Raw genomic sequence first — 72,089 nt, 5'->3', positions numbered from 1 at the left:
CAACAATAATATTTTGAAATGTTCTAAGGCAAGTAGAGTTTTCTAATCCTTACCTTTTAAAAAAATTAAACAGATAAAAGCTAGACTTATTTTCAATAAACAACCCTCATAGTCCTCCCATAAATGTATGCCAACCTTAAGCAAGCATCTAGTATCAGCCTCCTCCCCTTTCTATTTTTGTAGTTATGAGTTAGGTAACAGGAATTTGGGTGTAAATACTCTCCAGCTCAGTGGAAACTATAGATGTTCCAAACTGCTCCTCTAATACTTCCACACAGCGTTTCCTTTCCTCAAATGTGAAGTGTTATTATCAGCATCCACATTATTTAATGGTATAAATGATGTAAGATGCTGTGCACTGCATCCAGAACTAAAGATAAAGAAATAAAACATGTTATAATTATGTTGACTTTCTCAGAAGAGTCTTGTTCCTCCTAACCTCTTTTAGATTTAATTAACTTGAAAACAATACTGGAAGATAATGGATATTGACAATATTATATAAAGTATTAAGACTGCGATGGTGTAAATATATTTCCGTAGATATACATGACCTATGAACACAGGATAACATGAAATGAAGCTGTGCTCAAAAGCCACAAATTGGCATATAGAAGAACATGAAGCTAATCCTTGACTTGAGACCTATTTGCTTTCTGAGATTTTCCCAATATCACTTTATATTCCAAAGGTTCCTGCTGGGAAGTTCTATTTTTCTGCTTTATAAGTGCAAGAGTCACAGTGACATGCCAAAATGTTAGGCAGAATATCAACTCATCATTAGAAAAAATTATGCCTAATGCATGTGATTTCAATATGAAGAGCTTGCTGGCGCGGTCACGTCTCTTCACTTTGATGTGGCATTGTGCTGTTCCGCAGTGATGATGCTTCCAGCTGGCTTCCAGCTGTCTGTCCAAAGGATGATATTGTGTTCATTCGGGTTATGTATCCCCAGGACATTCATCCCTCTGAGGGACCAAGCTGGATATGCAGAATGTGCAATAACTCTTCTATTTAGTTCATTGGGTCATTTTGCTGCAAAGTCCCTCAGAGCCGAAAAGAAGGAAGGCGGTGTTAAAAAGAATCCTCCTTGACAGGGTGTACCTGGGAATAATTGTGGGAAGTGTTGTTTCAGCTTAATGATTTCATTTCCCCTTACTTTTCTCCCACTATCCTAACACCAAGTTGGCATTAAGCAGGTTTCCAACTGCTTCTTCATGAAGGATTAACTTGAGGCAATTTCCAGACCTATCTATTTATCAGAACGACCTGGGGAGTTTCAAAAAATGCATATTCCCAACTTCAGAGATTCTGATTCAGTAGGACTCAAATTTAAAGTGTTTTTACTTCTTCCCTTCTTATTACGAGGCCTTGGTAATCTAAAATATTTTCAAGAATCCAAAGAAAGAGATCCCTAATTAAACATTCAGGCTTTGATAATCATCTGATGAAAATCTGTTTTGTATCATATATCACCCTGTAATCAATCTCATGCCTCATCCATGACCTGGCCAATGATATCTGGGTATATAGAATTTTTCTGGACCCCTTTTCTGTCTTTTATTTTTGTGATTTTTAGAAAATTTAAGTATACTTGGTATATAATATTATATTTTTTTTCAGATGTTCAATACAGTGATTTGACATTTATGTACAGTTAATTTTTTTTTAATATAAGGAAGGACCATGTGCATAGATGTTAAGAGTATCAGCTCTCATTTAAGTCTTCTTGTGTTTAAATAATGACTCTGCCACTTGCTACCTCTTTAAGCCTCAGTTATGGTGAATAATAGCAGTATCTAATCCCAAAGGATCACTGAGAGAATTCATTGACACAATGGGTGTGCCACAGTGTCTAAAACATAGGAAACACTCCATAAATGTAGGATATTGTGACTATTGTATTTTTAATGACTTATTGGAATCTTGAATGTTTTACTTTCCTTTTTGGAAATCTTTACCACTTTTGGTAATTGGGGTACAGAAAAGTGTTTACCAAGCACCCTAACCTCTTTGAGTATAGTGTTCATTTTCTATGTGATGGGTGGTGAGCTGATCTTTTATAAGACAAAATAACACCCTCCCTACATGTCATTACAACACGCCCATATCTTCTCTTTATTCTAGTAACTTTTGTGTGTCCTAGGTGAGAATCCCATCACTACAGACTTCTGGTATTAAGCTTTGCCAGCTGCTTCAATGAATTTGTCCCAGACTCTGGTTTCTCCTGGTTTTAATAGCTGTTAACAAAGTTACCTGAACTTTTCTGAGGACATCACCCTATTTCTCACAAGCTAGGTACAAGCACTTCCTTCACACTAACACATTATTACTGCTTATAATACCTACAAGATAACTAAATGATCCACCAAAACTATCAAGTATCTTAGTAAACCATTCACATTTTGTTACGTTCTAGCTTCTGCTGGCACAAAACCTTCCAGGCTCTTGTAGAAGTTACTGAAAGCATAATCTGTAGACCACAAGAGTCCATACATTGTTAGGGATCGATGGACAGATAGGAATCTTGGGGCAGAATATACATTGCTTAGTTTAGCTGACTTTTTTTGTAGAAAAAAAAAAATTCCTTAATAAAAAAAGTAGTGTGTCGATTTGTTGCAGGAGAAATCAATGGGCCAAATCTTTGCTTTGCTAGTGGGAGTGGGGCTCTTGCGATATCTTCAGAAATGAATTTTCTAAAACTTGTACAGGAGAATGAATGAATTTTATTTGTGTGAAATTATATTCCTCAGGTTCCAATTTCCTTAAGCCAGTCCTGAAAGACATGCAGCTGGGGTTTAAGCAGAGCTAGAAGCAGGACCAGTGTCCAGAATTTCTATTCCGTTGTGTAGCATTAGGCATCAGGCTAGATTCAGTCCATTAGTTCACTGTGTGGGTCCCACATGGCCATGAGCCACATGGGCAAAAGCAGAGGAATACTCCCCCTGCAACAGGAATCCCAAGAGTGCCAGGAGAACCACGAGGCCAGAAAGAGAGGGCTTCCTTTGCTCAGGAATTTTTGTATCTCAGATTTCATGCCCTTGCAGTGGCCACTGACTTGTTCCCAGGTGTGACTGTCAGGTAAGTAACTTCCCATGTCATCCACACCTTACTGGGCATGCACCTAAACTGTCTGTCAAGGCTCTTCCCCCATTGATCTTTGGGGAACAGACTTGGAGAGTATAATAGCGGCTTCCTGGCAAAACTGTATAAATGGCATGCCTATATTATCTAGTATTCCCTTTATTCCTTTCCTGTTAAATAATAACCAGATTATTCTAATGGTATCAGATTCACAGTTTGGCCAACTGTTAAACAATTTACCAACTAGCTGCTTTGGGTAGCACCAGGCTAGAACCTGTGCTAGATGTTAGAAATACAGCATTGGAGTTGGGGAGACACTAATCAAGTTGACATTAGTAAATTTTAGTAGTAATAACAGCTAAGAAAAAAGTAAAATGAGTGTGATAGAAAGACTCTGGAGGATGGGGTCAAAGAAGGTTTCTGTAGGAGGTAACACTTAAGCTGAGATTTGAATGATATCAAGTGCAAAGGTAGGGAGAAGAAAGAGCATTCCAGCCTGCCCAGTGTGGCTCAGTGTTTGAACATCGCCTCATGCACCAGGAGGTCACCAGTTCGATTCCCAGTCAGGGCACATGCACAGGTTGTGGGCCAGATCCCCAGTGGGGGACATACAGGAGATGGCCAGTTGATGTTCTCTCTCATCAATGTTTCTATCTCTCTGTCTACTCACTTTCTCTGTCTCTAAAATCAATAAAGAAAAAAGAAGAGAGAGAGAGAAAAGAAAGAAAGAAAGAAAGAAAGAAAGAAAGAAAGAAAGAAAGAAAGAAAGAAAGAAAGAAAGAAAGGAAGGAAGAAAGGAAGAAAGAAAGAAGAAGAGAGCATTTTGGTTGGAGGAAAAATCTAATAGAGAGGCTTAAAGTGGAAACAACTTGCTGTGGCCCAGGAACTAAAAGACGGTCAATGGCTGATCGGAAATGAAAGCGGAAGAAAGCACAGTAAGTGATTATTGGAACAGTAGGTGGCAACTAAATCATGCAAGGCCTTGAAAATAATTTACATTTTAGTCTTGCTCTAATGAGAAACCATTGGAGAATCCTAAGCACAAGAAGGTCATGATATGGTTTATATTTTTTAACTGCAATCTGTTGTTCCTCATAAGAACACCTCATACTCCTGTAATTGTGCCTTTGGTCTTGCTTCTTCTATGTATTTGCTTCAACCTCTTGTCCTTTATCCCATATTCCTGTCTCCTAACCTTCAAAGCTCAAGCCCATCTTCTCCCACTGGTGTTTTCTAGCTACTCTAGACACGATTTCTTCTCCCCAGCTTCTATAACACTTAACAATTTAAAGCTTGCATGCTTACATTAAATTGTACCTTGTTTGCTTATTTAAAACACCTATCTGAAACAACCAGTGGGTGAGAAATGAATTCCTGTTCACTGACCCTTTCTTCATTTTTAACAACATTGCCTGAGAAAACAGGAGGGTCAGAGGAGAGATAGGAATTAAAGAATGGTAGAATATAAATATGTGTTATAGAGACAAGGAAACTGATTCTGATGGAGAATAAATGAACAAAGGTGAAACCATTGAAAATGTACAGAAAAAATTAAGATCATAATCCTCAGCACTTCACCACTCACTTTATTCCTGGACAGGTTATATTCACTGGGGTATTCATACTGTTGAATTTCTCATAGCATCAGCCAGCCATCTGGTTTCCAAGGCTTCTGCTGTTATTATACTTTTCTCCAAACCACTGCAATTGTCCCATTGTTCTTTTTTATATAAATGGAACAAGAGTGCAATTATAAATTACTTTAGCCCCTCCTCTGATCCAAGTATCTTAATTTCTTATTTTGGACTATAATGTTTTCATTTTTCCTCATCTGATCTCTTGAATTGCAGCATAAAATACATTAGGAGCCACGGTATTTAGAATGCCTTCTCACATCTATAACCTGAGATTCTCCTTGCATTTACGCTTCCTCTATCTGTTCCACCACCTTCCTAAATCTACCCCCCGTTCAGTTCTTATTTTTACAAAGTTACTCTGGTGAGGTGGAACGGCTGCTTTTGAAACCCAATCAGTAAGATTCTTTTCAGATTTCAGTATTTATCTCGAGTGCTTACTTAGTAGATTATTCAAGAATTGAGGAGGTTAAAGAGCTGCTTCAGTTTCAGGGAAAACTGGGAGGGGAAACAGAAAAGACAGTGATGCAGATATGGTCTTGTGAGTTTTTCTCCTTCATTTATTTTCATTAAAAAAAGGTAATTGCATATAAACAAGATTTTTTTTTCTCCTTGAAGGTGCACCTGCGCTTTCTGTGACACATGACTTAGAATTTCTTCTTGTCTCTGACATCTATAATTTCCAGTGGAGTCTGGGATAATGTTTCTTGCAGTTAAAACAAACAAACAAAAAACTAGATAGACAACAATTCTTCTAAGCTAAAAGGAACAACAGTGCTAAAACCTTGTATTTAGTTGTTTTTATGGTCAAAGATATTTCATTCATCCATAGAAAGGATACTTTTCTAATAAAATGGCTTCTAGATGGAGTGAAGTTACTTATTGTTCCTACCAACGCTTATATAAAAGTGGTATGATCAGGACTTTGAGAATTCAGAAAGCAGATTGCATAAAAGAATTAGAATATTTGTCTTTATAAATGTTTGAGGATACATGACTTTTTGCATGTTCTTTTTCTCCTAATAAATAGGATATAAAATTCTCCAGTAGATATTTGTTATGCAATGAGAACTAAATTCCTCTCTCCAGTTTTCAACTTCACTTTTAAGTAAAGATAGCTGTGTTGCCTAAATAAAAGGACAATGTAACCTGGTTTGCAAAACAGCATATCTATATTACTACTAAGCAAATGTTCTAGTTGTATTGGAGGAGGGGTGTCAAAATTCATTTTAGGTTTCCACTGTCTGGACATAGAACTCTTATTTTCCTCTTTCCTTGCTGTTTTTATTATTTTTTTAATCTCAATTTTTTCTCTATTTTATTTATTAAGCAAAATAGGGGAGAAAGGAGCTCACTTTCTATAACTCAATAAGTCCTAGGATTTGAGTGTGTTTACCATTTCTATTTACTTGCTAACTTCTACACATCACTAATTGTTGGTTCAGGAATAGAATTTACAAAAAAATAAGAAGGGAAAGATTCAATTCTTTTATTAAGGCATGGTAAAAGAGAAGAGAAAAACTATTGGAGAAGCTAGTGTTTATAATTACGTCATTTATCTCAACCACTGTTTTGTGCTATAAAGAGTTCTCTATTAAAATTCAAATGCCTCTAGGAGTGGAAACATCTTAACCCAGCAATGAACAGCCTGAGGCTCCATACAGCTTTAAGCTATGGCCAAAATCTAAGTCTGCATAAAAATAAGAATCAAAAGTTGCATCCCTGTTGCTATTTTTCAAATATACCCAGATACCAACTTTTTAGTGGATAGAAAGAAGTGTTATTTTCTCATTTACATGTTTCTAGTCAACGCAGTAAGGAAAATAAATCATCAGGATGTGCATGGTAAGATTAGATCAAGATAAAAAATGGGTCAAAAAAAGTTTACATAGTTACATCTAACATTAAAAGTATAATGTTACTCAAGTTTTGATATGAACTTGTTATGCCTTTTTCAAGATTTTATTTACCAAAAGAATAAATTATATATATACATAAAAAATAAGTTATGGAATATTAGTTCAACTCAACAATAGTTTATTATGAAAGACTGAAATTCAAAATTACTATGTGTTCTTAAATATGTCTGATTCGATATGGTTGCAGAACATTTTTCAAATGTGAATTTAAATTTGTATGTATGCTTAACAATTAGAATTGTATTTAATAAATTCAGTTGAACAACAACAAGAAAAGACTGGGTCCATAACAGATTAAAAAAACAAACAAACAAGAAAGAAAATCTAAGGTATTGTAAGAGAATCCTGAAATGTAAAAAGTAGATGAATCGGGCCAGACGAAACTGGGTAAATTATGGCATAAAGCATGAGCAGGTAAAAATTATCATGAAGATAATCACAGAACTATATTTAAAGAAATTGTGCTAGCTAGTCTGTAAACACACACACACACACACACACACACAGTCCTTAGAAAATCCTAAAAGCAAGACATAAGAAATGACATTGTGGCAGAAGTGAGAGTCTCGGCTGGATTTGAATAATGGATATAATACAGGTGGGTGAAGAACAGAAAGAAAAGAGAAGGGACCGAAAGAGGAGGACAGAAACAACTGAAATGAGAACTCAGATGTTCATAGTCTTCCATTACCAAATTTAAATTTAAAATAATTAAGGAAATGAGAATTTATGCAAGTCAATTAAATGTCCCAAATGTTTGTAATAACTTGTCTTTGCTCAGTTGAATTGGAAAAGAAATGAGTTCGTTCCTTTTTCATTTTCTGACCTTATCACATACTCGCAAACTTCTATTTTTGCATGGACAAAGCCAGTTTTGAAAAATACATGAAAGGCCTCTTTGGGGATTGGAGTCATTGGCCCAGTATATTCATCTTGTTTTAAATCATAGTATAATGAATAATTCTGGTGGTAATGACTGAACCTCCGTATTTATAGAAAACTGACATTTCTTGAACACGAAATTGTTCCTGTTTCTATGTAAATGAAGCTCTGCATTTAGGTGCAGTGGCTTCTGTTCATTTTACTCGTTCTGTCTTACTTAAATAAAAAGATTGTATCACCAGTTTTCACCCCTCACCACCCCCACCCTCCAAACTCTGCAGGGTCTTTGCTCCTGCTCAAAGAATATCTTCCTTCCTTTATGTCTCTCACCCAACATGCTGATTTTGTTCTCACTGGATTATAAAATTATAAATGTCTTATAATCAAGTAAACTTGTTATATCAAACTAAAATAAAGTGGGATATATGTGTGTATTTTATCTTCCTCCTCTCCTACGTATACACAACACTTGCACTTGGAACATTTCCCTTCTTGACATGGGTCTTGCCAGTGTTTTCTGTTTCTGGCAGAATATAAAATCTGACAGGGAAGAGGCCGCCTCTCCTTTTAGGATAATTTCTGTCTGAATCAGCTCAGACTGCCATAAGGAGGTACCATAGACTGGGTGACTTAAACAGCACACATTTATTTTCCCACAGTTCTGGAGGCTAGGGCATCCAAGACCAAGGTGCAGGCAGAGTGGTTTCTGGTGAGAGCTCGCTTCCTGCCTTGCAGGTGGCTGCTTTCTTGCTGTGTTCACCCAGCCTTTCCTGGGCCCGTGAACACAGAGAGGAAGAGAGGCCTCTCCTCCCCCTCTGCCTGCTCCTCCTCCTCATCTTCTTCTTCCCCTTCCTCCTCTTCCTCTCCTTCTTCTTCTCCTTCCATCAATCCTATTGGATTAGAACCCCCTTAGAACCATTGGGGGTTAGGACTTCAACATATGAATTGAGTGGCGGGGGGCAATTCAGTCTCTAGCAATTTTTTTGTGTGTCCTCCCTTCATGACTCCAGCTTCTAGAGAAGATATTACCTGCGTCCTCTCCTTCAGAAGTGAATCGTGCACTGCTGTATGACTATTGTAGTAGAAGGCGAACTTCTTTTTAATCTCCTGTTCTGAATATTTTTTTTTCATATGTTTCTTGCTTCTCAATAGGGTTCTAAGCCACTTATAGGCATATGGCATCCTATACTGCCACAAAGTCCCTTATAGTTTTCAGATACAGTAACACCTGGCGTGGAGGTGTTTAATGTGTCTTTCTTTCTGCTTGCTTTAATCACATATACTTAATCAATAATCATACACCAATTAAAAGAAAGTTGAGTAAAAAAATTTAAGATAGAAAGATGGTGGCAATAACTTTTAAGATACTTATCTTTAAAAGACTAATAAGTGAAAAGAAGGCTATAACTCATTCTAGTACAACATTCCCCAAATCAGTGTTTTATGCAACTCTTTTTATCATGGGTGGGGTTTCATGAAGCAGATGCTTAGGAGTTTGGAGTTTAGTTAGGGATCAACATCTGTGAAAGGAAATGGAGGCAGCAGAATGGGCAGAGGAAGAACGTGAACTGTGATTCATGACCAACAAAGCCTCAGAATCCCCCTGGAGGAGGCCTGTTGTTAATGAAGCCCAGCGGGGTCGCCCTGCATTTATCAGAATCGGCCTTTATATTTCTGAAAAGATGAACTTTGGGAGAAGTAGCATTTTGTGACTGAGAAAAACCCTAAAGGAGTTAACAGGGGGCAAGAAGTCCTTCCCTGAAAGGGGATCCGGCCAGCACAACCCTGCGTCTCTCACCATCTACCCCTTTGTGCTGCTCAGATCCACTCCACATTTGTTCAGGGAGCAGCTCCTCCAGTATTCCAGTGGGCCTCCTATTCTGGGTATAACTTTGAAGAGGAGAGTTAGTGGGGCAACTTATAGTCCCCGCTACAGTATGTAGTCTCAAGGTCATAACTGATACTCATTTTCTTTCTCTACTGGCCATCCTAAATCCCCCTCACCCGGAGCTGCCATGTCCTTAGAACTTCAGAGATCATTCCAATGATCAGTTAGGAAAGCAGCTTCTGGATGAGATAGTATGTGATTCTACCAGTGACTCTCACATTCACGGGCCCATTTTCACCTTTACTTGGTAGAAGAGAGGTTCTGTGGTTGGACTCATGTTATATGGAATCCTAGGTGGGTAGATAAAATACTCCATCAGTCCTGGAAAAGTGGTGCTGGCTTATGCCAAGACAGGAAAGCAAATCTGTATCTGGAATATGTGTCTATTACTGTTAGGACAAACATCTGGTTCCTTCTAAGATGGAAGCATTCCAATACAGTCGATTTGCCATCAAGTGGCTGATTGGACTCCTTGCCATCAAGGATTCAGTGTTCATCCCTGTTTCTGGCAGGTGGACGATCAGAAGCAGCAGTAGCCAAATCAGTCTTTGTAAATAGAAGACATGCTGTTAGGCTCATGTTTAACCTCAATCTCTCCAACCATGACGACTCCATTATAGGCTTGTTGTGCCAACCCTGGGGTGGCCAATGTGTGAGGCTGACTGGAAGTCTCAGTGGTCTGGTTTTCTGTCTATTTGATAGTTCAGTGCCTCTTCCCTACTGGACCCTTTCTTGTGGGTGCTACTATGTAACACAAAGATCCTACTTCAAGATAATTCCCCTATGTTCTTCCACATATCTCTGGCTCAGACCTCATTCCCAAATTACAATTTTTCTTATTTCAAGCTCCTGGCCAGCTAGCCAGATGTTTGACCACTGCCTATGGGTTTCTAATGGTCTAACCTCAAGCCACTTCTCTTTCCACAGAATCTGAGAAGCTGGGGCTCTACACCCTTTGAGATGATGTTCCCTCACCCCTGTTTTTCCAGGCCGCTCCTAAGTGAGGCTGCTGTGCAACTGCCATCCCTTTTTGACGTGCATTCATATAATCACGCTGACGCATCTGAAAACCAAACACGGGCTTTTTGCTCCTGATCTTAAGGAATCTCTCCTATGACCATAGGTGTGAACTAAGGGAGGAGTTCAGGAACACCACTGGGTGATGTGAAAGTCTGGGTTACCAGTTTGCTTGTCCCACACTTGTGACAAAAGGATGCCATCCCAGATATACCCAACACCACTTCCATCTCATGATGGAATGCTGGTCTCGACTCACCTTTCGACTTGGTAAATCTGACAGAACCGAGCTCAGGGTGGGAAGTTCCAGATGCATGGTCATTTGGTGTCCCACTACTTATATTTTACTTATATCACATGTCCCAAGAAACTTTGCACACTAGACAACTAATGATGTTGCTGATATGGCAGGCCTCTTAGCCTTCATAGGGTGTATCTCCTATTTCCTAGGGCTCATGTCTAACCAAAGCCTCCACTAAATGGTTATTATGCTAGCCATTTCTTGTTCATCTGGATCAATTAGCAGAGTGGATAAGATTCATCGCTCACATATTTCTCAACCAGTGTCTTGACCTTGGAATAACACACTTGCTTTGGTTGAACATTTAGCTTCCTATGGAGCTCAGCTACTGTGACTATTCAGTCTGAGTCTCGATCCTCAAGTTGACTTTCTCTCCCACTTCAGAAGATGAGAGCAACTTCATCAGCTACTAAGGAAACCCTCTGAGTTTCAAAACTGGCTTTCAATTGACTGATAACCAACCACAGCTTTTTGATATCCTTTTCAAGGGTACCAGTGGTGCTTAGTAATCACCATCCCATCTCATCATCCATACAGATATTGTTTCCTATAAATTTCTTGAACACCTGATAAAGCACACCAGCCATTACATTCTTTTCCACCAGTTCAACATTTTAATTCACCACCAGTGAGAATTTGAACAATTCGACTGCTATCTGGTGCCAGCAGCCCCGTGTGCTTCTCATAAAAACAGCAATTGGGTCTCCATTGCCTGCTGGGTAGTGAGTTATCTAGCTCTAAAATTTCATCTTATTACCTGTTTTCTTGGACCACCCTTGGTATAATGTTCACAAATGAGGTTTTCTGGGAAGAGTTCTGAGATGGAGCTTGGTGTTCAAGGTGTTTGTTGGGATTGAGCCTGTGGGGGGAAAGGGAGAGGAAGCAGAATTAAGTAGAGGAAAAGTGAAACTGCTATTCAGGCCCAACAAAACATCATTCCACCCCAAATAAACTCTACAACTAGTTAAAGCTATCTTATATTTGGTCAAAACGGCTAGGACTTTATAGTCCTGCCTTAATAGGCCACTGATGTGGGGTCAGCTCCCTCCTGACCACTGGAGAGGGTCTACCTTTGGGCAAGGTTCTCTGTGGCTGAGGCAAATCCTGAGTAGCTGATTGCTGGGACAACAGGTCCTTCCTTGAAGAGGTATCTGGATACCACATGTGAGCCCCTACAATTGTTCTGCAGGAAGTTAAAAGAAATGCTGAGAAACAACAATCTCAAATTGTAATTGCTCCGTTAAAGAAATTTAAACACATTTCTCTATTGCAGAACTTCTCAGAGCCTTTATAAGGCTAATATGCATTGTAATTTCCTTGGGAGAAACAAAAAACATTATAAGATGCTTTTATTCAGTTTATACCAGTTGGAAAAAAAATCACTGATCTATTCTGATATTCTTTCCTTACAATGATAGAGTCCCAGGTAAAGTCCTATTCCTAAAGAAAATATAGCTACAATTAAATAATTAGGAATGTACCACTTTTCAACAACCTAAAGAAGGTTCAGAGTCATAGACAGACGAAAGCTCTGAGTGTAGTTAGCAATGTTATGAATGATTTTGAGATGATATTTTCTATTAATTATTAATTAGCAATTTCAATTGGTTGTTTAAAGCTGTCCACTTTATTTATTTATTTATTTATTTATTCTCATTTTATTTGATTTTTTCCATCCAAAGAATACACTGGATGGAATAAACAGTGGGCTCGATGAAGCAGAGGACTGAGTCAGTGATTTGGAAGACAAGATAGGAAAAAAAAAAAACAGGATAAAGCTGTCCACTTTTAAAGGGCTTAAAGTAGAATTTTACAAAACTCACCAGTTGTGTTAAACCAATGAATTGGTAGTTTCTCAGAAGAAATCGATTGAGACATCAGTGAGCACTGCTACATTTTGGGAACATCATCACAAATATTTGAAAGGAGAAAGAACTAACCAATGTCCTATACTGACACTGTATTTTTCCTAATTATGTAATGCAGTTCCCCCTGTGATGTTATATTTTAAATGCTCAGAAGGTCTTTGGGATATGCCCTGGTCTCTGATTGTGAAAGAAGGAAAAAGTCTTTTGTTCTTCCTATGAAAACATTTAGGAAGAAATTCATTTTTGTTTTCTTTGATTAAGATAGTCAAAACTATTTGCAATGAAAGTTGGAAACAATTGAGTAGAGCTGAATTCGCTTAACTGTTCACAGGATCATCTGCACACAGCAGCATATTTTCAGACTCCTTTGGCTCTTTGTGAAAGGAGATGCTAAGGCAGTTCAGAGTCGATTTTCACCTATTGGTGGCACTGAATAAAGCATCATACCTCAATAAAAGCTATGTCTTGTACTGAAAATGATATGGGAATTCTGATACACCTTCTGATGCCTCTAACTTGACCCTGTAAAATTTACATAAGGAACTGGCTGAGTTGCAGTTTCCTTGCGAGTAAAATGGAGATTATTTGTAAGAGAGGTATTTGTAAGAATTGGAGGCACCGCATATATTAAATCTAGTTCTCTTATCCAGCAAACCAGCAGGCATTCAATAAATGGAGGTATCCATTATTGTGAGTACAAACATTCAGGTTACTATTTCTCCTCCTTTTTATGGAAATTTCTGTTTTATTTTTAAAATCAGAGTTTAAGTAGACAGTAATTACCTAGTCCTATTAGATTCATTACGTATATTTAAATACTGTGAAATGGTACAACAACAAATATTATTTCTTTTGGCAAAGATCTATCTATTGCATTTTGCGGAGATGATAAATAGCTATTGCACACATGACGTCAGTGAAGCTTTTAAACAAATTGCCCTCCTGTAATCACAAAGAGAACACCATCCCTGATGCTGTAACTACTTTTTTTGTAATTATTTGTGATAGAAACAGTGTAATAGAAGCTCTTAAGTTGCCTTCCATAAGTGCTAATTAAATTATATGGTGAATACACGTGCAATTGATTTAAATTTTTTTCAGCATTGTTATGAATAAATGCACATACACTTGCAGATCCTAATGTGGTACTTTATTCCATTATCCTGAGTGGTTTGCTTTCCATGTCTGTTATGAAAGACATACAAAGGAAAACGTGTGTCTATCAAATGCCCAGTGCAACAAGAAATCAATTATTCCAGGAAATGCCATAACAAGGGTTACTAGCTTCTGGGAATATGAAGTGTATAGTCTCATCGGTCCCTATGTCTTCTGAAGACGGACTAGCTGCTTAGATATAGGAGAGAAGAAGGCAGGAGAAATTGGTTTGGGGAGAGGTCTCAGAAGATGAATGAAGTTTCCATGTAAACGGTTTCTAAATGCAGGTGTCTTGATAATGTTTTGACTTTATTAGGACATGAGAAGGATTTTTATTATGTTTTCCTAATGCTATTAGAAAAAAAACCCTGTGATTGTGTCTTTCCGACATGAGGAGGAAGGGTGTTAAAAGGGTCTTTCCTTTATGAAATGAGAATAAGGGTAAATAATTTCTGTTGTTTTGTTTTACTTGGTTTGTTTTGTACTAGTGCCCTTTCTTAGTCAAATACAGCACTGGCAACTCTTTGTCAGTTACCCTGTTGGTTGAGATGTTAAAGGTCTCTTTAAGAAAAAGATACATAAAAGCAGTGAGAACCACTGATTTATAATGCTTATTCCTGGCTCTGGCTCATTTCCTTCCCAGAGGAGTCCATTCTTACAAATCACTTAGGAGTAAAACCTAGAAGAAACCAATATTTGATTAGCCATCACTGTTACTAAATCATTTAAGAATTATGTTATTTACCTCACTATGTAGATGCTATAGAGGCAGTGTCAAAGGACGATATCAATGTGTGTTAGGTGGACTTGCTTCCCAGTCCATCCACCAGGAATCAGTAGTCATGTTAGTTTAAGGTCTCAGGACTTGGGATCCTTATGAGGAAAAAGAAACTCCATCTAGTCTGATCACTTCCTGGGAAATTAATGGTCGTGCCTGGACGGTTTGACTCAGTGGTTAGAGTGTCAGCCCGCCCACCTGAGAGTCTCAGATTTGGTTCCCACTAAGGGCACGTACATCGGTCATAGTTTGTCCCTGGCCCCGGTTAGGGTCATGTGGGTGGCAACCACTCAATGTGTCTCTCTCACATTGACGTTTCTCTCTCTCTCCTCCTCCCTCTTTCCCTCCTCCTCTATCTGAAAAACAAAAAAGAGAAATTAATGGTTGTGCTAATGGAGACAATATTTATGTAGGACTCTAAACCTTTGAGGCAGATTTGACTATCTTTTTTTTTTTTTTTCTCCAAAAGAAGTAACTAAAAATCTTAAAACAGGAAAACAAAATATCTAGCTGATAAGTGGCTTAAACTTAGATTTTCTACTCAGATTCAAGCACTCTACCCAGAGCACAGCTGTGCCAGTTCCAGAGGAACGCCTCTCCTATGCCTAGGACTTGGGGTAATCTAGGCTAGTTCTCTTCCCCTTTCTCCCCCAAGAGATACACTTTAGAAACAGGAGAAGACCCCGACCTGGTCCCAGCTTGAACTGTCCTTCATGTCTGCCGTCTCCTGTGTTTCCCTGCTCTTTCCTAACAGCAGTGCCCTGGGTTCACCCACTCCTAGCGAAAACTGTTGCTGTCTGCGATTTCTCCGATTTCTTCTTTGTTCCTGGTGCTTGATCTGAGATGACACAGCCACAGGACTCTTGCCACTTCTACTGGGCCATTATCACTAGAGAGCAACACAGCGGATGCCTGCTGAGCCCCTGCATGTAACCACAGAATCACACAGCTCTCCATGGGACGTACCTGTCAAGCCTTTGGAGTGGTGTTAGGACCGGCTAACTCCACACAATGTCACAGTTCTAGCGGTTCTGTCATGTTTCTCCTTTGGCTCAAGTGAGCTTGGTTCCCTCAAGGCCAAGTGTGGCAAAGTGGGGGACATCACATCTGACTAGATGAAAATATCCATGGCCACAAATTCCCTCTTCTGCTTCCCATATATGTAGACACACACACAAATCAATTCAAAGAATCGCCCTGAGCATTCCAAAGCTTCCTGAGATAAACATACAAAATAACTACTGACCTTGGATTTTATTCTCAAAAGAAGATTAACACCAGGCCAGCTCTAATGTGCAGGACTTCAAAGGACTCTGGGAAGCTGAATGATTTAAAGTGTTACTTTCACTGTTGTTGTTTTTTTAAGTGCCAGGGCTTGGATGTTTCTGCAAGCAGGTTTTAGCATTTTTGCACAGTCCTAAGCAGCTCAAAATTGAATTAGAACAGATTTTTGCAAACCATCATGAAGAATATGTATTTATCAGTTTTAAAAGCTTCCTGGAAGATTTAAGAGGGCAGGAGTATTTCAGTTACAATCCATTAACCCTATTTATCATCTATTGAAAATGTCTAAGTGTGAACCATTTTCAATCTCCGTTATGTGCCTAGAACTGATATAGCGTATCATACTTAATTTCCACACTGCATGATGCAGTTGTGTTTTATATTTGTGCATCCAGAGACGGCAGATCTCACACATTCAGGCTCTCCTTCCTGCACAGCCAGCTAGCATGACTGAGGCCGGAGCTTTTCATTATTTCACTGAATAGGAATCAGAGCTGTGCAAGTTGGTTGCTCTTAGTCCCCTACTCAGTACACCATACAACCTCTCTGTCCCAGAAAAGGTGGCATTGAGCATAAAATATGGAATACGTGTGATTTATAAGCATACTTCAGCTCTGGAGAACATTTTGTGCATGGTCTCACTTTGGCTCTTTTGACTGTTTTCCATGTTGATTTTGCACAATGTTTATTGAACATCTATTACACATGACTGGGCAGCAATTGGTACAATAAGTAACATTTATTGAAAATGTACCATGTTTTAGTTCTCTGCTAAATAGCCAGTGGGCAATGTTTCATTAACTACTCACAACAGCTCTGATTTAGCAGTGCAGGTATGATCATCATAACCATTTCACCTGTGAGGGGTAAGAAAGACTCCGAGAGTTGAAGTAACTTGCCCACGGACACAGTTAGTCAATGTGATTCAAACCCGGTGCTGTCTGATTGGGAAACCCAGCTCCTTATCTATAGAACACAAGGAGAGCCAGAGCAAAGACTTGAGAAATAAACACACGTAAACACCTATCATGTAGATTAGCCAAACATCAATCATTTCATGCCAAAACATATAAAAGAAAAAAAGTCGGGTCAAGCCCTCAGGCAAATTTGAAGGGAAAAGGGAGAAACACTAGAAAGAGATGAGACCAGGATCTGGGTTGCAAGTAAAGAAAGTAGTTTGGGGGCCAAGGTGTCTGCAGGGGAAAGTGGGGAAAGGTGTGCAGGAGGCCACCAGGGAAGCAGGCGTGAGGGAAAGAGACAGGAGCCAGGATTCAGGTGGATCATAGAGTAACAAAGGGTCAGACCCCCCATCAAGGGGAGACATCTCCAAGTCATGCCTCCGTCCTTGGCTGAATCCAGGATGTCTGGCAACTCCTCTGCGAAGGCTCTTGCCAATAATCACGAATGAGGCTGGTCCAAGTGAAAGTACCTCATAGAAGTGGCGATAAAAACATGCTAAAATCTGTAGGGATTGGAAAAGTCTCACCATTGAAACAGTTCCAGTTTGGGCAGAGATTACGGATAGGGTTGCACTGCAAAACCGGGTAGTGCATGGGCTGAAGAACGGCACTCTTGGTTGTGCAGGGTTCAAGCTGTGTGACACTACCCGCCCCCTTACTCTCATTCCCAACTTGCTTCAGGCAAAATCCCTCCTGTGATCTCAAAGCACTGGATATATCTCTCTCTGTGTGTGGCACTCATTATGTTAGAGTAGTATGTGTCTTACCCACTAGCTATGAATGTTCTTAAGACATACCATTATTTTTATAAATGTTGTAAGTCTGCCTTAAACAAACTCACTCAATATTCTTCCCCTTGGTGACATTTTTTTTCAAGTGACAGTAAGTAATGAAAGGTATGCATGCATAGTGCAGCTTGGGACCCCAGGGCCCTCATCGACTGAAGTTGGCTTACCATCCACATGTTTCTGTGGATTGCCTCCCTTCATATTGTACTAATAAGCACCAGCTCAATTCAGTTTACTTGCTTAGAGCCCTCTGGAAGAATGACTACCCCCCGTTGGCTCTCCGGGAACAAGAACCCATCTTTATTTAGGACAATATTCTGTTTCTTTGGGCTTTCATTTCTGAACCACATAGGGATGCTGCTGAGGTTGCTAAGCATCCCAGGAGGTCATGGGAGTAGAAGCCCCTCTTACTGATGGCTTGGATAAAAGCTTGCTTTAGCAACCCTGTTAGGCAGACAGACTGGGAAGCATTCTCAGCAGGCCTCCATGTATCCCTGTATGTTCCCTCCACCCCCCACATGTGTCTCTATGTCTGTTTAACCATACCTCCTGAGCCTGGATTTTCATTCTGATTTTAATCATGTGTGGGAGTGAGTAATGCATCTCACTTTACTGAACTCACAGGTGCTTAAGTAGATTATTAGTTCCATGTCTTGAAATTATTATGCATAAGGAGGTCAGCTGAGAATATAAGCTCTGCTTGCAGAGAAAGTGATACGTCCTAAACAGTGACATCACCAGAGGATGTTCCCTATGTAATGGGTAAGTGTGCTGATTGTCTAGGCCCAGAAGGGGTCAACAAAAGCCTGGCTGTTCCTCTGAGTGGCAAGTGGGGAGAGATGATACAAAGGAGAAACGGTATGCTTTATGCCTCTTAACTTCGACCCCTTCCTTGGGCTGCTTCCTCAACTTGGACTTTTCTTGTTCCACATCTATTCTATCCTGGGGAGAAATACAGTTTTGTGGTTGAGAGTCTGAGTTCTGGAGTCATGAGTTTTACTGCCAGCTGCTCTGTGTGTATGCTACTTAACTTCTGGAAGACTCAAAAATTCTCATATCTAGGTTGCAAGTAGTTCCTGAATTTATTGCCTGACACATAGAAAGTATTCAACAAATATGGAAAACTATGAGTTTAGATCTTCAGAGCCAAACTCAATTCCCCCTCCCACTGAGCATTTTCCTCACAGGGCTGCCAGGTCTGAAAGTCCGCACCAGGGCACAAGGAAAGCAATGTGACCCTCCGATGCTGACATCCTCTCTTCCCATTGCCATGGTTATAAAAATGAAAGGAATATTTCAAAAACTAACAATTAGAAGATTGCATATGCAAATCCTAATTTCTAGCTTCTTCTGCAAATTCAGAAACTCTGCTGATCAGGGCCACCCCCTTTCCTTATCCAGACCGTTACCACTGGCTCAGGGGGAGCTGCTCTCCTGACACAAGGGTGCTCTCCGGTTCCACACGGACTCCATCACGCCTGCTGCTCCCCAGAAAACAACACCACTGTTGGTTGTCACTTTTCACTGGGTTCTTACTGTTATTTTCCAGTACAAGGTGGAACAAAAGTAGGTTTACAGATGTTTGGATGGAAAATAATATAATTAATAAATAATAACAAAAGAATAAACTGTTTCGATACTCACAACCGTAAACATACTTTTGCCCCACCTTGTCTATTGAGACTTATTTTTTTTTTATTGTGCTCTGTAGTTGTTGGATTTAGTATTCTCTACATGTAAACTAGGCCTCCTGGGTTGACTGTGTTATTTAGAGTCTTTATACCCTTGTGTATTCTTCTGTGAACTTTGTTTAACAATTACAGAGAATAAAATATTAAAACTACGATGATGGATTTATCTATCTCTTCCTTTAGTTCTGTCAAGTTTTTGCTTTATACATCTTGAATCTCTGTTTTAAATTATATACAACTTTAGAATGATTATGTTTTTCCATGATTGACTCCCTTATCATTATTAAATGAGTCTTTATGTAAAGTGCTCCTTTCTTACACCATTTACAGGGCATATCATTTCCAAAACTCTTACTTTCAAACCAGCTGTGTCTTTGTATTTAAAGTGTTTCCCTTATATATGTTTGGGCCTTGCTATTTTATCCAGTCAGACAATATCTCATTTTAATTTGAGGGTTTAGTTTACTCCATATATATACCAATTTGCTATTGTTTTTCTATTCATCCCATATGTTTTCATTTATAAATAGTTTTCTCCCTCTCTTTTCCTGCTATCTTTAGGTTAATTAAACATCTTTTGTGACACAAGGGATTGCAGTTCTTCCTGTTGTCAATGCCTGAAAATTACTGCCTTATATATTTTGTCCAGGGTTATACTTCGTGGCAGGAGTTAACTCCGGAACCAGTTACATTGTAGTTGGAAATTCCATACATTTTTCTTTGTTGATGGGTATCATAAAAAATTTTTTTTTAATTTCTGTATTTGTAGGGCACAAACTTGTAGCAGTGTTGAAAATAACAGGTATGATTGTTTTTGAAGTCAAAGATTTTATGTATCACAACTGAAAGTCGATATAAGTGGAGCCTTTTTAGAGGAACTGCCTGTTTTGCAAACCTTTAAATTGGACTAAAACCGATACTGTTTTACAGACTGTACAGCCGGCAGGAAAGCAGACATCTGACCACAACACTGATGGCCACGGATGTTCCACCTGAAGACAGAGTCAGTGAGCCTCGTGTACGGCCGAGAGCGGCTCAGCTGAGCACACCTACGGAAATTCTTTCTGCCTTTCGTGTCACTATTCTTACCTTTTCTCATAAAACCCCCTTGCCTTCACCCTACTTGGATTTCTGCCTGAATCTGTGCTTCCAAAATTGCAATACTTTCATCCTTAACAAACTCCTTTCTGTTTTTTTATTTTTAGGTTATTATAACTATACTACTACTACTATTAAATAATAATAACAAAAACAACAGGAGGATAGGAAGAGGAACTATAGAATTATTTTTTTTATTCTCCCGACAGAAAATAATATTACAAACTTGTCAAAAAACAAAAACAAAAACAGGCAATAAAAAGAATTCAGTCGAAATATGTAAGAAAAAAAACTTTATTGTAAGTGTTTTAGGCAGTTAATTAACAAAAATATTTTGCTATTTTTCTGGAATTTGTGTATTTTGAGCTGTCAGCATTAAAAAGTTATTTTCCTTAACAAGCGTTCACAAGAACATAGAGGTTTTATGGCCCACAAAACCTAGATTTTAGAAGTCTAAAAATATCCTAAAATGATATTTAAGGAAATCAATAGAGATTAAAAATAAAAAAGAATTTGAAAGAGTGTAATTTTCTCAAAGCAGCATGCAACGATTTGGGAGAGGAGGGACTGAGGGTGTTGGTTGATGATAAGAACAAACCCATCTAGTCTGTTTGTCTCCTTCAGTTTGGAGAAGACAAGCACTGGGGTGGGAGGGGGGTTTCTTTGAAATCTCAACTTGAATCACTGGATGTATCATGTGATAATAATGTGTGTGTGTGCGGGGGATCTATCAGAAGATTATAAGGTAAAGCAAATATCCGAAGTTCAAATTCCAAGAGAAACAGAATACACACATGTGTGCACACACATAAAGACATATATATTTCTACCTCCTATTTTTAAACAACATAAATAAATAATTACATTTGGAAAATTAGAACAGACACACAGATTCCCAGCAGCGAAGATGATCCCCTCCCACCTTCCTCAAATCCCACAAGGAAGGGACTGGGGGAGCCACAATGCTTCCATTCACTGTTCAGCTCAATTAAGACAACAGCTGTCTTAAAAAAATAAACAAGAGATGAGGCTATTTTTGCATTAGAATGCATTAGGGGAACAGGCTGGGAAGCACAGAGGGCTGTAAGCAGGGACATTGGAAAATTACCATTCTCTTTGTTTTTCCAATGTCCGGGTGACTTTCAGGTCTCAAAAACCATATCCCTACTCTCTGTAATAGCTAATTAGGAACAGAAACTTTTATCATTGGCTGTGATTATTGTGTCCTTTTAGAGTTAATCTTGTAAGGATGGGTACCCATTTCTTTTTTGGCAATTTATAGCACACACGCTTGTTAAGTATTGGAGAAAGAGGAGAAAATTGGAGCCAGGTTCTAAAAAGATATTTGGCAACATAGGTGTCTATGAATAAAGCACTTCTGGGCATTTAAAATGGAAATGAAAATGACATTATATGATATGTTAAGGCCCAAAGCCAACTGGCAAATTGAGAATCAGAAATCTCTGGTTCCATTCCTGGTCTAACTAGTAACTCATTTTATAAACTTTGTCCTCTGCTTCCACGTTATTAAACTGTCTCTAATAAAAATTGTCCACTCTTCAGTATCTCTCACTTCTTCATCAACTTTCTCGTGTAAAGATAAGATTCTCTGGTCTTCCTAAAATACAGCTGAATACATTCCAAGGAACAAAGATGAATACAGATAGATACAAAGTAACAATAACACAAAGTGCGCTTGTTTGGGTGCAAGCACTCGACTTTAAATTCTCTTGTCTGACCCTGGCCAATTTAGCTCAGCGGTTATAGTGTTCGCCTGTGGACCAGAGAGTCCTGGGTTTGGTTCCCGCTGAGGGCACGTACCTCGATTGCAGTTTGTCCCTGGCCCCAGTTGGGGTCGTGTGGGTGGCGGCCACTCAATGTGTCTCTCTCACATCCATGTTTCTCTCTCTCTCTCTCTTCCTGAAAAAAAAAAAATACTCTTGTCTGGTTGAGTTGGAAAGATCTCTAGAGGCTCTGGTTACTGTGTGTGGCTGTGGACAGCTGTGGGTCACTTAACAAAGTCTATGCACATAGAATACCCACTGCATTCCGGATGAAGTACAACCTTGCAAGAGTTACATTTTTACAGGACAGTCTACCACGCACATTGTCATCCTGTGCATAGAAATCCCCATTCACATAAAAGATTAGCTTTCTTTGTTAGAGCGACCCTTCGATCAAGTTCCCTGGCTGCACAATGGGATATTCAACATATAATGTTTAGGGGAAATGTAATTATGGTTATTTTTAATACTAAAAAAATAGTGAAATCACTAATATCCCAACCAGAAACCACTTGCTTCCTAATTATAGTCTAAAAAGAAACAGGATTTACTAGTTTAAAACCCCAGTTGGAACTAAACAAAAGTTAGACAAGTTTTGAAATATGTATATATTTAAATTTACTATGTCTTGTTCATATGCAATTGTTAAGTACGTGGTGAAGAAACTTCATAAGAAAATCAATTATTTTTGGTAATGCTAACCTTCCATTGTTTGCAATGGATCTGATGCAACATACCCACTAAACACATCCCCACAAACCTCGATCTCACAAGTACTCCCCAGGAAGCCTCGTTTTAACTGAACGTGCTCCCCCTTTGAGGACCAAGCTTCTTTTCCATTGATCGTTTTAAAGAGAGTGGAAGGGAGGGAGGGAAGGAGGATGAGGGAGGGGGAGAGAGAGAGAGAGAGAGAGAGAGAGAGAGAGAGAGAAACATTGATGTGAGAGACACATCAACTGGTTGCCTCTTGTATGCACTCAAATTGGAGTCGGAGATGGAACCTGCAACCCAGGTATGTACCCTTGACCAGGAATTGACCCCTCGACCCTTCAGTGTGCAGGCATTCAGTGTGTGGGCCAATGCTCTAACCACTGAACCTTGAGGACCATGCTTCTTATTTTGTCCTCTCAAACTGTGGCCTTAAGTACCCCGAGTGGGGTTGATGTTCTCACTCTCTACCACTACTTCCCACCTCGTAATGAAAATTTCTGCTGCTTTGATTTCTCAGCCTTTCAGCAATATCACCCTCCCCCTTCCCCACTGCCATTATTGATCACACCCTCTTATTAACTCCAGACTTTGGCACTTGGCCCATAACCCTGCTGAAAATCTGGGCACTTCATCATCCATGTGGTTCCTCATCAACACCCTGACCATCGTTTCCTTGTCTCCCTCCAGGGACCTGCACACCACTCGTCCGTCTTCATTCCCGGCCGGCCTCCGTCCTTGCTGGGCCCTTTATACCACTTTCTAAGTAACTTGTTTCTCCCACCACACTATTATCACTCTTATTATCTTATTTACTTTGAAACATGATCGAGTGTCTCCATTTAAAAAACAAACAAAGGAAAACCTCTCTTGACCTCCACTTCTCTCCTGATTTACCTAGCATCCTGTCTTCTCTATCTCCCTTCAAAGTCAAACTTTAAAAGGGTCACATGTCCTCAGTATCCCTATTCTATAGTGGTTTCTTCTCTTCATTGCTTACTGAATGGCTCTATGTCGCTGAATCCAGAGCCTGTTTCTCAGTCCTCATCTTACTCCACACTGCTGACCCCTCTCCTCTTACAACACTGTCCTCCTGCTTCTGAAACTTCCATTGTCCTGCTTCTCCTCCTCACTGTCCTGCTTTGTCTTCTCTGACAGCTCCTCCTCCTTCCCACAGGCATTAATTCTGTACTCGCGCAGTATCCTCTCCCTACAAAAAGTTATCCATGCCTCAGCTTTAATTCCCACCAATGTAATTTATATTTACATCTTTATCTCCAGATTTCCAACTTTAGTATAGATCAATACACCCACCTGCTTACTTGACATCCCTACTTTGATGTCTCAATGATACTTCATTCTTAAGTTATTCAAAGCCAAATTAATTATCTTTCTGTACCAAGTGCCTTTACTCTGCACCCCAACTAGCTAAATAAATAATAGGAACTGGTGCTCTTCCAAGATTTGGTCAACACCCTAAGCTGATTCTCACAACCTCCATATTCATCATTCTGTGTTCATTTCCCACTTCTGCCTGTGCTACCTTCTAATTATCTCCCAAACGCATCTTCTCCCATCCATCGCCACCACCATCATGCTAATCCAACCTAACAGCACCTCTAACCTGCACATCTCCTCTGCAATAGCTTCCTGAATGATTCACCTTTATAAACTCTTGCTTCCTTTCAATCCTTACCCAAGTGACTTTTCCCCAAAATAAATTTTATCATGCTCCCCTAATCCTTGAAATACTTAATGGGTCCCCATTGTACTAAATATAGAGGCCTAATCTCTTTGCCTCCAGCAGCCAGTTAAATTATACTCCATCTGATCGCCTCCAGATATGGCCCCTCTGAGAAACCTTCCCTGGCTTCCTTGACTTCCTCTGCCCCCTGCAGCAGCATTTTATGAAGTGGATTCAGAAAGTTCTCTAAGTCAAGTTTGTGGGAGGCTCCTAAGTAAGCAATGAGAGAAGTCAGAAGCCTGGCTCTTCCCATAAAATCTGACAGCGCTGCTGCTAAAATTCTCCAGCGAAAAAAAGCCCCTGTCTCTTTCAAAGGCCATTACCCTTCTTCACCAAGAACAATAATTTGAGATTTCCAGCTTCAACAGATTGTTTTTTCCTATGCCTGGCAAACATGGTCTTTTTATCCATTCACAATTCAGCTGAGAGCAGTCAGCACAAGCAGAATGAAGAGGTCTTTCGCCTTCAGAAAAATGACAGCAAATATTAAATAGCATTTAGTGTTCACTGTTTCAATAAGCTCATTAGAGGTCTCCAGTCTAACTTCTATAGAGTTGCTAGGCTATAATAGAAACATTTACCAAAAGTGTGAAACCATTCTTCAGAATGATTTGGTGTCCCCAATATTGAGGAGAATCATTTCGGAACACATTTTCACAGATCACCTTAATTCAACTTGAACTAAATTCATTTATAGAGCTGCTGGGCTGTGCATCTCAACCTATCTCTGTCTTGAATTTGCCTACGATGGATATTGCTCAAGCTGCAGGGATCATTGAGCAGAGAAGAACACTTCTGCCCTTCCTTGCCCTTCTCGACAATCACAGGGAACTTGCGACTTGTTACGTTTCCCTAACGAAGAGTTCAGGCATAGCCATTGCTTGTGGCCTGGGAAGGGACCATAGAAAATGGCCTTCTGCGTCCTCTGGGGTTATCGTTGTCTCTGTCGGGAGCTGTGGAGGATGTGGACAGCAGAATGGAAGCAAACTCAGAGAGGCTGTTAGTCAGCGTGGCACTCTCTGGGACTGACACACCTGCTAACTGACCCCAAAGCAGGGGTCAGGAACTCACTGCTCTCACCTGTGCCCTCTGCCTTCAACCTGCTTGTGAAGTCTAGCTTTTTTTTTAATGATTGTTCAGTTTTTGTCCTTTATGAAATAAAATGCATCACCGGTCTCTGTGCTGGGGTCTTTTCTCATTCTCTACAGTTTCATGCCTTCCATCATTTCTGTGTGGTGATGATTCCCAAATCATAGTTCTTGGCCAGCTGTAACTCCTGGGCTATAGACACGACAATCTCTTAACCTACTAGACAAGGGCACCTGGATGTCATATAAGTACCTCAAACCTGAGATGACCAAATCTGAATGTCATATCTTGCCCCCCCAATCTGCTCCTTTTTTCTAGATTCCCTATGTTTATGGAAGGCATCAACTCGTTCATGTAGCCCAAGCCAGTACCCTGGGGTGTTTGTCAGCTGTTGCCATAATAATACTGTATAATGAACTATCTCAGAGCTCGGTGGCTTGTATCACAAACATTCATTTTTATGTCTGTAGGTCTAAAACTATTATTTGATTAATCTTGTACGAGCTTGACTGGGCAGTTCTGCATCCTGCTGCAAATCCATGAGCTTAGCTCAAGTGATAGGCTGGCTCCAGGTCTGCACCTGTGTCTGGGGCCCCAGCTGAAAAGGCAAATGGCTATCCTGAGCATTCTTCAGAGACCACACTGTGGAGCACAAGAGTTGGCCAAAACTGTACAGGGACACTCAAGGCCCTTGCTCTGATAATATTCTGTCAGCCAAAGTGAGTGACATGGACACATCCAACATCAGTGAGATAGAAGTAAATATTTTCTCCACCAATGATTTACTCTATCAGACCTCAGCATCATTAACGATTCCTTCCCCTTTATCAATACTTTACTACCATCTCCACCACCATCATTCCCATCAACTACTAAGCCTTGTTAATTTCTAAACCTGTCTAGACGCAGTGGTGCCAGTCACCAGCATGTCCTTGTCTGGGTCCTGCACAGCTTCCACCGGCCTTCTGGCCTCCAGGCTGGCCAACAGTCCTCACCCGACATTGACGCTTCAGTGACCACTCTAAACACCTTTCATTTGTTCATTTTGCAGGTCCATGTGTTTTACCTCCTACTATGTATCAAGTAGTATTTTAGTTGTTGCAAATATAATAATAATCTCAAATCCCTGCACTCATGAAGGTTATATTTTAGTAGAGTTGGGGTGAAAAATAGGTAAATAGATGATAGAAGGAAGATAGATAGATGTTAGATAGATGATTGATAGATAATAGATAGATAGATGATAGATAGATAGATAGATAGATAGATAGATAGATAACATAGTATATCAGATATTGGCAAATACTATGAGACAGGGAGGGAGCTGGGGCAGGGATTAGAGAATGTCAGAAAGGAGGATTGAGCTTGTAAATACAGGATGAACATAGAAGATCTGACTGAGAAGCTGACCGTTCAGCAAAGGCTTGAGAGCAGTGAGGGGATGGGAAGCTGAGGACAGTCCTGATTGAAGCAGAATGCCGGTGCGTGGAGACAAAGCAGGAGTGTACCTGGCTGAAGCCCATTGGGTAAGGAGGAAAGTTGTAGACACGAGATCAGGGAGGGCCTGGAACCACAAAAATGCAAAATCTAATCCCGCTCTCTCCACCTCTGTATCCTGATATAGATACTGATACAATTCTAACTCCTTAACGTGTATTACAAGGACTTTGTTAACCTTAGTTTCATTTACCTTCTAAATTCCAAGTCTAGCCCTGGCGGGTTTTGTTCAGCAGTTAGAGCGTCGGCCGGCGGTCCAGAGAGACCCGGGTTCGGTTCCCGCTAAGGGCACGTACCTCAGTTGCAGTTTGTCCCCGGCCCTGGTTGGTTGTGCGGGTGGCAGCCACTCGATGTGTCCCTTTCACATCGATGTCTGTCTCTCTCTCTCTCTCTCTCTCTCTCTCTCTCTCTCTCTCTCTCTCCTCCCCCTCCCACTTATCTGAAAAAAAAAAAAAAAAAAAGGAAAAAAATGTCCTCAGGTGAGGATAAAAAAAAAATTCCAATTCTAACCTTCACGGTCTATGCTCCAGCCGCTGGAGCCCCTTTCCGTGCTCTGCATCTACATTGCTCTACCTCGGCTCTGCATCACTGGGCGCCGCACTCCCTCGATCTGAAACACACGCCCTGCCTCCCTCCCCACCATAGCTTTGCCTGGCTAATTCTCTCTTTTTCTTTCATTCTTCAGTTAGATAACCTTTCTTCTGGGAAACCGTCCCTGCCCTCGAAAGGCATTGTTAGATTTTTCTCCAATGTGCGGCCACACTGTGCAATAATCATCTCTTTACTGTCTGAATTCCCTACTTCTCACTAGACATGCCTTAGTCACCCATGCGGTGGGATCCATCTTAAACAATGTATGGCACAAAGTGGGTGCTCAGCATATATAGCATAAATAAAGATAAATATGATTCTAATATGAGTATTGTGCTCAGATTTGCTATGAGAATTGTAAAGATTATCAGAGTTGGTGACATCACCATTAATAAAAGGGCAGAATTCAAAGCCTACACTTTTTCAAGGAAGGAGAGGGAGAGGGAGGATTAATTTAGTAATGCTGATTCTAAATTATCTGGGAGATATGAATCTGTAACCTGCAGTTTCATGACTTGGTCTTAGTTCCTGCACACCTTTCTTTAGTGTGAGCATTTTGTTGTGCTAACAGTACTTCCAGTATTTAAAATGGCAACATTTCCTTCACTATGACTCCTAAAACACAAGCTAACAACCTTAGGAAGCATTTTCACAATGATTAAGAGCATAGACTCTGGATGGAGCCTGCCTGCCCAGCGTTCAAATCTTGGCTCTGCTTCTTACTAATGTGTGACCTGGGCCAAATTATTTAACCTCTCAGCACCTCAGTTTCCTTATCTATAACATAAGGATGCAAGCAAAATTGTCTCATAGGATTGTCGTGAGGATTAAATAAATTCATATCTTCAAAGTCCCTGGCACATGGTAAGTACTTATTGAAGAATCAACTATTATTGTCTTCTGCTCAATTGAACAAATGGCTGTTTGAAAACACTACAAGTGGGTACTTGGATCCTCAGTGCAGCACGTACCTCATTATATGCTTTATGTTATGGATATGAGACTGCCCCTGCTAAAACTCAAAAAATGCATGTGACGTTTTCACGTTTTACTTAGGTAAAGAAGCATCCTTTCAAAACAGCACACCCTATGGGTTTTCGTTTGTGTTTAAAGGGTCTTAGATTTGGAGGCCAAATCAGAATTTGAGCGTTAAATTGGGACATAGATCTCATTTTAGAAATAATTGATTGGCATCTAGATAGTGAAAAAAATTGTAATTATAATTTAAGAATAAAGAGATCTTTCTAACCAATGCCATGTTGTGACTATGACAAGGTAGAAATGACTCAGCTGAAGAGATTAGGAAGGTTTCAAATGCCAAAGGCCAGTCAGAGTGAAAACTCTTAATTCTAAACCTCAAGATTTAACGTAGGCTTCATTTTCTGAGGAACAGAAGGTTCTTAATAAAGTTTTTTAGACAACAGCAGCTCAGTCCCAGGGCAACCATCCCTTTGATTTCTCGCCATCCTACACGACCTCCTACCAACCTCATAAACAATGTCAAGGCCATTCAGGGCCCCTCGGCATGGCTGCTGGCTGCTGTTAGTAGACCCATAGGCTGCAAACAGAAGGATCAACATATCTAATTCAGCCGACCCAAGGTGTGGGCGGGTGGTAGGTCACAAAGGAGTAGCTGGTGCTTATGGGAGGCTCATATCAGAGTCAGCTACAGAGTCAACCCTCCCACAGAAGAACAGGGGGGAACGGACAAAGGAGAATCAGTAGAATGTAAGGTCATCTCCGACGTTCACTTTTTTCTCTAAACCTTTACGAGTTTTTCAACATTAAGCACTTTTTGACACTTTGATTTTCTAAATATATATAATTATAAACAAGAATATATTTATAATCAGGAACCAAATAATAGTTTACACCTCTGTGTACAGAGGTACCAACAGAGACCATAAGATATTTTTGAAACTGAAAGATTAGAACCCTACATGTCTCCTTCATGGTGTTTTATCACGATATTGTTCAATTGTTGGATTATTCATATAATGCCTCTCTTCCCTTCTAGACTGCAAGATCCATGAAAGTGGTGACTACATTTATCTCTTACACCAATATAACCTGCCTGGCTTGCTGTCTTGCGCAGAGGTGGTGCTCAAAAGTGATTATTGAATGAATGCATGGCCATTTTTAAAAATTATAAGCAGTTTAAAACTGCAGGCTCTCATAATAAATGTTGTAAGTTATTATGAAAAAGTTCTTTTCTAATTATGTAGGGAATCATTTTGACAAGCTCTTCTGGTGAAGCAGATAAAAGGCAATCATGAGGAAAAAGTAAACTGAAATAATACAAATGATAATGTTTCAGATTTAGATTATAAGTATTCTGTTTAAAAAAGGACAGTGAGTATATCTTTCAATGGATCAAAGTCCATGCAGACAGATTATGTTGAAATAAAGATATATAAACACAGATAGCTATAACAAATAACAGTGTGTGTGTATTCTATATATATAATAATAGTATACATATTTATATACACTATACATATATAAAAAGTTATCCCAAAAGTTAGCAGCTTGAAAATCAATTATTTATTATCTTATAGTTGCTGTAAGTCAAGTATCTGGGGGCAGCTTAGCCGGGTGGTTCTAGCTTCAGGTCTATCACGAAACTGCAGTCAAGCAGCGACTGGGCTACAGTCATCTCAAGGTTGCTAGACTGGGGCTGAAGTATCTACTTTCACATCTATACAATCCTGTAACCACCACCACAATCAAAATACAGTATATTTCCCTCATTCTCCCAAATTCCCTCATGTGCTTTAGAAATAAATTCCTTCTCCCACTCTCAACCACTGACCATCACTGACATGTTCTCTACCCCACCCCTGTAGCATTGCCTTTTCTAGAAGGTCATATAAATGAAATTATATAGTATCGTACTGTCTTTGCCTCAGGCTTCTTTCACTGTTTATTGCTGAGTACAATCCCATTGTAGAAATGTACCACATTTTTTTCCCCATTCATAATGTGATAGACACTGGGATGTTTTTAGTTTGGAGCAATTATGACTAGAGCTGCTATAGACAAACATTGGAATATTATTCAGCCTTTTGAAAGAAGAAAACCCTGCCATCTGTGTTAATATGGGTAGATCTAGAAGACATTGTGCTTAGGAAAGTATACCAGTCACATAAGGACAAATACTACATGATAATAAAATAATCAAACTCAGTAGAAGCAAACAACAGAAGAGTGTTGCTATGGGCTCAGTGAAGAATAAAAGGGGGAGGTAATGGTCAAAGAATACAAAGTTTTGTTAATCAAGATAAATCCATTTGGGAGATCTACTTTACAACATTGGGCCTATGATGAACAACACTACATTGTATATTTAAAATGTTGCTAAGAGAATAGATCTTTTGGTAAGAACTATTACCACAAAAGGAAAATAAACATAAAAACAAAGGAGGTGAGAGAAAACTTTTGGAGATGAGGGATAAGTTGATGATATTGATTGTGGTGATGGCTTCACACATGTAGACTTCTCTCCAAACACGTGAAGTTGTATACACTAAATATCTATAGCTTTTGTATGCCAATTCTACCTCAATAAAATGGTTTTTAAAAGTAGAAGTAAAAAAAAATGATAAGGTTAAGGTTTTCCAGAAGGATAGAATAGATGAAATTACCAAATAAATTTTAAAAAAAGGAAAATGAGCAGAACTGTAGTTCATGAGTCTCCAGATTGAAAAAGGTCACTGAACACCAGTTAGTTACATTTGACCCAGCAGTGAAAACTACTGTCCCGGCCAATGACAATGATATAAACAGTGAAATTAACATAAACCAAATGAACAATTAGGAGAATGGCAAACAAGAAAGTGAAAGAATAAGTCCTGGGAAGTGTGCTAAATTCTCATCTTCACAACGGGCATCTTAGGGACAATGGCTCCATACTACCATGTCCTAGGGTTAACCTAAATCAGCTAATGAAAACTAGGAATCTACAGTAATGTAAAGTTAGCTCATAATGTATACCCTGTAATTTCTGAAGGACTAGTTTTTCTCCTTAACCTGTCATGGATTGACATGTGGTCCTACTGTACAGGACGAGACTAGTACGCAGATCACTACACCCCTCGTACTGGCTCAAGAGAGCTGGTTGTGAAATTCTATCTATTTGACATTACATTGGTAACTTGAAATCAGCAACAGTTACAACAGAAATCAGCAAATATTACAAATCAAAGAGGGTATTTTGTTGTTGTTAGCCTGTTTCCTCTTGAGAGCAGTTTACCTGTATACCACTACAAACAGTTTACCATGTAAGTGTAAAAACATACAAAACCATCTATACCCTGTTCCATGAGATGAGATCATGCAATGCATATCAAATAGTTGCAGCAATATCAAATTTCTATAAAAGTTTCTAACTCTTTCTCTTCATTTTTGTACTTACCTGGTCACAGGCAGGTAACAAAGAGTTTGCAGCCTGACACCAATCCCTGGACCACACAATGAGCGCACTGCTATAGAGTATATAAATTCTATCTCCTTCCCGTAACTCAATTTCAGCTATCTTAATATATTTCTCTTCATTAGTTCCCATTTTATCTAACTTAATAAAACTTTAATATGTGTTCAAGGTCAATTTGCCTAACAAGTTTTACTTTAAATATATTTCCTCAAATCTATTAAATGAAATAAAAAGTTGAAATGCATTGGGAAGTCCCTTCCACATTGTATGTGTTCAGTAAATACCAGAAGTAAATACCTTTAGTAGATGTTGAGCCTTTGGGTTCATGGACCATTGTTTTGGTTTATTTTTTACTTTGTTTTATACATATGGTCCTTAATGCTTAGCACAATGCTTGGCCCTTTCTACATGTCCAATACCTATTTATTGACTAAATTAATGATGAACAAATAAATGATTATAATGCCTATTTTCCTAAACTTAATGTAGACACAGTTTTGACATTGAGACAAAGGCATAAGGGGTTTCAGAACACAGGGACTTTGCAAACCTCAATCCACACAAACCCATTCTGAACATTCCTCTGATCTGAGCAAGTGGCCCATTTTCTGAATTTAGCCTCATAATTTGACAAAGGAGAATAATGCAAGGATTTGTACTGAACTGAAATCTGAACTTGGCCCTTTGGTTTTTCCCAAAGGATGATAAGGTACGCAGGTATACTCAGTGAAAAGTGAATTGGGTCCCATCATCTCATCTGCCAAGTGAGAAAACTGGGTATTTTTCTTGCATTTACTTTTTTAAAAAAATTATCTTTATTGTTGAAAGTATTACAGATGCCTCCCCTTTTTCCCCTTATTGATCCCCCCTACATTCACCACACTATTGTCTGTATTTCATTTTAAGTTCTACTGTTGTGTGTGGTTAATGAATTGATTGTGCAGAAGGACTACCTTGACCAAGAATAAAAATTAGCTGTGTTCTGTGCAATGAAGAAATAGAAAACATTAGTTTTTTCACTAGAGGAAATAGACTTGCTGGTTTCTAAGTGTTGTCAGAAGAGACTTCATGGAAGCTGATAATTTGAAAAGTTTGATTCAAAGTTTGTGGGTACCTGAACACCTGGTGCTGCTCCCCTTTTTACTCCCTAAGCCTGCCATCTGTCATCATCAGGAAACAAGGTGTCAACTACCATGAGATTCAAGAAGTAGGACATATTTTCAATAAATGTATAAGGCCAGACATTTCAATGGCAACTGATGAACCGTGTAATAACATCTGTATTTCCCTGTACAGTTTTGTCATATCTAACTGATGCTCACAATCCTAATAGAATGTAGTAGGAGGAATGCCATTCATCAGAGTCAAGGGAGGCAAGAGTTTGGCTTACAACTCATATTTTAAAGCCATGGTTCTTAACCACTTTAATGAAAAGTGATGTGCCTTGTGCACAGAATTTAGGCACAAACTTTTGCATAAAATTTAGGAAGGTCTATAACCTCTGAAGCTAAATAGTTAATCCATGTTAAGAACTTCATATTTGGTCAAGTTAGGTGAGCCTGAGATGATTTCTAGTAAGGGTCTCTCATTTGGGTGAGGAGTTTGAGCTAAGGCCAGAGTGATTTCTGGCATGCACAAATAGATGGGGTGCAATGGAGTGGAAAGATGGCCACCCATGGAGCTGGGAGAGCCAGGCTTAGAAATAGTATGGTTTTTTATAATTACCTATCTGGAAGAGAGTTAAGAAGACTGGAATGTAGTTCTGCCTATGCCTCCAAATGCCAAGGTGATGTCATATCATTTCCTTTGTACCTCATCTGAACAAGGATAGAAATGAATTAAATGATCCTTTTAACTCTAAAATTCTTTCATTTGAAAGTACAAGATATGTACAGAGTACAGGAAAGACTGGTATGATGGAGAGAAATTGTATGGCAGTAGATGAGCCTTTGCAAAAGTTTGCCCGAGGGCTAAAATTTATATTCAACACCACTGTGTTCCTGGGTTATAATGAGTCCTCATGCCGTCTTTCTTTTTTTCCTAGAAGAACATCACTTTTATCTCTTCTAGCAATCATTATAATCTCAATTTGTGGGGGAGGACACAGAAGTAAACACATGAGGGTACATCTAGAATTCAGGCTGCCTGGAATGAGACTGAGAAGGAAAAAAGCCATATAAACTTCCCAGTTTAAGCAACCCCCACGTTAAGTCCACAGCCAAGACCCTGGGCAATCCTGGTGAAGCCAAAGTGGTTTGTTTCAGTGCACCAGGGTACCCATTGATTTGTGCTTTTCTAACCTGGCTGTTTGATTCAAATTTCTGGGTTTTGAACTAGATCTGCTTTTCTGTCTTCTAGCTTTCAGCTCTAGCTTCAACTTCCAAATCAAAAAATGTTATCTATGTTTCAGAGGCATAGTTAGAAGGAAAACTGTCAACCAATCAGAAAGAAAACTTATACCAGTTCCTTCAACAGAAGAAAAAAAGAGAGATAGAGAGAGATTTTAACTTTTTCATAGCTGTGTAAGAAATCCAAGTTATATCTCTTGGTTTTTCCAAATGATAATACCATGGTGGAAGACAAAAATGTACTTACATATTTGACTTAAAATTTTATCCAGATTTTGGGTTTGCATAGACCTCACTGCTATACACAATAACTCAGACTTGAATTGACATTGCCTTTTTTTTTTCCTCCTGAGAAACTCAATTCCTTCCTCCTTCATATATTAGCCTTGAGACTTTAGTAAACTCAGTGGTTCAGAAAATTTAAAATAAGCATGCCTCGAGTCCATGAAATATATGTATATCAATTATATTTGTCTACCAGGCACCCAGACTCATGGTTGGTCATGGTGACTGGGACTGGCATCTTCCTACTTCATTACTAAATACCCAGTGTGACCCTTCCCAAGGGTATTTTCTCTTACATAGATTTATCTTTTAAAACCAGAATATGGAAAAAAAAATGTTACCATTTATCTACTATTTACCAAACACTGACACATACACAACCTCTTTTAATCTTCTCAGCATCCCTTAAAAGCAATATCATATAGGAGACTAAGTCCCAATGAGACTACATTACTTGCCCAGATTCTCTTATTTATTAGATAAAAGAACTAGGACCTGAACCCATATATTCTAACTCCAAGTACAGTACACACTTCTTCCTTCTGGATCCAAATGCCTCCCCATATTATTAGGTCTTTCATTTTCCAAGAGCAGAGACTAAAGAAATATTAAAATATGGAACTTTAATTAAGAAGTTAGAATTAAGGATTTAAAAAAGCTTTTGATACTTGTTTCTCTATTCATCTTTTTTCCCAAAACCTGTCATTTCCCTCACTGTAAGTCTTCTTCTCCATGTGTGTCTCCTGCTAGCTAGAAAATCTTCTAAAATTTCCCCACTGAAATTCTGTGGACACCTGACCTAACTAGTTAGCTAATAACCAAAACTATCATTCTTATAATTCTTATAATGACTTTTAAACCAGGATACATATTGACTTACTGATTAACCTCTGGGTGGGCCACCTTTGGGGGAGATATCTACTCTTATCCAATCAGAGGCAGCTCCAGAGAAAAGTTCCCTTGTTTGAGCAGGGACTGAGGTATAATTGTTTCAGCCCACAACACACACTGGACACGGAGAGCACTGACTGCCGTGCCTATATCCACTAAGGCTCTAGCAGAGACACCAGATATCAGCTAGAGGAAAACAGGGCATCTGGTACTGCTATGTCCCCTGACATCACACTTGTCCACTGCTCACAGTCCCTGCAAATGTTTCCAGGGGACATTATTTCACTTGATTTCTCAGTGTAAGTAGGTTAACGGATGACCTCACACTCTTTGCCTTTCTACATTCTGCTTTTTCCTCACCCCAAAGCCCTTTAAATCATCCATGTACTTAAAGCACAGTCATGCACTTAAAGCACTATATCTGTAACGTAAAGACATTTTTTACATATGAGATAATTAAGCATCATTTATAAGAACTAATCCTAAAAAATACTTGTATTCATTTCTCTGTTGCCACAGGGTTTGTTGTTGTTTTAAACAAACATACTTGCATAGTCTTTGCCTGAAAACTCTCTTTGATTCATTCTGCTCTGAGAAGTAAACCATCTTTTATAATCTAATAAATATCATAAATCTAAATTCTAACGATGGGATCTTTCAAAATTATAATGTTTTGAAAAATTAGATTAGAGCACGTGATTCTGCTAGATTGACAAATGGACAGTTTATCTTTCCAAATGCTTTCAACTGACTCATTTCTTTCTGAAATGATATTATTCTGACTCTTTTTTAAAGTCTCCCCCTTTAAAAGTGGTGTTCCAACATATTGCATGTGTGTTGTAGACTAATGTATCACATGGTGTGTGAGCAAGTAGGTGTGCTTATAAACACGCCATATGGCCACGGGAAACCCCACATCTTTCTCTCTACCATGTACCAGAAGTATCTGGAGTTGCTTTTGCTTCTACACAATCCTTTGTTTGTTTGTTTGTTTGTTTTTTCTTTTCTGTCTCTGTTGACCCTTGTATTTGGGATTTGCCATGATTTCCTCCATATTCCAGTGATCCGAAATAAACACAAACATAGACTCTGTATCATGCTTCCCTCCACACACCACTCCCATAAAGAGAGGGCATTGAGATCTTTCTTTCTTACCGCTGCATAGTACTCCATTGTGTATATGTACCACAGCTTTCTTATCCATTCGTCTACTGAAGGACACTTGGGCTGTTTCCAGATCTTAGCTATTGTAAATAGTGCTGCTATGAACATGGGGGTACATATATTCTTTCTGATTGGTGTTTCAGGCTTCTTAGGGTATATTCCTAGAAGTGGGATCACTGGGTCAAATGGAAGTTCAATTTTTAATTTTTTGAGGTAACACCATATTGTTTTCCACAGCTGCTGCACCAGTCTGCATTCCCACCAGCAGTGTACTAGAGTCCCCTTTTCTCCACACCCTCACCAACACTTGTTATTTGATGATTTGTTGATGGTGGCCATTCTGACAGGTGTGAGGTGATACCTCATTGTTGTTTTAATTTGCATCTCTCTGATGATTAGTGATGTTGAGCATTTTTTCATATGTCTCTTGGCCATTTGTATGTCCTGTTTGGAGAGGTGTCTATTCAGCTCCTCTGCCCATTTTTTAATTGGGTTCTTTGTCTTCCTTTTGTTGAGTTGTATGAGCACTCTATATATATTGGAAATTAACCCCTTATCTGATACATCATTGGCAATGATGTTCTCCCATACAGTCGGTTGCCTTTCCATTTTGATGGTTGTTTCTTTTGCTGTGCAGAAGTTTGTTAGTTTGATGTAGTCCCATGTGTTCATTTTTTCCTTTGTTTCTGTTGCCTTAGGTGATGTATCAGTGAAAATTCTGCTCCATATGATCTCTTATCCTTTGAGACGACATGGAGGGACCTGGAAAGTATTATCCTAAGTGAAATAAGCCAAGCAGAAAAAGACAAATACCACATGACCTCACTTATACACAGAATATAATGAACATAACAGTTTGAGGAATACAGTAGACCCAGAAACATGGAAGTAGGGCACAGATGGACATCCCTCAGAAGAGGGGGTGGAGAAGGGGGTGGGAAGAGATAAACCACAGAACTTATATGCATGTATGCATGACCAATGGACATGGACAACTAAGCCGGGGACGGGGTGGGAGTGGGGTGGGGAGGGGGGTGCCAATGGGGTAAAAAAGGTAAAATATCTGTAACAAAAAAAATAAATAAAAAATTAAGAGAGGGCATTGAATACCATGGCTGTAATGAGGACTCATGAGGTCTTAGTGGCCTCCAGAGGCGGTGACTTGTGATGCAGTGGTTTGCAAAGTGGTCTTGGACTTCTAGTTCTACTCCACTGCCCCAGAAACTTAAAGGGGGAGAATCCCTGCCAAAAAGAACTCCCTTTCTTAACTACTATTTTAAGTAGGGATTTAGAAAAAAAAAACTTTTTAGAATTGGGATTTATTTTAGGATGATTTCCTAGAAACAGACCCCAAAACATAGATTCCTATAAAGTAAGAAAGTGGACTGCAGATGCAGACAAAGTGGCTCCAGTCTGATGCAAAGTCTTCAAAGAGCCACAGGTGGGAGTTGTTAGAAAAAGGGCCGCCTTGCAAGGGAGGGGTGCACAAATGGTAAGGAAGACCCAAGGGGTCTGGGCACAGCAGCAGTAGTGTCCTCTACAGGCTTTCATCCTGCCAAATCCCTAGATGTGCCCAGCTCTCCTTTTGCTTGATTTCTCAAAGATATTCCCACTGACCTCTCTCCTGGAAAGTCTTTTGCTTCGGCTTCTGTGACATTATCATATTTTGATTGTTTTAGCTGCCCCTACCCCACTATTTTGCAAGATCATCTAACTCTACTCTGACAATTAATTCTTTGGAGTTCCTTAAGCCTTTGTTCTAGGCTGTCATCCTTCTCGATACTTGTTCTGTCTTCACTCTTGGCCCATGGATTTAATTAGTATTCACAGGCAGATGTTTTAAATGTTGATATCTTCAAACCAGACCTTCATCCTGATTTCCAGATATGTGATGAATATAACTGTCCTCTTTTATTCTGATACAACAACCCAAATATGCCCCAAACCATGGCAATGACATGAGAATCATATGACTTCCCTGTTTTCCCAGTGCCACCACCAGTCAACAGTCTGTTGAACTCTAGACCAATGCTGTTTCCAACATTCCCCAATTCTGCTCACTTACCTCCTAAATAAATCTAAAATTTGTCCTCTTCAACATCTGTAATACCACCACCCTTAGTCCAAACATCTGTAATCTCTTGCAGTATTATTTAAAGCCTGTTAACTTGTCCAACCACTTTTACTATCCCTCAACAATTAAATATATCTTTCCCAGTAGACTGCAAACTCTATGAGTCCAGGCCCCATGCTCAAAAATATTTTTTGTTTGTTTGTTTGTTTTTTGATATATTTTACATTTTAGAGTAGTTTTACATTTACAAAATAAAATGCAAAAATAGGACCAAGAGTTTCCACAAATTCTGTACCCAGTTTCCACTATTATTAACATCTTACATTAGAATGGTACATTTGTTACAATTAATGAACCAATACTGATACATTATCATTAACTACAGCCCATAGTTTATTTATATTTCTTATTTTTACTAACATTGTTTTCCCATACTAGTATGCCTTCAATAATATCACATTGCATTTAGTTACCATATCACCTTATGTTCTTTTGGCTGTGACAGTGACTCAGATTTTTCTTATTTTTAATGACCTTAATAGTTTTGAGGAGCACTGAGCAGGAATTTTTAAACTATACATATATTGAAATTTGTTTGATGTTCCTAACATGGTTACACAGGTTATGGGTTTTGGGGAGAAGGGAGAAAAATCACAAAGTTGGAGTCATTTTCATCTCATCAAACCAAGTGTACATACTATCAGCATGACTGATTACAGCTGATGTTGACCTTGATCGCCTTGACTGAGGAATGTTTGTCAAATTTCTGAACCATAAAGCTGTTCTCTTTTTCCCTTTTCTATGCTGTACTCTTTGAACGCAAGTCACAACGTATAGCCCATAATTAGAAAATGGAATGTTATGCTCCATCTCTTTCAGAGTGGAGTAGCTACATAAAGTATTTGGGAATCTTCTGCTCAGGAGATGTCTTTTTCTCATTTATTCAGTTATTTATTTATATTAGTATGGACTCATGAACATTTATTTTACACTTTAGGTTTAAATCCAATACTACTTTATTGTTGCTCAAATGTTTTTATCTTTGGCCAATGCCAGCTCTTTCAAGTTGGCTGCTATGTACCTTTGACATATCCCCACATCATGTGTCGTTTTTTGTTCTTTGTTTTTGTTTTTATGAGCACTCTGTGGCACTACAAGATCTAAGCTCATTTTGTATATTTTCCTGCCCCATTCCTAGAATGAGTCATTTCTTCGAGGAGCCCTGATTTCTTTTGTTGGAGAATGGTACCATAAACAAAGATCTGGGAGATAAATATGCCAACTGTGATTGTAATGTCCTCAATTCTAGGCCTTATCCAATTAAAGAGCAAGGAAATATATGCATGTGTACTAATTTGTGTGTGTGTGTACACATGTATGCGTGTATATATATATGACAGTGTATACATATACACATATATGCACATATATAGGGGGCCACAAAAGTAGGTTTACAGTTGTTCATATGGAAACAATACAATAATTAATAAATAATACAAGAATAAGCTATAAGTGCTTTGAGTACTTGCAACTATAAATCTACTTTTGCTGTACTCTGTATATAGTATTATATGTATATATGTATATATAGCATATACACACACACACTAACTCATGTATAAATATTTTATGTAACCATCTGTATCTATAGTAAGCTAAACATGAGTTCATGTTGACGACTCCAACTCTCATCTATTTCTACATGGATCATTACAGTGTTCCCTTGTGCTTATCTGTAAACTCCCACTGCAGCATTGAAAAACCTAGCTCCCGCCACCTAGCATTCATTTACACAATTGTACAATTCCAGGATACTCATATAGAAGTATCAGCACTGTTAACTCACAGCCCTGCAGGATACAGTTGTATCAAGTAGAGGACGGTGCTTCTGTACAGTTTCCTTCGCCTTTAGCTTTTCTGACTCGACTCATTAACAAAGTGACTTAAGTCATCGCCTTTCTCTCTCACCCTCCATGATCAGGTTTTCACCATTATTCTCACTGCTGACTAACACCATCCTTAACAGAGAATAAGTGACCAACAGGTAATTTTTGCATGGTTGCAAGAATTAAAGTATTCAATTTTAAAACTTTCAACTGATTAAGAGAGAATAAGGAGGAGAGGAAGGAGAAGGAGAAAGAAGACAAAGCAGAGTTTGATTCAAGCTCAACCACTAGTTATAATCTGTGCCAAGTTAGCATCTCTAAAACTGTTTCTTCACTTGTAAACTAGGGATATTGATAACATAAAGGGACTGTTGTGAAAAAAAAAATATGAAAGAATGTGCACAAATTGCCTGGAAGAACACCAAGAACACAGTAAGTATATTCTAAACATTGGTTCCTTTCTATTTTTGGAGACTTCTAGAGTAATCAAAGTTCATCTCAAGGTTTCCAAGAATTACCTAATCACCACAATTACTTTTCCCTGGCCAGCTAATGAGCCCTGAAATTCCATCTAGAGGGTCTGGGCTTTGTATTAATGGTGACAACTTAGGCCTAAATGCACACATTTGGGGAGAAAGACAGTAATACATTTCCTAAGAAAGCAATTAACAGCAATAATATTAACAGCTAACAAATTTTAGCAATATCTGTGCTCCAGGCTGGTACTGAGTCCTTTGAATGCTAGCCTCACAGAGATTTCCCTTGGAAAATACTATTGCTAACCACATTTACAAATAAAGAAACTCACCCATATTTCAATCATTGCCATAATACTATAAACCAAAACAAAGAGACTAGACTGCTACATGGTGGCAAGTCAGCAGGCTTATAAACAAGGGATATTAAATATAAATGTGGATATTTTCAGTAACTACTTTTGCTCTAGTTATTTCTCACTCATTTGGACTACGTTAAATGTCGGTGCATTCTCGGATTCAGCTCATCTTAAACCTGCCACTCTGTGACCTCAGGCAAATTATTTAACAATGCATGGCCTTAGTTTTTGGGTCCCTTTAATGTTGAAAATTCCAAAATGCTGAGCAGGGTTTGAGAATGTCTTCCGGAGATGGTCTTATTTCCAAATGCATAGCCACACTTCCTGCCTTCTGCTCCTAAATTATTTGCAGAAACTTAGTTTTCTATCCCTATTCTTAAAATGGTCTCAAATCATACCTTTCCTACTGATTTCTCTTGTTGCATGTTCCTTTCATAATTAAAACAGAATTCCACTTCATACAGTGGACTCTGGTTCGGAATGCCAATATAAAAAACTTGAAAGCAAAGTTTGAGATCTCTCTCTGTGCAGGCACTGTGCTGAGTGATTTAACAGCATTATAATATCTACCCTTCTACCAATGCTGTAATGTAGTTATCTTGTTCTCCTTTTTTCTGATGAAAAAAGAAAGCCCCACATACATACATAAAATCTAGCTTCAGCCCAGCCATTGTGGCTCAGTGGTTGAGCGTTGACCTATGCACCAAGAGGTCTCTGGTTCGATTCCTGGTCAGGGTACATACCCAGGTTGTGGGCCAAGTCCCCAGTTGGGGGCATGCAGGAGGCAGCCAATGGATGTTCTCAGTCATCGATGTTTCTCTCTCTCTCTCCCTCTCCCTGCCTCTCTCTCTAAAATAAATAAAGAAAAAAAATCTCATTAAAAAAAAAAAAGTAGCTTCAGAGACCTTGGGCAAATTGACCAGTAGGTAGGCAGCAGTGCAGAATTCTGAATACCTGACTCTAAAGCCCAAGTTTTTGACTATTATACCTTGTCCATTGAGATAGGTGACAATTTATATCAATAATGTTAATGACTAAGAGGAGCATTAGACCAAGGTTATAGAGCAGGCATATGACAAGGCAAAATTGTGCAATAACTGTACAGTGTGTATTGGACTCTGTAATGTTGCACACAGAGGGGAAGTTACAATCGGTGCTTCCATTTTCCAAAGGAGGAAGAAGAGATTTATAAGTCTAAGAGACTTGTCAAAGGTGGCTCTGACGCCTACCCAGGTAGCTTCCTATTGCCAAGATGCCAAGGTCATAATTAACTACAGAAATTTACTTCAATCAAAAACAACAACAAAAACAAGTGGTAATTCAGTAGACCTAAATCACCAGGTGATATGTAAAATGTCCCCAGGTGATTCTGATGTATTCCCAAGTATACAGCATCATACAAGTTTAGATTTGCCTGATAAAGGACTAAGTCCCACATATAATAGTAAAATTCCAGGCCAGTACTGTTTCCTCAACTTAATAGCCTATTTAAATATACAGAGGGAGAGGATTTCTGAGAAATCTCTCACTTTCTCTCTCTCTCTCTCTCTCTCTCTCTCTCCCTTCCTCCCTGAAAACCATGGACAACTTCCCAAACCCATGTGAACCTTGGGTGATAAGAACACTGTCTCTTCAAACAAAGATCCTAGCCCTTTACTGTCTCTGAGGCAATGGAGAAGGAGTGGACACCCTGGGCTTGCCCTCAGGCTCTTGTTACCAACATCATGTCTGCAGGATAGGATATTTACAAACTGTTTCTTCATTATAATCTGAAACAGATTGCAAGGTGACAAGGCTTGCTTTGATAGTGAGATCTTGACCCCCCTCCTTAAACTGCCCCTCCTCTCCCACCTGCCATGCTTCTTCCTCTCCATTCATCAGCCCTGCACTTCAGGAAAGTCACTTCAAGTGGTCACTTTTCTCCTTAGTCAAAATGCTCCCTACCCTGGAGGTATTTATATTCTACCTTTTCTTTTGCTTTTCACCATCCATTTATTCAGCAAGTTAATTCAAAAAATATATTCTGACAATGGAATAAACAGTCTCTTCAATGAATGGTGTGGGGAAAATTGAACAGCTACATGCAAAAAAAAATTAAAAATAAAACTAGACCACCAACTTCCACCATACACAAGAATAAAGTTAAAATGGATAAGAGTTAAATGTAAGTCATGATATCATAAATATCCTAGAATAAAATGTAGGCAGCAAAATCTCAGATATCACACATAGCAGAATTTTCACCAATACATTGCCTAGGGCAAGAGAAACAAAGGAAAAAATGAATAAATGGGGCTACATCAAACTACAAAGCTTCAAAACAGCAAAAGAAACAACCATCAAAATGGAAAGGGAACCCACTATATGGGAGAGCATAATTGCCAACGATACATCAGATAAAGGGTTAAATATACAGAGTACTCATACAAATCAACAAAAGGAAGATGAAGAATCCAATTTAAAAATGGGCAGAGGATCTAAATAGACACTTCTTTAAATAGGACATACAAATGGCCAACAGACATATGAAAAGATGCTCAACATCACTAATCATCAGAGAGATGCAAATTAAAACAACCATTAGGTATCACCACACACCTGCCAGAATGGTGGCCATCAACAAATCCTCAAACAACAAGTGCTGGTGAGGATGTGGAGAAAAGGGGACTCTAGTACATTGCTGGTGGGAATGCAGACTGGTGCAGCCACTGTGGAAAACAGTATGGTGTTACCTCAAACAATTAAAAATGGAATTGCGCCCTGGCTGGTTTGGTTCAGCGGTTGGAGTGTCGGCCTGCGGTCCTGAGAGACCCGGGTTCGGTTCCCGCTAAGGGCATGTACCTCGGTTGCAGTTTGTCCCTGGCCCTGGTTGGGTCGTGTGGGTGGCAGCCACTCGATGTGTTCCTTTCACATCGATGTTTCTCTCTCTCTCTCTGTTCCTCTCTCTCCCTCCCACTCTACCTGAACAAAAAAATGGAAAAATGTCCTCAGGTGAGGATAAAAAAAAAAATGGAATTGCCATTTGACCCAGTGATCCCACTTCTAGGAATAAATCCTAAGAAGCCTGAAATGCCAATCAGAAAGAATATATGCACCTATATGTTCATAGCAGCACTATTTACAATAGCTAAGATCTGGAAATAGCCCAAGTGTCCACCAGCAGATCAGTGGATAAAAAGGCTGTGGTACATATACACAATGGAATACTATGCAGCTGTAAAAAAGAAAAATCTCTTACCCTTTGAGACAACATGGAGGGACCTGGAGAGTATTATGCTAAGTGAAATAAGCCAGTCAGAGAAAGACAGATACCACATGATCTCACTTATTTATGGAATATAATGAACAAAATAAGCTGACAAACAAAACAGATACAGAGACATGGAAGTAGGGGAAAAAAAAAAAAAACTTCGGAAGGCGGGGGCAGGAAGAGATAAACCAAAGAACTTATATGCATATATGCATAACAAATGGACATAGATACCAGTGTTGTGAAGGCAGGGGAGAGCAGGAGCCGAGAAGAGGCTATCAATGAGGGGAAAGGAGCAACATCTATAATACTTTCAATAATAAAGATAAATTTTTTGAAAAAGAAAAAATATATATTTTCTGAGTACCTGTCATGTTTCAGGTAGCCTTTTAGAAGCTAATGAGAAAAAATCCTATAGTGTTATATTGCTTATAGTCTCTCTCTCTCTCTCTCACTCTCATGCACACACACCTTGGCCATGGCTTCCCATCCCAAATTCTCCCTTTTCCCCTATATCTGAACTAATACATGATGATGGTCTTATCTCCCATTTGAGGATAAGCCAATCAGATGGATTACTCCCAGCTATGGCATCAATTACTGTTTATAAAGTACTAAGTTTCTCCTTTCAGATAATCTACATTTAATAATCAATTTCTTTTATCCAAGACTCCTTCACTATAATAAAATGTGGGGTGCCTTTGGCATTCAGGGGAGACTTTTAACTCTCCTCAAACCACCATGACATGTAGCCAGCTCCTTCATTCCCCAAATCTATGCAAAACTAGTATATGCAAGGATCTTGTTTTTCCCAACCTAGAAATCACAAAGTTTATAGCTCTATTCTGACTCATCGTACATAGTTTCACCTAGTTTAAATTTCTGCATAAATTTGGAGCTATTTTAATGTGCCTTTTATGCATTTTTCCGTACAGTGTTCTCCTCATCCTTCTGGTTAGATAACTAATCCATGCACCCAAGTGTGGATACATAAAATAGAAATTGCAAAAGGGTTTTATTCTCCCTGACTCTGTAAGAGGATACAAAAGCAGGTCATTGACGTAACTAATTCTGACATACACCTAGTCAGGAATAACATTTTATTCAAGAAATGCCCCCCATAACGTTTCAGAGACAACAGCTCCCTACTTCATTGTATGATTTTCAAATCTATTCCTCAAAACAGGACCTCATAGAAATCAAGAGTTAAAACTGCAGACCATCTGAGAAAGAATGAAGTAGGTATGCCACTACCAAGGGGACAAGAGCGCGGCAGGGAGCTCTTGTGTGACCAGGCACGTTCCAGTCCACTGGTCATTTCACTCTTTGGCAGAGTAAAGCCAAAGAGGGCTCCAGGGCCCTGTAGGACCTGTCCACTCCTCCAGTTACCTCTGCCCCACCCCTACAGTGTTCCTTCTCACCCACTCTGCTCCCACCAGTGTCCGCCTCCTCGCCCCTCCTGCAGGGCCCTTCACAGATGTCATTGCTGCTGCCAGAGGCATTCGTTACCAATGGCAACCATATCCCAAACCAGCACTCCCTATGCCCCATCCTTGCTTTATTATTTTCTGTAGCATGAGTCTTCTTCTAACCTACTATATATTTTACTTACAACGTATTTATATATTTTGAATCTCAACCCAAAGAATGTAATTCCATGCTGAAAGGAATTTTATCTGTTTTGTTTACTGCTTGTTCACCATCGGTTAGAAAAGTGCTCAGTACAGGCAGAGTACATGCTTAATAAGAGTTTGTTAAACAAATAAGTTGGCTATAAAATGGCCCTGCAACCATGATTCTCAAAACGAAACACAACAAAAACAACGTAGGCCACTGTTTTCTGTTCTGGCGCTAACAGATGGGAACTTTTAAGTGTCTTGTGGGCAAGGTATTGACCAACATTGAATCCTACAAAAAAAAATCTGTCCCACCGGTGTGGCTCAGTGGTTGCACATTGACCCATGCCCTAAGAGGTCTCTGGTTAGATTCCCAGTCAGGACACATGCCCAGGTTGTGGGCCCGATCCCCAGTGGTCAATGCAGGAGGCAGCCAATTGACGTTCTCGCTCATTGATGTCTCTCTCTCTCTCTCTCTCTCTCTCTCTTTCTCTCTTTCCCTCTCTCTCTCCCTTCCTCTCTCTCTAAAATCAATAAAGGGGAAAATATTTTTTAAAAATCTATTCCCTCTCCATTTTTTTCTGATCACATCAGGAACAAGACTCTTTGGGTTTAAAATGACACAAACATTTACTCATTTCCTTTTTGATAAAAACAAAGGTCAAGTTTCAGGTTTAGATCCTGGGTAGGCAGCTGAATTGTTGAAATTCAATAACTATTTTTGTGTTCATGGTTTTTGAATTTAATTTTTATTGTCAAGTAATGTAGTGACATACAATTTCTTTCTTTAAAATGTTATTTATAGAAAGAAAGAAAGAACAAAAGGAAAGGAGGAGGGAGACAGAGACAGAGAGAAAGAGGGAAGAAAGGAAAGAAGGGAAAAAGGAAGGAAGAATTAAAGAAAACATCAGATCAAATGGTACATATATATTTTATTAAAAATGGTAAAGATGGTATAGCAATTACTAGCTCTTTGGAAACACCTACCCTTGTGATTACACACCGACCTCTCCCTAGGGGTGACAGGAGGCATGTCCTTTGGATATTAATCTCTGCTGGCCTATAGCAGCCCAGGATCCCTGTTGAACACACAGTGTAGCTGCACATCCTACAAAATGCATGCTCCATGATAGCCCCTGAGTGCCAGCCAGGTACTGGGAAAATTACATAAAAAGAGAAGAAATTATTAGAAGGAGACAACATTCATGACTGTTATTAGTCTCCTGTTAGGTTGAGATTGATGTTTAGAAATTGGTGAGAATAGAATGGACCTGTGCAAAGCCTGGGGGCTGCTTCTAGGTGAGCCTCAGAGGATGACGTGTCATTTCATCATGCCAGTGAGTGACAGTGTGGAGCCCATTCCCAGTCAGGTGGTGTGTTTTATCCCTTACATGGTCTGTACAAGAACACTGGCGTGCCCCTGCCCCTGGCTGATTCATCTTCCCCTCAGGATGCAGCAGGACAACGTGCTGGCTGCTGAGCCCCCTGAGGATCACAGAGCAACGGCATCATAGACCGTGAGCACTTGTCATTCTGATAAAAGAGCCACAGACATATTTGAACTATAAAGAAATAACAGAAACAAGCCACATCCTTCTTATCTTTCATTGTGCATTTGAATGCAATTTATTTTCATTTTTATATTTTAAGGAGAAACTGTTGAAGATTTGATGTAGAATAGAAATGAAGCATAGAGCATACTGTTTTTTATTCTCCTTCCTCACAGAGGTGGCAGGATGAAGGTATTTGCCTTCAGCTCTGAAATTTATATCCTCTACTATCTGGGCAAATAATACAGGATAATGTCTATTCGGCTGCCTTTTGCCCCCTTTTGTTTATCCTTGCAAGGTAGAGTTTTAAAGAAAAGTGAAACACATTATTCTTTAGCTAGTCATATATTTCTCCAGCATGTAAATATTTTAAGAGGCATATTATTATAAGTGACCTTGAATTTCTTTCAAAAATCTGCATCCTTTTCCCTACTTTTATTTTATTTTTTATTTTACTGAATTGAGGTAACATTGATTAATAAAATTATATAGGTGTTGGGGGTACAATTCTATAATATATCAACTGTATATTATATTGTGTGTTCACCATCCAAAGTCAAGTCTCCTTCCATCTCCATTTATCCCTCTATAGCCTCCTCTACCTCCCCTAACCCCTTCTGTCTCTGGTAATCACCACGCTGTGTCTATGAGTTTGATTTTTTGGTGTTTTTTGTTTTTTTGCTTAATTCTCTCACTTTTTACACCATGCCCCCCAAATTCCCTAACACTTTTCGCTCCTTTTAAAGCTGAACAGATCACAAATATATATATATGTATATATATATATTTCCTTAACCATATGGTATTCCACCACATCCACATATTACATTTTTCTTATCCCATTTTATGAGAACCACCCACTTCCTCCTTCCCCTGTCTTTTACCTTAAACAGCTCTGAAATGGGTATTATTGCTTATGTCTTACTCTGGACCTGGGATATAAATGGAGGGATTTGTGATACCCCCTCAAAGAATATTCATGTATTCACTGTCACTGAGCACTGAGCCCTGAGCCCTTGTTCTCCAGACTGGACCCCTCAGTCAAAGCTTCAGCGGTCGTGCATGAGCATTCCCCTTAACTAATATCTTCAACGATACTTGCTATTTCTTAACTTTCTTATTTTTTCTAATATGATCTTATTAAATGGAATCTAATTGGTTTAATTTGTATTTCTGAGGATATTAATCAATATAGATACTCGTTTATATATTTAAAGTGATACCTACTTCAGAGGGTTGTCACAAGTGCTTTAAAAATTAATATACATAATACACAAATCTTGGGAACACAGTATTATCTATACAAATATTGCCTGTTTGTATGTTTTCCCAAAATTTCTATTGGGTTTTCTGTCATTTGCTTATTTCCATGTGTTCTTTTTATTACAGATATCAATCTTTTGTCTGTTTAAATGGTGCAAATATCACCTTCAAATCCTGTCACAAAGCTAGCAACTTTGTCAAGAGAGTAATTCAGTGACAAGAACTGCGCTATTTGAATACAAGAAAATTCATCAATTTTTCTCCTTGAAAGCATTTTTCTGTTCAAGTGTTGCTTAAGAATTCCTTCATCATCATAAGATGACAAAAATGTTATGCTTTTCTTACATTGCTTTTATATTTATACTTTTGGGCCTCTAGTCCATTTGAAGTTTATGACTGAAATACAGGCAAAATCTTGTTTCTATGGCTTATATAATACAGTAAACCTATTTTTCCAATACCATTTCTTCAATAATCCATTATTTGCTCCATTAATGTGTGATGTCACCTATTCATATGTGGGTCTGATCCTAGGCTTTCTCTTTACCCCATTGCCTATGGATTAGCAACACACAGTTCCTTTAACTATGACTTTGTAATAGATTTTTATATCTGGTTCCTTCGAAGCTTGCTTTTTTCTCTCTCACTTGCTACTAAGAGTTGGACTGCTCAGATTGAGATTATCTGACTCTTGATGGCTACTTCATGTGTTGCTTCTTAGCCTCATTGCTGTGCAAATAGAAAATCAGCAAATGCATCAAAGGAAGTCAGATTTTCCTGTCCTTCAAGTCCTGGCTGTCTTTTCAGCTTTCTCATTCTTTCAAACATATGTTTTCCATATTTTATCCAGCCCTTGTAGTTGTTATTGGTGAAAGTTGTCATTGATCTGTAAAATGACAGTCTAGCATACACAGAAAATTGATATTTAAAAAATGCAAATCCTCTAATTGGCAACCTTTCTTAATTCTCTTATTAATTCCATTATGTTTTCTGTATCAATGATCATATCTTTGTTCCCTTCTGTCACAGACTGGGTTCACCTATTGGAGATAATGGTAGGCATTCAAAGTTTATTGGGAAATCAATACCTATGAAAGGAAAGGGGAGAAATAAGCAGAGGGGAGAGAGAGAAATTGAACTGCTATGCAGACCAGACAAACCCTCAGCCATCTCAGCAGGGAGATCTGGAATGAGTACTACCAATTAGACTCATCCTGTATTGGGTAATACAGGGTCAAACTGGCCAGGTCTTTATACAAGCACCAAGGAATAGGTGCTCCAGGAAGGGCATGACCTTGGGGGAAAATTTTCTGCAAGTGAGGTGGTCCTGAAGGAGCAGGCTTCTGAAGGCTGTCAGTCCACGGCAATCCCCGCAGCTAGATGTGCATCCATTTCTGAAGGGGAATATGAGCAACACATCTCTATGTTTACCACACTTTCTAAGTCATATGCATACATCATCATACATCATGTATATACACATAGAGATAAAGGCGTGGGGGAGGGGGGGGAGAGAGAGAGAGAGAGGGGGAGGGGGGGGGAGAGAGAGAGGGGGGGGGGAGAGAGAGAGAGAGAGAGAGAGAGAGAGAGAGAGAGAGAGAAGGAGCTCATTAGTCAATAAATACTTCAGTACTCTGTTTATCAGTAAGAATGGTGGAAAGCAATCTTATCACATTCCTGACCTTAAAGGGAATGTCTATCTTCACAGTTTCTTCATTAAGTTTGATATTTTCTGTAGGTCTTTGTTGGATAACCTTTATCAAGATAATAAAATTATATTCTATGTCTAGTTTTCTAAAAAAAAATTTCTTTTTAATTATAATAGGTGTTGAATTTTAAGTTGCTTTATTTGTATTTATTGATATAATGATATGTTTTTTCTTTACATTTTAATGGGGAAAATAATATCAATATATTTTCTGACTTTAAACATTATTAGTCTTTTAATAAATCCTTCTGATTATGATATACATATATGTGTGAACATTTATCCTTAGGTACTTAATATTTTATTTAGGATTTTTTTCATTTATATACATATATAAAATTGGTTTTACCTTTCTTTTCTTTAACTTTTTTTTCTCACTTGGTTAGATTGCCCCCTTTTTGTTTGTTCTAGTAAAACCTTCATTAAAATATGATTATATATGTTCCTTGAAAGTTTTGTAGAACTCAACCATAAGTTATCTGAATTTATTATTTTTGTAAAGAAACATTTATTGGGCTATTTATATTTTCTATTAAATAAGCATTATTATTTTTCTATATTTTCTAGAAGATTATATAAATTAGATTTTCAAATTAATTCCTACATTATTATTCTTGCTTCATATATGTACATATTTTTATCTTTTAATACCCTAAACATTTATTCAAATCAGTTTTTTCTTTGTCTTGCCAAAGTTTTTGTATCTCATTTATCTTTCTAAAAGACTAGTATAATTTGTTGATCTTTAGTTTGTTTATTTATTTATTTGTTTTTAATCCTCACCCAAGGATATTTTTCTATTTATCTTCAGATAGAGTGGGAGGGAGAGAAAGGGAGAGAGAGAGAAACATCAACATGAGAGGGACACATCTCTGGTTGCCTCCTGCACGACCTAGCCCAGGACCAGGGATGTACCGCAACCAAGGTACATGCCCTTGGCTGGAATCAAACCCACACCTCATTGGTCCGCGGACTGACACGCTATCACTGAGCCAAACCGGCCAGGGCTATTTTTTGATTTATTGCTCCTAAATTTAATATTTTTCCTTCTTATCTATTGTTCTTTTCTAGTTCTTTGTGTAGAGAACTTAAATTTTTTGCTTCAATGTTTTATTTTTATTGTTATTAGCTACTTTTGTAATCTATGAATTCAAACCAGTACCTAGTGATATCTTTAGCTGCATTCTAAAAAGTGATATGTAGTACTTTAATTATCATGAGGCTATGTGTTTCTAACTTAGCTTTTGTTTTTTTTTCCCTTTAAACCAAGTTTTCTTCAGTAAGAAGTTATTTGAATTAAAGAAAAATGAGATTTTTTTGTTAGTTATGCTTTTGTTATCAATTTTAAACTTCACAGCATTTGATCAGGCAACATTTTTTGTATGTTTATGTCCTCATTGAGTTGTCTTAGGATCTTTGTCAGAAATTATTTGATCATATATATGAGCTAATACCTGCAGTTTTATTTCTATTCCATTAGTCTGTGTGTCTGTCTGTACACCCGTACCACCCTGTTTTGATTACTCTAGCTTTGTAGGAATATTTTAAATCCCAAAGTGTGAGGAATCCGACTCTTTGTTCTTTTTCAAAATTGTTTTCGCTATTCAGGGTCTCTTGAAATTTTGTATACATTTTGGGATGAATTTTTCTTTTCTTCAAAAAAAAAATTAGTATTGGGATTTTGATAAAAATTCCATTAAATCTGTAGACTTTTCTGGGCATTATTGACATCTTAACAACATTAAGTCTTTCAATCTGTAAACATGTATGTCTTTCCATTTATTTACATCTTCTTCAATTTCTTTCAGCATGGTGTTATAGTTTGCAGTATATAAGTCTTTTACCTTTCTGATTAAATTGATGCCTACGTATTTTATTCATTTCAATGCTACTGTAAATGGAACTGCTTTCTTAAGTTCCTTTTCAGATTATTTATTGTTAATGTATAAAAACAAAACTGATATCTGTGTGTTCATTTTGTATCCTGATACTTTTCTAAAGACATTTATTAGTTATAATAATTTTAGGGGAGGGAACCTTAGGGTTTTCTATATGTGACCAGTCACCGGATAACTTTACTTCTTCTCCTCCAAGTTGGATGCCTTGGGTTACTTTTTATTTCGAGCTAGAGCCCATTTGCTCTAGTTGGAACTCTCAGTGCTGTGTTGAATAGAAGTGGTGACAGAGAGCACTCTTGTCTTGTTCTTGATTTCAGAAGAAAAGCTTTCTGTCTTCCCCAAGGTTTCTGTTTGTTTGTTCCTTTGATTGATTGTTGTAGGATGGGTCTGTGCCAGAGATCAGCCTGCGGTGTAAACTTAATGATGCTTCTCAGGTCTCTTCTGAGCCTGTGACTTCCCCTGGGATGTGAAGAGACTTTCTGATTTCCCCTGTGCATGCAGTTGGTTTTGAATATCCTAGTCTTTAAGTGTGTGGCTCCCCAAAGAAGAAACAGTGGGAAATGAAGGGGGAAAATCTCACAGTTGCTGGCCTTTTAAACTCCCTGGAAGCCCCTTCAGCCAGAGGGGGTTGCAACAACGGCAGGCTGTCTCTGTGTCTGCACCTCCACGACACAATCCTCAATCACAGCTCTGATCCCCAATATGTGTAGACTAAGGGCCTTACTGCTCAACCTGGTTCTCACAAGCAGCGTGCAAGCTGACCCAGCAATGCAAGAATGGCTGCCTGACTGAGCTGGATGAGTAGCTGCCACCCTACAAAGAGCTGAAATTGGTCAAAATTAACCACAATTTACTGTCCAAGCCTTTGCCCGAAAGCTGCAAATTTACTCGAGAGTTTCAAAATAGTTACACCAGACAGTGCAAGAACTATAAATTATCAAAAAACTTACATCTCAAGAAATCTTTTTATATTCCTTATTACATGGCTTAATATGTCATTACTTTCTCTGAATATTATAAATATAATTTTAAAATAATAAATTTTCCATGTTTATTAATTTTAAATTCTATAATTAGCCTTTAAATTGAATTTATTATGTTTTCCAAATATTCTTTATACTACTGTAATCCCTGGAAAAAAAGATACCTACTAAGATGTGATCCCAGAGGCTAACTGGGCTCAAATTGTAAAAACAGAGCCTAGAAGCCATTTGTACTCAGCAGCCTCTCATGCAAACTATACTTCAGGAAGAAGCCTGCGCTAAACTACCTGCCCCAGCACGGAACTGCCTGGCTGCACTGTTTCTCCCAGCTGAGCCAGCCCTTACAAAGGAGTTCCTGGAATCCTATTCAACCAATAGGAATGAAGCTTTCCCCTATTCAGTCAGAGCTGTGCAGCTATGGTATATCCCCATCAGCTTAGTCACCAACCAATCATAATAGCTCCATTCTGCCTTTTGGACCAAGCAAACTTTGAGGATTTGGTCCTTTGTTTGCATAAGAATGGAGCAATCAGGGACCAGGGGTGGGCGCTTCTGTCTATATAAGTCAGTTCCTCTCTGGCTCTGAGATCGCACTTTCCCCTTCCCCCCAAAGCCTAAAGATTGCGTTTCTGGGCTGGAGCTATAAAGATGGCAAGGTGGAGCTGTCTTACCAGAGAAGAGTGGAGCAGATCAGCACAGGGCAGAACACACCTGCTTAAAGCAGAGCAAAACTGAGCTGTCTACCCTACCGGGAAAGGAGCCTGGCCCCAGGCTGCCTCCGCCAGGGCTGCCTTGCCCCAGGGCCTACTAACAGACACGATGTTTTCACAGCCTTGCTGTATCACAATTAAGCCCTATTCACTGAACAAAGTTTCCTTCGCTGTACCCCAAATTGGAGATTCTTGTTGATGTTAAATTGATATGAACGACCTTCACTTGACACTGTTATTTTTAATTCGCTTGTCTGTTACCAAGAAAGATATATTAAAATCTATTATTGCCATTGCTGATTTATCTATCTCCCCACATTTTGTAAATTGCCACTTTACATAATTTGAGTCTATGGGAGAGCTACATATGCTTGATTTTGATTTATTGTTACAATTTTCCATTTAACTACAAACAGGCATATGCTGTTCTATATCTATATAACATAGATAATTTTACTTCATTTAATTTTGTAAGAATTATTTCATTTCTTATTTGCCTGGTATACCTTTTCCATTCTTATATTTTCTTTCTTTCTAAGTGTACCTTCTTATATTCAACGTGTTGTAATATCTTTTACATTTATTAAAATTATACAGTCCAGAGTCCCTTGTTCACAATTCAAAAATTCAAAAATCTCTTAAAACTGAGAGCTTTTCTATAACTTATTCAATTCAACAGCAGCACTGAATGACCCTAAGTCAGCATGGTGGCAACACCAGACTGAAACTGACAAGAGGCTCTTTACTTCCAGTGAGATATACAACATTGCTTCTTCCAATTCTATTCCTCTTCCCCTTGTTCCATTTTGTGTGCCATTTTTGTTAAAGGTGTTGTATCTATATATTATAAAATACATTGTTATAATTACTTTATACAGTTACATGTCTATTAAAGCATTTGAGAAAAGAAAGAAGAGCAAAGATGTATTTATGGAGTTTGTTATGTTAACCTTATTTACCATATCTGGTTCTCTTCATTTCTTCCTGTGGATTCAAGTTACCATCTTGTGTCTTTTCCTTCCTCTAGTAGAAATTATTCTCAACACCTTCTTTGTGCTAGTATTGTCAAATATATTATATTTCTATATGCTATAGACCAAACAAGCTAGTTTTATATATATATACATATATATACATATATACACACACATATATATACACACACACATATATATACATATACACATACATATGTATTTTATAAAAATTATTTTTAAATCAGTTAAGAGAAGAAACAAGAAGAAATATACACATACACTGTATTTTATAATTTTGTACTTACCTTTTCTGGTGTTCTTTGTTTTTCCTCTGGATCTGAATTTCCATCTGGGTTCCTTGCTTTCAGCCTGAAGAACTTCCTTACGTATTTCTTGTAAGGTGGAACTGCTAGAAAAGGATTACTTTCGTTTGTATGTTTCTGAGAGTATCTTTATTTTGCTTTCATTTTTAAACGTCATTTTTGCTGGATGTAAGATTCTTGATTGATAGTTTTGTTTTTTTAAATACTTGAACATGTCATCACTGCGTTCTGGCCTTTATTGTTTCTGATGAAAAGTTAGTTGTTAAGCCTATTGAGGTTTCACATGTGTAAGGAATTATTTTCCTCCTGCTGCTTTCAAACTTTTCTCTTTGTCTTTGACTTTTAGCATTTTATTGTTATATGTCTAAGTGTGAATTGCTTCATTTTTATTCTACTTGGAGTTCATTTTGTGTTACCCTAGTTGGTAAAAACTTGAGCCACAGCTCTGGAACTGAGGGTGAGATAGTGGCAGGGTGATGGGTGGGGACCTACCTCTGATCTCTTAGCTTACTTCTCCCAGTTGAAAATTTCTGCTTTATACGCAAGCTGAAAGGACAGTATGTGGAACCTCAATATTTCTGGACTGCTACACCAGGCATAAACCATCTAACTTATAAGTAGAAGGTGGTGGAGAAATGGAGCTCATGAATTCACAGCTGCACTTGTCAGGAATTTAGCTTGTGTAACTTGGAACTGGGAGTGATGAGATGTGCTCAGGGTTTATGCCTCCCAGTGAGACACCATATCCCTCTACTAGGAGCTAAGGGGAGGAGGAGGCCTGTCTTTTTGGCCACACCTCACCAAAGTAGATCTTTTGACATGCTCAGTTGGGGAGGTTTGGATGCATTTAGAGGAGTGGGTTGTGACACAGTGCTACACACTGGCTGTTCTTTAGTAGATTTAATAGATTTTCTTGAATGAGTACTTTCTCAGAATTAACGCTAAATTCCAATAGGACAATTTCCAGAGATGTTAAGGGTTTTTCTCAATAGATACATAGACAGATAGGCTAGAGAGGGAGATATAAATCTGTATGTATATGTGTATGCATATATAAAATATTCACTACTTATTGTTGTTTTTGTGGGGAACATGTTTTAGAGAACCTAGAGGCCCCATTTTCATAGTGAAATTTGATCTGTCTCTTCTTAATGTCTTCTGAGATAGTTTCTCAACACAACCTTACAGTACATTAGCTCAGATTAGAGATTAACCTTTCCATTTTACATCTCTCTCACCTTGCCCAGGGGCATCTCCTGACTCCTGGGAATCTTCTAATACTTCAATCCCAGATACTACTCTTTGCTTGGTCTTCCACACTCTTTTATATTTCACTGGTCCTAGGTTGTAGACAGAAGGACAGGGAAGAGAAGAGAAGGATGCTATGGGACACATGAGCAGGTGTGCAATTCTTGGTGTAGCTATCCATTAGCACTCCATTTTTATGCTGATATGAGCGTACTGCCTATGGCTGGTACTGGACCGAATTTGCTACTTCTCTCTCTTACAGTAGCTATTGTGCAGTTGATGATCTATCCAAAGCAATACAATAGTAAGAAAAGGGCATGACTAGAAAACTATTTCTAGTAACCCCCAATGTCTGTCCCCTTAGTCCTCTCTTATTGCAATCTACATTTTATTCCCTCATCCTTCTCTTGGTCTTCAGCCACATCCTAACCCCCTCCCACAAACATATTCAGAAGCCAAACACCTTATTCCCAAAGTGTTTCACATGTGTTCATTTTCTTTGGTAACTTGTTCTGAAGCCCACCAACCTTTTTTTCCCTTTTGTGGAAACCTTAAGATTCTAGGGAAGAAAATAAGTCTTACTTGTTCTCCAACTGGTCCAGAGCTAGATGTCAATTTTCTATTACTTGTACTTTAAGACACCTTTATTTGCTACTAATCGATTACATTTTATCTGTCTTTTCTTCTAGTATGTGAAGGGAGGGATCATTTCTTCCTCTTTATGTCCCCAGTGCCTGGACAGTCTTGGGCAGGCATACTGAGGACCTGATCTGAGTTGAGTGTTGTGGCTTTTATGAAGGCTAATAACCTGTAATCCCATCTGTCAGGAAGCTTAGTGTCTAGCAGTAGATGAAGAGAAAGAGACACACCTGGATTGGTCTTTTTTATCGATTTTCAATGCTGCAGTAAATGAACCTAGTTTATCAAGGGTTAAACACATAAATTATATTCATTTCATAATGCCAGGAAATGGAAGAATGATCTATTACGTTTCAACATTACTGCTTTGATAACTAATGCAAAGCTAGCTTTTCAGCTGTGTATCAAACCCTTTTCTTCTGCCAGGTATAACGGTACTTAAGTGCCTCCCAAAGCAATTGCATTTTTGTTTCTGCTTTTAATACCAGACCATTAATCCCAATGTTCTGTTTGGAGTAAGGTGATATGTGTGAACCCAGGCTTAGGAATTATGATAGTTAAAGGACCACATTTAAAGAGGCAGATGCAAAATGGGATTTCATTTCTTTCTGGTATTAGGCTTTTAAGTGCCAGAAAAAATAACCATCCACAGAGAGGAATTTTGCAGTAAGAGCTGCAGCTCTGATATTTTAGTCACAGTTCTCCACAAATCAGCTGCAGATATAAATCTTGGAGTAATAGTAGTTCAAAAACACAATTGTAAAAAACTGATTTAAATTTTTTGACAGTATGTCTACATTGTATAGTCAATAAAAAAAGAGTTTCAAGGGCCAAGGAAGTGATTACTACAATGCGAATATGCTTCCTCCTTGAATATTATAATGCAAGACTTTATTCTCAACTGTTTTGTCTGCTCCTTCCCCAGCAAGCTTTGCAGCCCACTTGAATCAGACGGGTTTACTTGAGATATCTGATAGAAAAGGTAGAAGTGATTGAGATACATGCATTTGGAATCGATTGTCATTGAAATGGAAATATTTTGCATTTATATGAAGAATGAGAACTTTCTACCAGAAGTTCTGAGATTTTTTTTTTTTTATGTTTCTAGGATTAGAAGGAATTCCTACCTGGTAACACAGACCAAGTCTCTTTTTGAGAAAGGTAAACGGGGCACTGAAGCTCTCAGTGACCCAGATTCTGCAGTAGATGATTTAGATGCATTCATTCTCTCAACAAGAGAGGTGAGCTTCATTATTTTGCAGTAGGCGGGGGCACGAGGCTCAGGGAAATAAGGTCACAGAGAGAATCAGTGTCACAGCCAGACACTGCTTTTCCTACTCGCTGCGAACTCCAAGTGACCCATGACTGAGGGGAACGCTCTGCTTTTAGCAAACCAATATATTAACCTCCACAGCCACTAAATAACAAATCTGAAGTGTTTTTTTTATAGCACAAAAGGATTTCCTAGCAGGTCCCTTTAAATGGCCAGGACATTAAAAATAAGAACATTTAAAAATTAATATTAAAAATATTAAACTATATATTTTATATTTAATTTGCATTCACCATTCCAATAACAGTTTTCATTTATCAAGTATCATATTATGCAATAATTCTTCACAATTTCCCTGTAAGATGGGTCCTATTTTAGCCTCATTATGTAAGTAAGAATACTGGGGCACAGAAAATGAATAAATCTCCTGAGATCATATATCTAGAAGGGGATGAAGGTTTGAACCCCAGTTTTCAGAGTCTTGACCTTATGCTCCAAAGCAATACACCATATCTCTGTTGGGTAGAACATTTTCTCAACCTGTGATATGATACTATGTCACTCAGGAACTTTATTCTTTTGACATATCATTTTACTGATGGTCATGGTGAAGTTCATTTCAAACAGGTGCTGATTTAAAGTTGTTATTTGCCCATCAGTTCACTGGATGAGGATGTGGAGAAAAATGGAATAGATGTGGTCATTGTCCTTGTGGAAATTTTAATTTTGAATATTATTAGTGTATGTTAAACATGGACACCTATTTATTGAGTTTCAGTGTTGCTTTCTTATAACTATAAAGTTTTATTTGAAACACTATTTTACAGTGGTTTATACAATCTTCTAAGCTACCCTATGCTGGAAGTCTGTTGTAGCCATATCTTCTATTTTAACTAGCATAGTCTTTTCTTCTTCTTCATGTTTTAACATTTGGAAGGTCTACAATATTCCTGCACCATTTCTCACCTTTTTAGATCATTTAAAGGAGAGTAATCTCAAGTGTACAAGAATTATGTTAACATTATATTAAAATAATACTTTTGTATTTCCAAAAATATTCAAAATTAAGTAAATTGACTTGAAAAGAAATGACATCTTCAGCATTGGTTTAAACTTTCCATCTAGGCATGTGCTTTTGTTCATTCAACTTTAGTTTTGAATGTTATCAATACTACTTGAAATTGTCTTCCATGAAATTACTCATTAAAATATCAGTAAGATGAATGAACTTTTTTTTCAGTTTAAGAATTAAAATTTATTTATTCATAGGCATATTTTTCAAATTACTATTTTTGTATTATGTCAAATTTTCTCAATTTTAGTAATCTTTCCCTTTAACTATTTGTGTTTTCTTTTTTTCTTATAAACATCTACATCACATACATTTTTAAACACTCCTCTACATGTATTACAGTGTTGCTTTTAAATGGCGAAGGGAGTAGCCTTCCATGCAGCTCAGCCCCACTGACAGGTTTTCCAATGTCCCAGCCTGGTTCAGTGAGCCTGGGAAAGGGAGAGCCCAGGACACATTTATTTCCCCTGTTTCTCTCACTGCTATTTCACCTGAAAAGAGAAAAAGAAAAAACAAAAAACAAAAAACCTTGTTAAAATATTTTTTACCATAATTAAGTTCAAACTGGAAATTGACAGAGAGGATGGAACTGGACCAAGTACTGCTTTGGAGGCTTCCGGGGCTTAGAAGTTGCTGCCAGTCTTCACTCCCTGGGCTGGAGGAGGGTTCCAGAGGGTTTGCACAAGATTGGTCCTGTGCTGTTACATTGCTTTCCCAACCCTCAGGTGATGGAGAGTTCCCATTCCCAGCCAAGCTTCGCAAGCTACAGACATGCTGCTTGTGACTGACCCTCTCTCCAAAGAAGCCCATGAGTGGGTGCAGGGAGATCTGTTGCTTCATTTTCCTAAAAGGTGAAGTATCTCTGAGAACTTGGTGTTCAGATAAATCCTCCAGTATGATGTTGAAATGCTAAGCAAAAGTACTTTGAGGTCACAGGGCATTAATAACACCTACAGGCCCCGAGTGGTCTCCAGCCCCGCTGCCACCAACCTTATCATTTTGTTCTTGGACTATCATGATAAGATTTGGGTTGGCCTTCCTTTTTCCCACAATGCCTTCCACCAATTTTTCTTGGGGACCTCGACCAGATCAATTGCCTTCACAATGCAATTTTCAGCCTGCCATTCTTCAGCAAAATGTTTTTATTGGCTTCCTATGATACAGGGTAGGGCAAAAGTAGGTTTACAGTTGTGAGTACTCAAAACACAAAGTTTATTTTTGTATTATTATTGATTAATGATTGTATTATTTTCCATGCAAACAACTGTAAACCTACTTCTGCCCCACCCTGTATGCTGAATAAAATCCAAACTCCTTACCATGGCACGTAAATCCCATGAGTTTCCTCTTTTGCTCCAGTACAGAGGTTCTCAACTGTAGCCAGTTTTACACTTCAGGACATATTTGATTGTCCTGATTCAGAGGAGGCTAGCTATTGTCATCTAGTTGGTAGAGATTAGAGACGCTATTAAACATCCTCCAACAAAGAATTACAGAGTTTAAAACATCAACAGTACTGAGAGTAGAAACCCTGCCCCAGACAAATGGGGCTGGAGTGATTCCTGAACATTTCTGCACTTCTGCTGCACCAAACATCCTCAGCCTCCAGCTCCAATTCCTCCCTGTAACCTCCTGCCTCAACTCCCAACTCCCAAACCTTCCATACAATGCTCCCTCCCTCTTCTGCAATTTTATAACGTGGTTCGGTCCCATTTCTGTGTTACTCTTCTTAAATCTTTTATTTCCCCAACTGCATTATACATTTTTGAAGCATAAAGAATCTATCTTCTCTCTCTTGTATCCCAACAGTACTTATCACAGAACTGCACATATAATAGTTGCCAGAAAGCGTTTGTTGTTTGGACACAAGGAAAATAGTTCATTTTGATGGTGGCCTCCCTTTATAGCCATGTCGTTCCACTTACTATATAATTTGATGACTGCTCCTGCAGTCATCAAATTCCTAATATGTAGACTCAACTCGGTTTCTTTGTTTTAAGACACTGGCCGTTTTACCAGGCCCGCTGCTCAAGAAAACATAATGGAACATCGGCGATCAGGTATGGCCCTATCTCCTTTGTCACGCCTCTCAGCCTGTTATTATCCCAAATGAGTGGCCATATGGAACAAATCAGTAACACGCGGGACGACACAAAATTACCGGGAAAGAAAGCATGAAATGGTAAATGTTTTATTTAATCTAGACTGATATGGAAATGTTTCATCGGATGCCAGCCTGCTGTTTTAAACAACCTCAGCCTCATTATTCAGAACAACTAACGTTAATGTGTCTTTGCAGTGGAAAGCTTGCTAAGTAGGCTAAAAAAACGCAGTATTGGGATCACGTCTATCCTGGTCGCTGCCACTCACACACAGATAAACACTTTGATTTCATTTAACTTAGCGAGTATGGATGGAGCACTCACAAGTAAAATGTCCATATGTACAGTGCGTCGTTCACATGGCGCTGTGGATGATATAAAGAAGCCCTCAGAGGGCTGACAATCTGACTTGGATGTAAGATGGAGTTCCATGGGTGTTCCACGGGTAGAGGAATCAGGTTTAGGGGGCGCAAGTGGGTACGGTGTCACTTTTAAGACTTCAAAACAAGAGAAATAGGAGGGTTTGTTTTTAATATCCTTTTAATACTTTTGTTGTTGTTGTTGAGTTATATTAGTTTTCTATTCCTGTGGTAACAAATTGCCACAAACTTACTTACTTCACATAAATGTATACCATTTTATAGTTTTGTAGGTCAGAAATGTGACATGGGTCTCACTGGGCTAAAATAAAGGTGCTATGTTTTTTTCTGGAAGTTCTAGGGAAGAATCTGTTGTCTTCTCCAGATTCTAAGCTGCCCATCTTCCCTGGCTCATGGCCCTTTGTCTCCATTTTCAAAGCCGGCAGTGATGAGTTCTGTCTTTCTTATGCCTCATTTTCCTAACCTGCTCTTCTCATCCTCTTCAGCTTTCAAGGACTCATGTGAATAGATGGGGTCCTCTTAAACAGTTTAGGATAATCTGCCCACATCAATGTCCTTAACTTTAATTACTTGTGCAAAAAATACAAGTAAGATGATATATTTACAAATTCCAGAGATTAGGTTGTGGACATCTTTGGGGGCCTATTATTCGCTTTGCCATATAATATGACACTTACAGTAAATCACACAGATGTTAAGTATACAACTCGATGAATTTTTACGTGTATACACCCATAAAACCACCACTAAGAAAAGCTATAGCACACTTCAACACCCCTGTTTTCTGGAACCTTTGTGACCCTTTTGTCCATAGACTTGTCCAGAATAACCACTCTGAGCTATATCACCATTCATTAGCTTTGCCTGTTTTTAAACTGTATATAAGTGGAATCAAACAATATGTACTACTTTTGTGTTAGGCTTCTTTTTTCTCAATACTTTATCTGTGAGATTAATCCATGTTCATACAACTATAGCAATAATAATCATTTGCATTGCTGAATATTATCCTATTGTGTGCATATTCTATAATTTATTTAACCCATTCTATCACTGATAGGCACTTAAGTTGTTTACAGTTTGGAGCTATTGTGAATAAAGCTATTGTGAACTTATTTTTGTATGTCTGTTGTTTCATATGTATACATATGTTCAGCTTTAGTAGATACTATTGAGTTTTCAAAGTAATTGTACCAATTTACTCTCACTAGTAGTAATGAGAGTTTCAGTCATTCTGTGTTTTTAAGGACACATGATTGGACATCTTAATTTGGGGCTTCAGGTGGGGTTGTAGTAGTATCTTGCTACTATATTGCATTTATTTTCTTGATGACTAATGATGGTGAGCACCTTTTCTTATGTTTATTGGCTATCTGCCTGCATATTGTCTTCAAATTTTTGCCCATTTTACTTTTAGTTCACTCATCTGCCTTTTTTTTGTCAGATATTTGCATTGCAATATATTTCCAACCTGTGACTACTTTTCCACTCTTATTATAACTTTTGGTGGGTAAAATTTCTGAATTTTAATAAAGATCAGTTTAGCAATCTTTTTAAAACAAATATGTTTTTAATTGATTTTTCAGAGAAAGAGGAAGGGAGGGAGAGAGAGAAACATTGATGTGAGAGAGAAACATCAATTGGCTGCCTCCTGCACACCACATACTGGGGACTGAGCCCCAAACCCTGGCATGTGCCCAGACCAGAAATCGAACTGGAACCTCTCAGTCTATGGGATGATGCTCAATCCACTAAGCCACACTGGCCAAGTCAGTTTAGCGATCTTTTTATGGTTAATGTTTTTGAGTTATATTATTAAAACAGCTGCCTACTCCAAGGACAGGAAGAAGTTCTCCCATGTCACCTGCTATATGTTTTAGTGCTTTGCCTTTCACAATTAGGTCTATGGATCATCTCAAAACACTGTGGTGTGAGATAGGCATCAAGTTACATTTATTTCCATATGAATATCCATGTCCCTCAGCACCATTTATTAAAAATACCATCCTTTCTCCCTGAATTATAGTGACACTGTTGTTTTAAATCACATGGCTATAGATATGTGGATATATTTTTGGACTCTGTTCTGTTCCACTGGTCTGTTTGTCTATTCTCTTGTCAATATATAACATAGATGCTAGGGCCAGTGATGGTATAATCATCTAGTGGATTCTGACCAACAGTATCTTCATTGGTTAGAACAGCCAACAGGTTTTCATGAAAACTATTATAGCTAGTTATACCCCATGCTAAGGTGATCTTATACATCAATATTTACATTGTTAAGTTCCTCAAGGAAAGCAATTTTGCTGCCTGTTTTGTAATTGACCATTCTATACCTAGTAGTAGACAATCAATAATAATTGATTATACCAAACTGTGAAGTTTCTTAACTAATATATAAATAAGAATGATGGTGTTAGAATATTTAAAAGGCTAGAAACTTGTGAAAAAATCCACTAAAAGTGACATACATTTTAAGTAAACCAAAGAGAAATTCTCTGAATAGGCTCAGAGACAGAGACCTGGGAAACCTGGGATGTAGTCCTGGCATTGCAGGTAGTTATTTTACATAATCCCTGGGAAGTTGCTTAATCTTTTGTGTTCTATTGACTTATCTGTAAAAAGAGAAAAGTACTAGTGTAATAATATTTCAGCCTTATAGGACTACTGTGAGACTGAATTAAAAACAAAATTGAAAAATAATTTTTCACTGGTTAGGAAAAGCCAGTTTATCTAATATGCTATTCTTTTTTAAAATTATAAAATGCACCACAAGTCCACATTTGTATTGTACTAAGAGAATTTCAGTCAAGAAGGCGAAGCAGGTAAATGCTGTGATCGCCTCCTGCCCTGGCTACATTAAAATTACAATTAATTATAGAACAACCACCTCTAAGATCCACCTGAGGACTACCTGAAGAGAACTGTAACTAAGGATACAAAGAAGCCAGGCCAAGACTGGTGGCTAGCTTCAGATTCACCAGAGCACCACCCACTTACTCCGCGAGGCTGCCGTAAATAGAGACAGCATGTTACTGGCATAAAAACAGATATATCTATCAATGGAACAGAATAGAGAGTCCAGAAATAAACCCATGCCTATATAGTAAATAATTATTTGACAAAGGAGGCAAGAACATATAATGGAGTAAAAAATAGTCTATTTAATAAATTGGGAAAATTACACAATACATGTAAACAACCAAAAAAGAAGCTAGACCCCCTTCTTATACCATATACAAGAACACCCTCAAAATGGATTAAAGATTTAAATAGAAGACTCAAAACTGTAAAATTCCTAGAAGAAAACATAGGCAGTAAAATCTTGGACATTTCTCTTAGCAATATTTTTCTGATATATCTCCTCACACCAGGGAAATAAAAGAAAAATAAACAAATGGGACTATATCAAACTAAAAAGTTTTTCACAGCAAAGGAAACCATCAACAAAATGAAAAGACAGTCTATGGAATGGGAAAGGATATTTTCCAATAATATATCTGATAAGGGGTCAATATAAAAAAATTATAAAGAACTCATACAACTCAACACCAAGAAAATAAACAATTCAATTGAAAAACTAGCAGAGAACCTGAACAGACATTTCTACAAAGAGGACATACAGATGGCCAAAAGACATATTAAAAGATGCTCAAGCCCTGGCTGGTTTGCCTCAGCAGTTAGAGTGTCGACCAATGGACCAGAGAGACCCGGGTTCAGTTCCTGCTAAGGGCACATACCTCAGTTGCAGTTTGTCCCTGGCCCCAGTTGGGGTCATGTGGGTGGCAACCACTCGATGTGTCTCTCTCACATCAATGTTTCTCTCTCTCTCTCTTCCTTCCTCTCTCCCTCTCACTCTATCTGAAGATACATGCAAAAATGTCATCGGGTGAGGATAAAATTTTTTTTAAAACAAGGTGCTCAACATCACTAATCATCAGATAAATGCCAGTATAAATTACAGTAAATTATCACCTCACCACTGTTAGAATGGCTATCATCAATAAAAATAAAAATAAAAAAATAACCAAGTGTTGAGGATGTGGAGAAAAGGAAACCTTTATGCACTGTTGGTAGGAATGAATACAGACTGGTGCCACCATTGTGAAAAACAGTATGAAGTTTCCTCGAAAAATTTAAAGTGGAACTGCCATGTGACCCAGCAATTCCACTGCTGGGTATATATCCAAAGATGATGCACACCCCTATGTTCACTGAAGCATTATTTACAATAGCCAAGATATGGAAGCAACCTATGTGTCCATCGATAGATGATTGGAAAAGAAGAAGTAGTATGTGCATACAACGAAATATTACTCAGCCATTAAAAATAATATAATCTTGCCACTTGCAATATGAATGGACCTAGAAGGTATATGCTAAATAAAATAAGTCAGGCAGATAATGACAAATATCATATGATTTCATTTACATGTGGAACCTGTACAAACAAAACAAACAATACAGAAACAAGCTTATAGATACAGAGAAGAAACAGCAAGTGGACAGGGACAATTTGCCAGGGGGAAGCGAGTTGGGAGACTATGTGAAAAAGATGAAGGGATTAAAAAGTACACACTGACAATTACAAAATAGTCATGAGAATGTAAAATACAACATACAGAATATAGTCAATAATAGTAATAATCATGTTTAGTTTCAAGTGGATACTAGACTTGTCAGAGGATCACTTCATAAGTGATACAAATGTCTAACCACTATGCTGTATACCTGGAACTCACATAATATTGAATGTCAACTGTAATTGAAAAATAAAAATAAAGGATGTGTTTAAGAATGCTTTATTTTATACTCTGTGCTAGATGTGCAATAAAGGCAGAACAAATACAACTCAAATAAAAAGATAATGAGGGTTGAGTAATTTTTTAATGATCATTTTTAGACAAAGATAAACGGCTTAATTAGCAGCAGCTGGACAGGACCAAGTTGGATGAACTTGAATTTCCTGGGATAATTTAGTATTTTGCATTCCCACCCAATCAGTCCCAGAGCATGGTGTCCAAAGGATGAAACATGTACATGAACTTAGCAGTATAGGAACTTAAAACTAACGTTCACTGATGTTGTGGGTACAGAAAACCGAGCTATCTCACTTATTAAGTCCCTGCTCTGTGCTAGGCACATAAACACTATTTCATGGAACCTCATAATGACGTTTTGAAGAGCAACCAACTATTATTACTTCCCCAATAGTAAAAAATTGAAACAAATATTGAAACTGAGGTTCAGAGAGATTAAATAATTATTTCAAGGTCATAGTGTCAGAAAGAGATACAGAACTACTCAAACCAGGTAAAACAGACCACTTAGCCCAGGGTTGACATCTCTGTACCATTCTAAGTGTCAGAGTGAACTGAAGAATAGGGGTATTTAGAAATCTAGATTGGTACTGCCCATACAATAGCCACTGGCCACCTGTAGCTACTGAGCACTTGAAGCATGACTAGTTCAAATGGAAATGTTTAGTAAATGTAAAATACACATCAGATGTCAAAGATTAAGTATAAAAAGTGAGAATAATAATTTGGATATATATTGGATAAAATATATTATCAAAATTAATTTCACCTTTTTCTTTTTTAGTTTTAGCTATGTACCTGCCAGAGAATCTAACATTACATATGTGAGTCGCATTTGAGGCTCACGTGCTGTTCCTGCCGGGCAGCACTGATCAGTGAATCCTTTTGGCAGTCGCTGGCAAACATACTGGGGTGCAAGGCCAGTGCATCGATTCCTGGATGAAAATAAAACACTAGTTCTCAACCAGCAGCAATTTTCTCCACCTCCTCCAAGAAACACCTGGCAACATCTGGAGACATTTCGGATTGTTGCGACGAGGTTGGGGGTGCTACTGGCCTCCAGCGGGAAGAGTGCAGGGGTGCTGCTAAAACACCCTGCAATGCACAGAACGACTCCCCAAAATAAAGAGTTATGAGACCCCCAAATAGCAAGTGTTAAAACGAGAAACCCTGGATTTGAGGATGAGGAAGATGAATAAACAGGCAAGATTTTCTATTCTATGAGGAATCAGGGAATTAAGCAGACAGGCAAGCAGGAACCTGATACAGAAACTGGGACTTTAGCACGAGGACTGCATACACGGACTCGGTCTTGAAACAACAGCATGAGCGTGTTCAGGAGCAGTGGAGCACATGCCAGAGGCCCAAGCCCCTGCCTCACCCGGCCCATTCAGAGTTAGGCTGGAGTTACTTAGATCCAGGGATTAGAGAAAGGCCCACACTGTTGGTCCAGCAGCATCTAGCTGCAGGGAGAAAAGGTGTGCAGAGTCTGGAGCCAGGCAGGGCCTGACACACCTAACAAATGAGATCAATTACATGACTTTTCCCACAGATTTGTTCACGCAAACTCCGGATGGAGTGTCAGCCGCTTCTGTCAGGGCTCAGAGAACGGTCTCTTCAACCAAACAATACAAATGGAATTTATGAAAAAGAGAATTGTCTGTGTGGGTTAAACCAGCACTTTCCAGCGATGCTTTATTGGTTTCAGTAGACCTTTATTATACATTTTGGAACACATTTCAAGTCAAAGAGACAGCTAGGTTTTTGTTGAAGACTAAATTTTAGCAGCAACATTTGAAATCCATGATGTGTGCATATTAAACCATAGAGGCCTTCACTTCAGAGAATGAAATGATTAAATTCTGCCTCTGATCCTGAGGTACTGCGGCATAGGGGAGGGTATGTGCACTGCAAAGTTTATTTATAGCCTGGCCTTGAGAGAGAAGATTCTCTCAGCGCGCTCGACATTGGATGTCTCTCATCCTTTAGATATTTGTCTACATCACGTTGGTCTGTATCTGGTTAAAAAGAAGAAATCAGGTCATGGCATAGCATACCTAGGCAGAGGTGGCCTTCGTCGCTGCCTCCCTCTGGGACCCTCCTCTGCTCATGCTTTCTCACGTACAAGAGCAAGCTGGGAAACACGCGATCAGGGCGTCCCATTACCCTCGGAGAATCTGGTGTTTTAAAAAGAACCAAGAAGAAGACAAGGATTAAAGGAAAATGAAAAAATGAAGGTTATGGGGTTGAAAAAGTCTGAGCCGGGGTCCAGGCCCCATTCGCACTCTCATCGCTGAGAAAACACAGGCCAGTGACAGAACCGACCCCCACCTTTGTACCGTTACTGTAAAGTAGGACCAGGCGGTCTCTGCCTTGTTGGGTTTACGTGAGATTAACCAAGAGCGGCATGTGTTTAGAGCATGGACTTTGAAGTGTGCAGCCCTACTGGAACCCTGGCTTTGCCACCCAATCATCGTGTAACCTTGCCCCAGTCACTGCTCTGGATCTCCGTGAAACAGAGAAAACAATAGCCGCTGCCTACTAGAGCAGGTAGTGTGAGGGCGAACCGGGTTATGCCATGTAAATCACAAAGAGCTCTCTTGCTCTGTGTCACTGTGTCACTGACCACCCTGCAGGCCTCAGAAAACACAGACATGGGACATTTGGACTGGGTTCAGAGAAGAGTGGGAATCACAAGTCGTCTTGGTTTAGGAAAGAACATCTGGATTTATTTATTTCCTTACTGCTTCATTTGTGGTGTTATTATTACATGTATAGTTTTATTAAATAATTGCTCATCCCCAGGGTTTTCACTCACACCGCCGTCATGGGAATGCCACTCTCAGACGAGTTATATTTGGCAACCGTGAGGATCTTAGAAGGCTTGGCCTGGGTACTCATTGGATCATGTAAAATCTCTAACCATGGAGCCTTGATATTGCAGGGTGAGGAGGGATCCCAAATGAAAACTGAGTTTTACTCTCTTCCATCTAGGTAGGATGAGGCTCTGAGTTAGATTAAATCTGACTGAAAGGCAATAAAGAAATGCAGCTATTCTTGAGCACCCCCAAAGTCATCGTTGTATTTCTACCACAGAAGCATGGAGCAGTGATGGTCTCCTCTATCAAACTGCTTTCTATCCCAGTCCCTAGTGAATGTATCCAAGTTCCTAGAGGGAATATTAGCAGCACTGGGGGAGACCAAAGGTGGAAGACTGGAGGAAGTTGGGGAGGGCCTTCGTCCAAGCCCATGAGAGTCATGCCTTTGAGAGGAGGCCCAGCTTGGGCAGAGCAGATGGCAGCACAAGAAAATGCATAAGCAGAACTAAGTCCAGGTGGAGTGATGGCAGGGTCATCTGATAAACCCTGGACAAGCTGAGGAAGACCTTCCCCAGGTGAGGAGGAGGCAGGTATGTTGGTGTGAATACACTGAAGTCTTAGAGTCAGGAATAAATGTATCATCCCCCTTTCCCTCTGACCGGTTTGATCCTGGGACAGTGGGTAATAGATGTACCAGAATTTTTGTCCTGAGTGTAGGCAGCATTAGGGAGACAAGTAGTTAGACAAAACTCCTAAGTTTAAAGAATGAAACAGAAGGTTATTTGAGCTCACAAGTTTGAATAAAAGCAAGTTTTCATCTCATCTCCCTAACCTGTCTGTCTGGGGAAGGTGGTGAGAAGGGTGTCCTATAAAGACAAGGTGGTTTATTTACATGTATGCACTGAATTAAAATAATCTGAGTCAAGAGGGACATCCCTAAGTCATAATAAGTCTTCAGTACCTCCTCACTTTTGCAATTGCAAGATTTCCTCCTGTTGATACCTGCCCATGTTTTGCTCCATACTCCTCATCTCATCACAATCACTAATATTCTCTACTGGAGACTCTTCCAGTGTCATGAATTTATAGAGTACCTCAGTGGGTAGGAACTTTGAGATCCCTTGGACAGAAGTCCTTATAGGTGAATAAACTAAAACCAAGATATGTTATCCAGGGAGATGCCCCAAATAAAACAGCAATAGAGGTTGAACTAGAAGCCAGGTGGTTTCTATAAGAAAAAGAATATAGAATAAACCACCGAAGAGATCTGGATTAGAGTAATTGCTTCCACTAATGAATAACTGTACAGACTTGGGAAGAACCTTATACTTTTCATGCTTCATTTTCTCATCTGCAAAATGAGGATACTAATCCTCACAGTGCATGGTTGTGAGAATTTAATGAAAAAAAAATTGAGAACAGCAAGTGGCAAGGCTTTGCAGTGAGAATGTGCTGGCGGGTTTGAGGAACTGGGCAGAGGCTTTGCAGCTGAAAGAGAGTGGCCAGGGGTAGTAAGAGATGAGGTCATCATGGAGATCACATTATCTGGAGCCTTTGAGTCATGATAAAGTCTTTGGCCTTTGCTCTGAGGAAGATGGGATACTCCTGTGGAGAGTTTTAAGCAGAAACATCATGTGATCTGACGTGTGTTATAAAGTATCCATCTGACTGCTATTGGAGGAATAAACAATAGGAGAGTCAGAGAGGACAGGTAGGGGGGTATTGCAATAATTCTTGCAAGAGATAACTATGGCTTGGACCAGAGCATAGCAGTAGAGATG

Source organism: Molossus molossus, unplaced genomic scaffold, assembly GCF_014108415.1.
Source record: "Molossus molossus isolate mMolMol1 unplaced genomic scaffold, mMolMol1.p scaffold_m16_p_15, whole genome shotgun sequence".
In the NCBI taxonomy this organism is placed as follows: domain Eukaryota; kingdom Metazoa; phylum Chordata; class Mammalia; order Chiroptera; family Molossidae; genus Molossus; species Molossus molossus.
Note: the sequence above shows the minus strand (reverse complement) of the source record.